The sequence below is a fragment of the Coloeus monedula genome (assembly GCF_965178545.1).
Source record: "Coloeus monedula genome assembly, chromosome: 1".
Taxonomy (NCBI): domain Eukaryota; kingdom Metazoa; phylum Chordata; class Aves; order Passeriformes; family Corvidae; genus Coloeus; species Coloeus monedula.
In genome coordinates this window covers 127,030,181-127,089,859 of record NC_138781.1, presented here as the reverse complement: position 1 = coordinate 127,089,859, position 59,679 = coordinate 127,030,181, and the positions used below count along the sequence as shown (strand labels likewise).

Below are 59,679 nucleotides of genomic sequence, written 5' to 3'. Positions count from 1 at the left end.
ATAGCGGCCCATAACTTACTCCTTTGTGTACATTCACTACACAGCTCTGATCCCTCTGAATTTTCCCAAATTGCTACTGAAGACAAGACTCATAAGGGTTTGTCTAAACACAAAAGTTAGGACAGATTATGATGGTGTTGGAAAATAAAGAATAATGCTTGCTTCTGAATTATTTATTTGTTATGAAGTTAAAGGGTATTGTTCCTGATTAGCTCACTTCAGTTAGGTCTTCTGCACAAGTCCTTATGACATAAGGTAAAGTAAACATTTATTGTGTGTTACCAACCCTACATACACAGACAGGCTTAATGGGGGGGGAAGAAAAATTTGTACTACAATGGGCATCCAGCTTAGGTGCTCCAAGCTTCAACTACACTCACACATAAAATAACCTACAAGCACATGACATAGGAAACTACTAACACAAAAAGCAAAGATACTTGAAGCCTAAACTTGTCTATCTTGTTCCAATGACTGAGTGGGTACACCAAGTTTAGAGAACTGACAACCCCAGATTCTTTTTAAAGACTAGGAAATAGAGGAGAAGCTCTAGAAACCTACTATAGATGAACCAGTGATGCAAATTGTCCTGCTCATTGGGAAGTAGAGTGCTACAGAATGATCTTCAAACACCTTGTTTACATGGCTATAAGCTTAGTACCATTAAGATAGGAGCTTTCTGAGAAAACTGTCATCAGCTGCATATCCCATCGGGTTGTTACAGCAAGACAAAAAGTCTCAAGAGATGCACCCATATCAGCTCATCTGGGTTTAACAGTGAACTTTCATGGCATTGTCCTACAGAATGAAGGAAAATGTTCCTACATTAAGCTACTAGTCTAAAGTATTAATTTAAAACTCCTACCTGAGCTATTTAAACTAGGCTGACTTTACATGAAAAAATACACTTCATCAGTCACAGCCCTGAAGAGACACAATTCTCATAGTTTCTGATTGTAGTGTTAAAGGAAACTCTCAGCATCACATAATATTTGCAACAGTTTAGGGCAATATAAACAAGGGATACCCCAGCTCCCACTCCATCCTCAGTCACAGATCTTCTCTTCCTGCTTCATAGGAATCACCCATGCAACTGGAAAGTCACCCAGTCAGCAGAAAACCTTGGAGAGGTGATTGACTTCTTTATATGATTTTTTTTTTTTTAAGGTGTGACGAGAGGTGACAGGAGTTTCAGGATTGTTTCCAAAATAGCTCATGTGTATCACAAAAACTAACAAACTGAATTCTTCTGGAGGCTTGGATTGAATTTAGGCTCAGTTTCCTACTATGTAAGACAAGCAGTATACAGCCTCAAAGATCCTCCCCCCAAGCACTTAAGCAACTCTCATATCTACAAGGTATCTGGTATTCCCTTTCTCTATGTGTACCTGTGACTTTTGAATAGAAGATGTAAAGTTAAGGGAATGGGTTTTAGAAACATGCTCACTGAGTGCACCAGCCACAAGCCACTCCCCAGTCACACCACTGAAGAACTGAGAGAAAAGGTAGTAAATTTAGAGAAATCAGGATGATCACATATTCAGTAATTAAAGTAGAACTCTGCAAGCCTTGAAACTTGCTTTTTAAGTAAGCCTGTGGCCACTGTAAATTGGCAGGATGCTTTTGCTTTATAGAACACCTCAGTATTATTGGTCAGCTTTTAATTTTTTCTTTTCTGTCAGGCTAGTAAGTGTCAAGTATCAAACTTTAAAAGCTGCTTCTTAGTCTGACACAGGAGCAAAGATTGAGACATCTTAGGAAAACAAATGTGCAATACAGTGATGCTATGCAATAGAATTAAATTTGTTGTACATGCTCTTAGTGACTTTGCTGTAAGAACATGGGAGGTAATTTGGCCCTGGGGAAATCTTCTAATGACTTTTTCAAAAGAGCATGGAATTTGGAGTAAGGGTTAATGTAAACATTTTCTTCTACTTTCAATTAATTTCTAAACAGAGTTAGTTAACAACACTGTTCTTGACACAGATACAAATGTTTTATTTTATGTGTTATGTATATGCAGTAATAACTACAGCTGTACTGAAACTACATTTACTTTTTAACTCACTAAAACTGCACCGACACCACATTTTTTCATAAACCTGAATGCAGCTCTATAGAACACCAAAATTAATATTCTTCATAACCTCTTTGACCAGCTACTTCATCAGTGAGTTTAGAAGATACACAAAACTGTCAGCTCCTAAAGCCCAATTTCACAGTACCTACTGATAGTCTTCAGAGATTACACTGTAAGGCATGTAACTGACAAAGTGGATACAGGAGTTGAGCCATAAATATTTGATCTGTGTTGACACCAAAGAGCTGTGGAACAGGCACAAGTAATTCGTGTTAGTTCAGTCTTTAAAGGAAACATTCCAGTCACTGTTTTAAGGAAAAGGTGGCTCACTTTAATAACCACAGGCATTGGTCACTATTTAACAAGACATTCTAAAAAAGTAATCACAATTTTTCTGATAGTAGTTTACAAGTGGATGGTATACATTAAGATACAGAGGTAGAATTTCACTTTTACAATGCTTCACTAATACAGATTACCAAATTCAAGGCACAAAATTGTTTGCTTTACAAAAAATACTGTAAAAATGTCATTTGCCATTCTACAATGTGAGTACAACTCAAAAAAAATCTTTACACCCTTTCATATTCTGAATGTAGAGTTGCATCAGGCATTATTCTATTTTTGCCTTTGCTAATAATTGGCACATGACCAGCACTTACATAAACGGTTTGTATCTCAGCTGAGTTGCTTTGTCTTTTAGGCACAAGTCCAGTTAGAGAATTTAACACAACAGCTTCCTTAGGGGGTGGGAGGACTCTGTCAGAAGTAAGAATGAGGAGGAAGAAAATAAACTGTAGTCCATAATAGTAAATTGGACTCTGACATATCGAGGGAAATGGAACAGAGCATATTTCAAATTAAGTCAACTTGAAAAAAAGTCAGATTAAATCACTGACTGCATTCCTAAAAAAACAGATGCCCAGTACAAGTTTGCTCTGAGAGTATGTAAGACATTCATTTGCCTTTGAATCGGCAGAGATTTACAAATTTCTTTTCATCTTTGTTTAAATAGAACACACACAGTTGCAACAAAAGAGAATTACACCACAATTTGGCCATGTGTCCTTTAGAGAACTTGGGTGAACGAATGAAGAGATGCATTCAGAAACTGTCCTTGAATTTGCTATAAGATCATGAGTAGTAGCTTAAATTGCAAGATTTCCCTCCCTAAATAACATAAGGAAAGTCAAACCATTTCTGAAACATTGCATCTTCTGGTCGGAGACAGCCTTAGTCTGCCAAGGCTTCTAAGAGAAGAGATATCACACAGTGCATCCCTACAACAAGTCGTATGACTAGTTTTCTGTACATACAGTGATATTCTAAAGGACAATGGTGGCAGCTACATTGTAAATTCTTTTGAGTTACCTATCACATTTCCCAAGTACTCTAGTCAGTTTTATTTACAGTATATAAAAATCCATTGATTTTTAGAGTTCAATACACAGGTTTAGGACCCAAGAGAATGCCACAGTAAGATGTTGACATTTGCATCTGTTAGATGCAAGTGCACTTTGCAATTCAGTCATGTAGCATTATTGCATTCACCTATAAATGTTAGTCCATCCCAAACGGTTAAATTCCATTTTTTGCTTCATTGTTGTTTGTAGCCTGTTTCCGTTGAGCGATGAAAGGATACATACACTTGTCTGCTCCCAAAAATCGGTACATGCATACAACTGCTTCAAACGGGAGAATACTGGGAAAAAGAAGTTAGAGATTTGTTAGAAGACAGCATAAAACAAAAACTCTGCTTACTTTTAAGTACATGTACTTACATGCACTACGTACTTGATCTCCTTAAAAGCAATATAGTACCTATTGGAGAGTCTTCTTAAAAGACTTAAGGGATTTTTATTTCATAGGGATACTTTCAGAGTGAATTGAAATTCTAGAGTCCCAACCACACAGGCAAGCAGAAAGGAGAAAGAAGCTGCTTATTCACGTGTCCATTTTAGACCAGATTTTCTGTTTCTTCACAAGCAGCGTGATAGCTTGTTTTAAAGAAGTGGAGCAGGGGGGATGGGGGGAGGCAAGGGCATCACAGAAAGCCTGGTAAAAGCAAAGCATCTGCTAAAAGCCACATCAGCAGAGGTCATCAGACATTTAAGATATTCTTTAATGTGGGATTAGTGTTAGTTAATGCCATTCTTTGATCACCAGATGTCTAACAACCTTGATTTATATTCTAAACTCAATCATCCATCCTCAAAAAGAAAGGTCCAAAGTAAAGAGAGCAATTCCCCCCCCCCCTCCAGATAAAATTCCAGGAGGTGATTATGTGATGGATACCTGGCTACAGATCCTCCCCTCCTTCTCACATGAACAAAATACTGTTTTTATTTCAAGTGTAATACTCAGGGGCTCCAGTGAAGGACTAAAATGGGATTCTTCAGCCCCTGGAAATAGCAACAGGCACTTATTCAGTGGCAAGCAGTGCAACTCCAGCCATTAGGAGTAATGCCCACTGAAGCACCAAGACGTAGTCACTGGTACAGGTGTCCTCAGTGCCAGCAGCACTGCTTGTGCAGTGACTGGAGGGCCTTTGATCTAAAGGCTGCTGCCTGGGGCATGGATTATGCAGAAGCTTTGATCTCCCTGTTGGAAGCTGAAGTGTTGAACCAAGGAAACCCAAAGGGCTTTTGATGTGGCTGTTGCTGCATCAGGCACTGCTTGTGCAGGAAGCACTGAAGCACCCTCTGAGCTTCTGGGTGAAGGAGTTAGTTCTTAAAGATACTGACAGTGGCCTTCATTTGGTGTCAGAATAGACACATACATCTCTTCCAGGAAAGATGTGAGCAGCTCATAGCTCACTATTTTTTGGTGAGCCTGTCCACCAAGAGACACTTGAGACAGAGGAGAACAACCACCTCATAAGCAGAATAAAAATCACCAGGGTGGTCAGTTTCAACCATCCCTTGCAGAAAGAAAATAATACAATGCTATATTTTATAGGTTCCCCCTACACACTACAGATTTAAAACAAAACACAGAGGCCTATGAAGCTGTTCTCCATAAACTAGAATTCAAGTGATGTTGTATCACAGGAATTGAAGCAGCTCCTGTATTATCCTGCATCATTGAAATGTCAGCCTGATTACAGATTAAAACAGTTTTCATCCTAAAATTGCAGTGTTTCAGAATGAAAGAAGTAATTCCTTTAAATAGCCCTTCCACCAAACTTAGACTCGGAAAATTGGTTCTGGAAGTACCAATTTTCAGTTTATCTACCACATCTGTGCAAGTTCTGAAGAATCTGCAGGCAGGACCTTCTCACACACTGGTTCTAGAGACAAGCAGCTAGATGTGCCTCTGCTGGTAGCTGCCTCATGTGCCATTCCTAAAGAGGAACTCAAACAACGGAATTAAGAGTCTGTTGAAAAGAAAATAGGAATCTAAGGAGGATGGAAGATACAAGAAGGTTAAAACAAAGATGCATAGATACACAGGATCTCAGTTAAATGAAGCTTCCCAAGCAAGCAACCTACAAACATGCAAGCCAAGAGAGACTTATGAATTCTAACAACATGGCACCTATGGCCTGTGTGGGTGGGAGGGTGTTTGTATCCAGAAACTGGGCACGCTCATGTATTTTGCAGATTGCATTGCCAAAGAACTGGAAATTCAGTTCTTACCTTTTCATCAAGGTGACCATATACATGAGGCGAGGTGTGCAGATCATTGGCTGGTCTGTAAGGATGGCTCTCATAGCCTGCTTCACACAGTACTCAGGTTTCAAGGGTGGAAGAAAAGGCTCAATTTCTTTTCTGAAACATTTGATTAAGACGGATTAATACGATACATAAAAGACCACAGACCCCAGTGAACAGTTAACTCAATTTCTTCTGAACTTTTTTATATTCATTGTTAAGTTACAAAGACTATAGCTCAAAACTTGCATTGCCTCTGTACAAAAGGACAGAAGACAGTGAATTCAGAAAGTCTCTTTTTGAGTCTAACACTTACATATGCTAAAGGAGATATAATATTTATTTAAATATTTTTATGGTAACAGTTGAGTTACCTCTAAATACTTTTATGACACTACCAGCACAGAGCAGAAGGAGAATTCTACTCACCTGATCCTGCATCCTCTAAACATTCCTGTATCTACAAGATAAGGGCAGACTAAAGTAGTTTTGATTCCGTCCTTTTCAGCAGCCTTCAATTCATGGCTCAAAGACTCATGGAAACCTACAGCTCCAAATTTGCTGGCACAATAATCCTGTGTTGGCAATGAACGAAGCAGGAAAAAAAAAAAAAAAAGAACAACTTAAAAAGGACAGATATGAATGATGTTCAAAGCCAGCATACCTGAGGTGATTCTGCACAGATTTTCAAAGCAACAACAAAAGACACCCACTGAATAGAGCATCACATCAACTCATTTATCACTTTACTTTTGGGGTAATTAGCACAGAATCATGAAAGCAGGAAAGCTGAATGTAGGAGGATATTACCTTGGATTCAAGTCTTTGAATCAGGCAGGCTCACATGACAAGTTACTCCAATTACCAGTTTGCTTAATAATAAATGGTGCAACAAAGGACTGAGATACCTAATACTACCTTGGGTCAGATTTGAAAAAGTTTAAAGAGTTGGCAGGGCATAGGTGTAAAAATCTTAAAAGTGTTATTTTTAAGGTTAGTTTCAACAGAAGACACAATCAAGATTTAAGTATTTCTATGAGGTACACAAATAATTCAAATGCTACTGTTGTCTATGCAATAATTTTTTACTGTTGCTGAATTTAGTGTGTTTTCAGTCGGATGTGTCCACCTCTGTTGGTGGTCACACCCAGTCTAGGAAATTCCTTGTAGCTTTCTCAAGACAGTAAACACTCTAAAAAGCCCTAAGTTACACCATCTTCATTCATGTTATGAAACACTGCAGTTTAAGGTCCTGGACTGAGCCTTACTTATATGCAAAGAGGTCTGTTTATGGGGTAATATGACCATTATTATTTTAGACACATTAATTAATTTTCACTAACTGAATGCTTTTTGTTCACACTTGCATTTGTATTAATGACTCAAAAAACAGGACAAGCTCTAATCCTAACCTATTTTTATGCACTAGACAAGTCTCACAAACTGGAGTTCTCCAACAGCTGCTAGTGAAGCAGGTGAGCCATATATTCTAAAAGGTTTGCAGTCATTTCCTCACAGAAACAAGAAGCATTACTTTTGAAAGCCCTTGCCTTTGGCTTCAAGCTTAGCACTGAAGATCTTGACAGGAGTAGGCTGAATGGCACCTTTCAAGTTCCTAAATTTATCAGGTAACTCAAAGATCACCTGGCATTCTGAAACCCCCAGTCATCCTAGGCTTTTGCTCTAAGTGCCAACTCCACCATCCAAGTAAATGAATACAATGCCTGCCCAAGTCCTGTGGCTCCCACTCATAGGGAGCCATGCGCTGATATGGTACTCAGCACCATAATCTCCAAATATCTTTGAAGATTTGACCTTATTTCCTCTAGCTGATAATATGAAAAAACTTGTCTTTGGCAAAAAGTGCCAAATTTTTTGTTCATTATAGTCTAACAAACCTCTACTCCAGCAGTACTGAATAACCCCAAGGAACTTGCAACTGTCACGATGTGTCCGTGGTTCATTTCCAGCATCTTGGGAAGGAATGCTTTAGTGGTCTACAAAGTAAAAAACAAAACAAAAAAAAGAAAAAGAAAAAAAAAACAAACAAAAAAAACCAAAAAATAAAACCAAAATACAAAGCACACGTAAACTACATAAAAAACCACTTCATAAACAAGTTACATTAGCAATGAGTTCTCAGAATCTCTCAGTTTATTATCAAGAATATAGAAATACAATCATTGTACAGGTTTTGAACTTGAGTTTGTCAAAAATGCTAACAGAAAATCTACAGCTTGTTTTTGAATTCAGACAGCATGGCAGCAAAGATTGTGTATCCAGAAATCCCAAGTTTAAAGGATCAATTGAGCTCAGACATGTTTATTTTTCCACAAGAGACTAGTTATCAGAAGGAGATAATTTGACCTTAAAATGGAAGCCATTTTTTTAAAGACAGAAAAAGAAATGCAAAGTGTTTAATTACACTATCCAGCACATCTCTGTTGAGACCAGTACCAATCATCAGTTCTAATTATTGACAGTGTTTTTTAAGTTAGATATGGCAAGTTTTATCTGTATAACTTATCACCTTAGGCATTGTATATTAAAAGAAATACTAGAGGCAGAGTTTTTGCTGATGTTACTTTTTACCTACAATAGAGTCAACATGTGCTAGTTTAAATTACTTTTCATCTTCATTAGTATCCATGGCATTGCTACAGCTAAAAAGACAAGATACACATTTCTGTTACTAATTCCTTAAGAGTTTAAAAATAAAACAAAATAAACCCAAAGCAAGTCTCAAGATGAAACTTTAACCTCCAATTTTTATGTTTTGATTATAACAAAGTTTGTTTCCATTTAAAAACCTGAGTCAGAGTCAACACCTTTTAAAAATTGAATTTGTAGCAATATATTGAAGGTACTTGCTGGAAGATCACCCCTACCAGAATACCTATCTTTGTCATATCTCTCTTTGGAAGCTGACTCAACACTTCCCTATTTTAAATAAATATTAACCAGAGCACCTAGTTAATACACTACAAAAAAATCGATAAAATAGTAAAATGGTATGTGTAGTTATGATGTACTTCAGCTTTTAGAGTGTCAGTGTACTATATGAGATCACTTTTAAATTGCCCAAGAACTTCAGACAATGCTTTTTAATCACAAACATGCCTAGTTAATATGTTAATCTATTAGTGACAGAGCTACTAATCTATTTGAACTCAGTCAGTACCATGAATGCTTTACCCTCCCAAAAACCAACTCTTCCCATGTAATTTGTATCCGAACTCAGAGCATGCAAATGCCCCCAAAGTATTTCCTACTTGCTTAATTGTTGGTCTAAGTCGTGTCAGCTGCATTCTTAAAAAGACGTGCAAACTACAGCTGAATCCATCTAATTCCATTCTTACGCTGTCTGCATTTTCCAATCACAGACGTCAGGACAGTTTTGCTCTAATGATTTTCACATGTTCTTGTACAACATTTTTGCCTGCAGGTGTTAAATGACTAATCCAGACCTCCTAACACCACACAAAAAGTGTTTTCACTGGACAGCTGGCAGATGATAGAAGATTAACAGACCTCCTGACTCCTTGCCTTTTCTACTGTTGATTCATACAGCTCCTAGATTCTGTCATAACTACATAACAAAGCTAATTATAAAAAATAATCTGAGAGCAAGCTGCCTTGCATTTGTTTCTTTCCTTATGGCAGGGATCTCAATCTCAAACCAGGACACTCTAACACAGAGCCTCGGACAAGAATTCAGTTTGCTGTTAAACTAATCTGTGCCAGGCACACAAAGTTTCAGCCTCTGTTCCCATGTTGCATGGCAACAAAGCCCAGCCATCATCAGGCAGCACCATCCGAATAAGAGGCTTTGCTTGGACAGCACTGAAGTTTTACAGAGTGTTCTTTATTTGCAGCCTGCCTTGCACACTGCAACACCAATGGTGTGCACACTAACCCCGATCCTCTGTGCTATCCCTGTAAGACATCCGTGCTCCCAGCTCAGTCCTGCTAAACAATTTACTCCACTCCCCAACATTTGTCAGCTCCATCAGCAGTTTCCACTTACGTCTCAGCTATCTGTCCACATCACATTGGAATGACTGATTGCCACCTCACATTGCCAGAAAGCTTGATAATGCAGACTGAAGCTCTGGCTGCAAACCACAACAACTACAGAAAAGGGGCCTTGGAGTTTGTCTTGTGGGAGAAAAAGAAGGGAAAGAAGTAGTAATAGATTTTTTTTCCTACCACTTTCAAGACATGAATCAGTATTGTCTTCCAAGAGATGAATGAGCAAGAGCACCAAGCTATTATCTTTAATATGGCACTGCTTTTTTTCCTCTTTTTATTTTGTTGTTGTTGTTAATATGGTGAACTATAACTGTGTCCATAAGTGCCTATGTTTAGCTTGGCTGAGGAAGAGAATTTTTAGAGTCATATATATATATAAATATGCAACATAACCAGACTAGTAAATTTCAGAAAGCCCACTCAACTATGCTATACTGTTTCAAAGCATAAATATTATAGAAACTGAATTTTCAGATCTTGTGGCTCAAGTAACCCATTTTCAACCAGATGAAAATGGCATATGACAAATACAACTTGCTGCAGACGCTTGGGTGATGTCTTCAGCATCTCAAGTGCAGACTTGAACAACTCCCAGCACCAGAACTACAGTCACTTCATGTAAGTCATCTCTTAAAAGCCATTTACGGCTACACTGGAAAAAAACCACAGCTCCTCTGCTTTAAAGACAATTAGAAATTCATGGAAATCTTTGCATGAGACCTCAGTGCTCTGAGACAGCCTGTTCAGAGCAAGTCCCTATACTTTGTCATGGCACATTATCCTGAAAATCCACCTAAAACCTGAAGCTGAGGCAGTCTACAAAGATAGCATAACTACCATATGTAGAAAACTTAGTAGTCAACTATCAGCATCTCCACTAAATGGATGTCAGAGAAAGTCATCTCGATTGCTGCCATCCTCCAGCCATCTGCAGCAGCTGGGAGTCAGCCCTTGAAAACAAGCACTGTCAGAGGCAGACACACCCTACCGGGGGATGCATTTCCAGGCTCAGAGTAAAGGCTTGCCCACTGCTCCTCCCAGCCGCCTCTCGCTGGGAAAAACAATCCCAAAGTGAAGTTATTCTTTCGTGGTATAAGCAATCCCCAAATAAATCAGTGTTCTTACTGAGTTTCTGGCACTGCACACCTCCTTGATCAAAGCAGCTTCCTCCATACTCTAGTTCCCAGTTTTTCTACCCGTTACATAAACCAGATCAACCTAGTTTCTTGCTTCTAGTTTCTTTCAGCTTCAACTACATCTGCCTACCAGACCTGAAGTCTTCTGTGTGCTTGTTGTTCTGCTGACAAACTAGTTAAGAGTTTGACTGGTTTGGAGCAAGATGCCTCCTGGGTGGCCTTCCCATCTGGAGTTTGTCTGAACAGGTACACAGCACACATTAGTCTTCTGAGGTGATGCACGGACATGCTAATCCTCCATAAAAAAAAGTATTAGAAGACACCAAGCAAAAGATGGGTTTTGTCCACGGCATTAGAGGTCATGAACCAGGTCTTCAAAATAATTCAAATCAAGTCAAGTGGTTTAATCAAACTATCTGCCTTCTGGTTTGATCCTTGAAACTTCAGTTTTACTCTCACAGCTGCAGAGGAAGACATTTAACCAAAACACAGAAATATTTAAAGTCAGAGCTGGGTCATTTATTCATGACAAACATACCACAGTTTTCAACAGTGAGGAGAAACCAGTAAGTAGAATATAGAGGGTGAAAGGAATTGTGTTGTGATATATCAGGGTGAACAGGCAGGGAAATTATGCAGTATTCAACATCAGGAAATACAAGTTAAGCATCTTCTTAACTCATAATTAGCTCTTTTTAAAAATTATTATTTAGGAAAAAAAAACCAACAGCAAAAAGCAAACCCCAAAATCATAGTGAAAACATGAATTTTCTAACCTGCAGTATACTTCAGACAGACAGAATCTAGGTAGGATAGACAGAGCATATGAAGCTGTTGTGAACAGAGTAGAGCTAGTTTTTCAAGCTAGTTCAGCCTTTAAGTTTTTTGGAATGTAGAGATCAATTCCCAATCTTCTGAGCATTTTCCTCTATGATTTTGAATATATTAGTAAGACCAAACTATTCCCAGCAGCTGTAACCAAACTTCTATCTCATGTGCACCCAGCTTAAATGACTTATTTCTCACAAGTGTGAAACTGAACAAGCATTTACATGTCACTTCATAGCTTTCGTAATCTGTTCTCAACATTTTGGTTTACGGCAAATTAACTTCTAACAGTCTAGCACTTCTTCCCTCCCCTTCCCCAAATTCTTTAGTTCCATTCTTAATGAAACAAAACTCAAAAGATTGTGCAACACAAAGAGCAGCACAGCTGCAATGTCAAGACAAATTAGTCTAAATACAGCAAATGAGAATATGAAGAAATACTGCGTTTGGGAAAGTGATTTTTTAAATTAAATTTCAGATTAATTATTCTTAAAGAAGAAAGCAAGCATCCACAGAAAACAATGTTAGCTGTATGCAGCTCAAGAGAATGGATATTGAATGCAGAAAGCACACCAAAGTAGAAAAGTATGTGCTACCTCATGTTTAGAGAGTTGCCTTTATAGCAAAGAAAGAAATAAACAGGTATTAACACATAAGATCCTTCAAGTTTCTCTTTTTCAATACAAAAAAATTCCTTCATACTTTCTGCCTTCTGTCAACAGCCTTTTAAACTATTTTAATGGCATAAACAAGCTGTATTACTATAAGGTACCTTTATACCTTTATGCCAAAGTACATGCCAAAGCTCCTTTCCTATACAGCCCCTTCAGGTAAGGAGCATGGTTTTTTTTTTTTTTTTTTGAGGCTTATCAAAAGAGGCGAGTTTTTACATCACTAGTTATACATATACATAACAGTGGTGCACTGGTATAACAGAGAAAACATTTTCTCCCAAGCCACAGCTATTCCTGACTGCCAGAGCAGCTGCCTGACAGCACAAATGAGTGCAACATTTGGGTAAATGTATTGTTTCATCTTCATGTTAAAAACTATTCAGGCAGATCCAAGAAGCAAAACTGGTGTGGTTAGTCAAGGACTCACATCCAGACACCTCTGGGAACTAAGGTACCAGAGACCATAACAGCCTGCTGCCACACATTAACTAGTTAGTTTAACTAAGAGTGACAAGAAAGGTTTTTTATCTAAAAAACCATGTTTTCTCTCTCTCCCTTAGCATGCACATTCAGCCTTCTTTTCTTCCCATACTTCTTCACAGCCTACAGCACAACACACTGCAAGTTCTCTTACTCCTGTGCAGGACAGCATGTGGCCACCCACTCCACCACAGAACCAAGCAGATTTCCATGTGCCCCAATTTCTTGTTCCATTCCAGTATCTGAGAAGAAATGCATAAGGGTCTGATAAAGGAGCACCTCTAACTCTTCTGCACACAGGCTGTGGCAGTCTTACCTATAGTAGGTTTGTCCAAACTATGTGGTATTGCACTAAGGCAACGTTATATATGTTAAAAAGGAAAGGAAGGTGCCTGAAAGGCAGAAAACCTCAATGGCAAGCTTATCAGTAAACATACTGAAGTTATTTTCAGCTACAATCATATAGCCCAGCTTATTTCAGACGACAGCCACTTTACATGGAGTTTATAAACACAGGTTAAAACCTCACTTAGAGGATTACAGGGGAAGTCATTGCCAAATGGTTTTAGAAGAGGCCTTGAAAATATACCCTAGAACTCTCCCATAGGAAGATTTATCCAAAGTAGGCATTATAATATACAAAATGCCTTCTCACACACCAAAGGATGAAGTTGCAAGCCTGCATTTAACCATTTATTTTCCTTCTAGCTTTTTTATTTGGTTTCAAAGAGAAATGAGAGTAATTACTTGTCATTTGCACTATCATCTCAATTACTTTCCCCACGTAGTCCCCACATCCTTCCTGAATTCCACTCTACAAGCATCTCTGAAATGTTAGCTTAAGGTGAGATTAGTAACTGCAGTAAGACTACAGGAAAATACTGAGTACTGAGCTGAAGACTAGAGAGACCACACAATACAAAGGATGTGGCTCTGACAGTAACAGGCTGAATACAGCAGGCAGACAGAAGTCTACAACTACTGTTGACCTTGCTAACACAAGGGACCAAAGCTGTACTTTAAAGGACCTCAGATGTCTCTACTGACTGTTTTCAAGAACTGCTGGGCCCCTTCTGGATAATTAGCCACTGTCTAAGTAAATATTTGAATAGCTGTGGAAAATAGAACTATTTTTGATCTTTGGTTTCTATTCTCAAGAAATGATAATGAAATATAGGTCAGAATTACACAGTCTTCCTAGAGTAATGAATTAAAAAATAAAGTCACATTTCTCTGAATTTTTTGATAGGACTACCCATATCCTTTTGAATCAAAAAGGATCAGGAGATAAACATGACATCTTCAAGCCAAGCTTCCATAGGTGGCTATGTTGAAAGCAAAACCAGAAACTATTGAAGGACTATCCTCAAGTGTGCCTTGCACAAGCCCTGCATTCAGAACAAAAAAAGCTAGACCTTCCAATATTTCATCTCAAAAGAAGTCCCTTTGTTATTTATCTCCTGGCAGGCAGCACAACCTTCAAGTTCTCGCTAAAGGTTTATTTGTCCTTCACATAAAAACCCACTGTTTTGGGGCCACAGGGATTCCTTTAATACTGAACTGCACCAGCAGTTAATGCTTAACATACATGCACAGTAATAATGCTAAGATTGCCTTGCAACCAGGAGTTCATGAAAGAACAAAACAGACTTAAACAAAAGTCTGTAATGATGATGAGTAACACAGAAGCAAACCCACACATACACTCCCCAATACCTTGGATAGCCTACATTAGCAGACAGAGTGATACTACAGATAAATCTGCTCAGTTTAAGAAGTGAAGGTAATAAAATAAATACCCTAAAAAAGTAAATCACAAATGAAAAGAAACATCAGTTAATTTAAAACTGTATTTAATTTACCAAGAAATAAGCATACTTTTCTTCTCTCCCAGCTCTGCATGAAATACTGCATTGAAGTACATGAAGTCTTAAATAAGTAAAAACATAAGCTATTACTTGAATCACTTGGTTTATAATTTATTATTAATTTATGGAAGCAATTTTCTCTACCCTCATGACCAATCTACAAACATAAAATCCCCTGCTCCTCAACAGACATATTAAATTACCCAAGAAGCACCAAAGTTGTACAAAATAAGGTTGAATCTTATTTATGGAAGGCTGTAAGTGGGTTTGTTAGTAGCAATAAGCATCTGTCACACCATTTGCTAAAGAACAAGTATGCTACAGCCCATATTTACATTACTACATTGTTTAGTATTTGCATTGTTTAGGGTTCAGTTCCAGAATTTCTCCAGTTTTCAAAGCCAATAGTCACCACTCTTTCCTATGAAGAGTTCAGGTATCATAGTGGTTCCTCTTTTACATGAGTTAACTCATGTTAAGTTTATCAGACAAAGCTGAAACTGAATTAAATAGTGCCACAAAGCTGTTTACAATGGGTAGACAGCAAAGATAAGATAAGTAATGCTATTAAACAAAAAAAAAAAGCACACAGGAAACTAATACCACTAGTTATCTCTCAAACATTAATCATTGATTTCCACTCTTTACTACTAGAACTAATTATGCTATGCCTAGGGCACTGAACATTGCCTGACTAAATTGCCTTTTGTATAGTTTGTTAATAAGGCTTAGCTGAAAAAGGTTGTGTCTACAGAGAGGGATATGAAAAATGCTTACGGAAGGATATTGCAACAGCAACTTTTATTACTGTTGCCTTATCACATTGCCACATTGACTCCCCCGCCATTCTTCTAAGGGTTTAATTTCCTGTGATCTTACCCCAAACTGGGGTAGAAAACAGCTTTGTGTAGTACATCTAAAGTGTAGGTTAAGTACTCAAGAACACTACCTAAATAATGCAATTCTGACTTCAGAAACTTTCCTCTTGAGCATCAAGGTGGAAAAGGTATCACTGTAAGTTTTATACTGCTCCTCTGTTAATCAGACTTCAAGGTCTCTTCCGTAAAGCTTTTCTGCATCCCCCACCACTGCATCACTCTACATTTTGTGTGCAGCATAACCTAGGGCAGGGGTTTAGGTACATAGAACACAGGCAAAGGTAGCCCTGATTTCTCCTTAAGAACATTTAACTTCTGTTTAAGAGTCACTACTTCATATAGTTTCTGGGCATGAAGAATTTCAGGTATTCAAGCTGAACTACCCTTGTTATCATTATATTAGCAAATGGAATTTAGAGCCTTTATGTTATTGGTATGCAGTCTCCACCTTTCTGCCCCTGAGAACTTTTCTTCCTAAGAGATTTTAGGTTGACACGGTTTTACAGGACAGGCGTGACATCTGAGGATGGAAATAATTTTAATAAGTGTCCAATCTTTTTAATGTCTATATGCCACCAGTCATTTCTGTGGAAACATCTAGCTGCCTTTAAAGGACATACTTGTATACACAGAATACCATAAATGCACACCAAGTTGTCCACTGTCACCTGTACTTGCAGATACTCCTTTGCTGATGTGTAAGTGCTTCCTATATATGCAGCAGTATACACAACTGCTTCAATCACTGACTATATATTTGGACTTCTTCCCTCCAGAGTTTGCAAATGTTTGATTACATATGTCTGTGGAAAATGAAGTACATTCCTCAGAGGTTGCCCAGAGAGGTGGTGAAAATCTTCATCCTTGGAGGTATTAAAAAGCTGTTTGGACACAAGCCTGGTCAACTGGCTCTAGGTGGCCCAGCTTGAGCAGGGGAGGTGGACCAGATGACCTTCAGACGACCTTCCCACCTCAGTCATTCTGTGATTCTTCACTACACCAATTCCCTGCTCAACAGCCCATTCCCCCTTCCTCTCACAGAGGAAGAAGTTAACAAGCCAGCAGAGACCTTGCACTCTTCACCACTATGTTAACTGCAAGTTTATCGACACAAAAACTTAACTAACTGGAAAGGACACCAATTCCTCTGCTACATCTCTCCTGTATCTCTCTGACAGGAGCTCTTGCCTGCAATAAATTATCCTGCTCTGACACAGTGTCTGTTCCATTTCCATTTCTCCTTCTCCTTTGGTCTCAAGTCCTTCCAGCTGGAGGGAAGGCCCAATGAAGCAGTGTAGAGCCCCCAGATGAATTTCTTGTGGAATTAACATTTTCAGCCAAGTTCAGCACATACACATACCATACTGTTTTCAAAAACTAATTATGTCCCCCAACTATTAGAAGCCCTCCAGTAACTACACTACCATGCCAGCTTCTTTAGGACATTCTGAGCCCTCACAAACATTTTTTCCCCCCTTTGAATTTTAATGGTTTTAAAGCTTGGTCAGAGCAATCACACATTAGATTCTTGACAGCTAGCAATGAACAGGGAAAAAGTATCTCTGCTTAAGCTGTGTAAAAGTGCAAAACATAAATTGCCAATGATGTTTGTTGTGAACTTGAAATGCCAAACTAATGTAAAAGATGAGACTGAACAGCAGAGGTAAGATGACATGGTAAGAGGGCTGCTGGAGGTCCAGCTACGTATTTAGTCTGCCTTACACTGAAAAACAAGCAAGTCTAGAGTGGAACGAAGTGGAACAAAAGTGTACCTGCAGACTTTTTCAGACAGCACAAATTTAGGGCACATCTAAGCATGAGAACTGAATGTTTCAAAGTATTAACTTTCAAAAGCTGATCTCTTCCCTCCTGCTCAAAGGCATTTTATTAGACAAGCTGATATTTCTTCTCCATAAATATTAATCTCATTCTACTCTGAGACTATCACAGCCATCAAACCACAATTATAATTCATTTAAATGAAGTATTACACAGTTGGCAGCCACTGAAAACTAAGATACAGCTTAAAGAAAGTGAATCCTTCTGCTCAAATCTACCAAATCTATTTGAGCTTTCTGTAGAGCCAAGACTAACACAGAGCTCCAATGTGGCTGTGACAGCATAGATACACTGCTGCAAATTCAGGAATTTAAATTACAGTCGAAGAAGGTAGCACCACCAACCTTGTATTCTTCCACAGGCAGATCAGTAAAGATGACCTAAAAATAGGTTTATTCAAATGTCAAATTTGAAATTACTTTAGAATTTTCTACTCAAGTGACACAGGAAGTTAACACTTGCCTACTCCCTTCCACAAAAGGTGATTTAACCCCTGCTTAAGTCAAGTGACTAGAAATTCTACTTTGTTTATATACTGACAAATGGCTGTGTCAAAGGATTTGTAGTGTTTCAGAGCTATGTTGACATTAGTGTAACAAACACATTAGTCCCTCACCTTCATTAGCACAAGTTTGCAGCAAATGTCCAACCATTTGGAGAGCAGTTATTTATTGCCAGCTATTTGATAATCTTGACAAAAATGAAAACATGCTCCTATGAGTCTGTGAAAAATCCACATAACAAATTAATTTTAGAAAAAACAATTAGATAAGAGCTCAGAATATTTTGTTCAGTGAACAAAAACACAATCCAACTTTTAAATATGTATTTTTCTCCAGCTTGCCATAAGCTTAGTCATCTTCTGGAATATTTAGTAAAACTTGGTATTTTAGTCTACAGGTTTCCAAAACATTACTAGAGAACAGTACTGTCAGAACTACTTAAGGAAAATATGAAGTCATCATTCATGATTTATGTAGCAGGCTTTTAAAAAGTGGCTAAGCAGAAAAGGACTGTCTCATTTTATAGATACCTTTAGGCCAGTACCTTCATAACAATGCAATTGCCAGAGTACTTGCAGGCAGATGAAAGCTGAGTCACTTTACTCATCCTGCCCAACTCAGTCCCCAAGTCATTGTTTTAAATCAATTGCTTCATAATAAGGAAAGTTATTGTGCTACAACCAAGTATCTCACAAGAGGAACAAGACTAGAAGGAAAGTTTCCCTTTCCACATAGCAGTCTTCCTCAGTGAAAACAGAAAACTAGGGAAGATGATAGAGCTGAACAGAGATTTAGCTTCAGTATTTCTTTAGGAAATAATAAGGCCCTAAAAGACTATGACTTCCTGTGAAGTAACTCACTGAACAAGAAGCAACATTTTTAAAATGCATGAAGTTTTTGGGTTTTTAAAAACCCAGGTGTTTCTGTTTCATACTTCTCCCCATCCTTCCACAAAAGGGTGTGCAGAACATAAATAGTCTTAGCAGGTAAACTTTTGCTTCATGAGCCAACAAAGGATAAAATGATCAAAAGACTCCAGTTCATACAGTGACTAAACCACCAACTAATACAATTTTCAAAGATTCTGCTTGCACAGGCATTTTAAACATCAGCAAACGACTCACTTTCTTAGGGGCTGAATTTTCAAAGAGAGAAATACTTCCTTTGCCTGTCTGTGGAAACTATGCTTATTTCCCACAAGCTGAAACATGGCTCCAGCCTGTTTTTTCCACATTCTGTGTTAGTACAACTGATTTCCAGAGAAGTCAAACAGTGCAGTAGGCACAGAGATCATTGCTCTTGATGATACACAACAGCAATCATAGTATTGTTTCAAGGTAAATAAGCTAAAGCTGTTAACACAACATTATCTGACGTATACAGTAAACTAGCTTGCCTTTATCTAAGGGTTTTTAAAAGTTGTAATTAAAATACTGCCACATCTCTTTTGAAGTCATGTTGTTAGGTTCAGACTTATGCCAGTGGAGGATTTGCTACAGTTTGGAATCATTTATGACTACTTAATTATTTAGAGGATGTAAATCTTACTCAAAAAAAAAAAAAAAGTCCAAGAATGAGGTTTCACTAGGATAGTCACAGAGGCCCTGTTCAGCTATGTGATTTTATCCTATTCCTCCTCACCTTTTCCCCCCCACACTGGCCACTCCAAGTCTGAAATGCTGATGAGGTGATTCTAGTCTCCAAATAGAAAAATGATTCAACTTGGACAAGAAAATTAGCAGCTTTCCTCCCTGCCCTGCAGAAAAGTTAGTGAGCTGAACTAGCTCACCCAAACGTTGGCTGAATATAAAACCTAGTGCTAGGTAAGATGCAGATTCAAGGGATGGTCCCACAAGACAGACTGCCACCACTAAGCTGCCTTGTAGTTTTGTCCTAAATCAACAGAAATTTTGGACAACTTACTTTTAAACAAGCACTCATGAGCTTTTTCAAAATAATGCTGAAAAGGGGAGTGCTCAAGAAGCTGTCACACAAGTTCAAACAGATGGCAGAAGCAACCAGCATCAGGGCACATTTAGGTGCAGAATTCAACAGCCAAACAAACTTGAATTTCAAAAGGCTCACACCAAGTAAGCCACCTCAGCTCCACAGCTGTTCCAGCATTCCTTGGCCTACCATGCCCTCCCATCACAGTTGTGATATCTCACTCATGTCAAGTGTTAATTTGACTGACATATAAATCATTATACTAATATAATTATTTACAAGAACAGAGTGTTCATTCAGAAGTGTAAGCACAGATGTAAATCTCTCCCCCATTTGTGACATATCTTCTTTCAAACTAAACCCTCCAACCCCCAACATTCTACGGATCTCAAAGTCTACACCTACTCACCTATATTGTAACTGCATTTTGAAAGACTGCAATTTTTAACACATGAAGTCTAAGACCACAGGTAAAAGCATACAGCATCATTTGTAAATGAGCTTCAGTTTGCCTTTGCAGAAAGATATCTGCCATTTTTCACAAAAGACAGACGGGTATCAGTAACTCAGTTTTACCATCAGTGTCAATAGCCAGAAAACTCAAAGGTCAAAGGGAGCAAGGCTTATCAAGTGAGTGATGCACTGGCTTTTACATACAGAAAACTGTGGAAAGATTTAGTACTAGAGATACATAACAAAAACCTTTCTTCCCCTCAAAAAACCCCCAGAAGTGAAATCAAAGCATGAGAAACATTGGGAGAGAATAACAGTTCACAGCTGATAAGGATAAAAGTAGAAAAGATTTAAGAAGTGCAGTGTTAAAATGGCAGGGATGGTGCTAGAAAACATAACATTCATCTTTCCTCAGCCCATCTAGTCAGAGTAATTGATCACACTGAGAGCTACGAAAAAGGATTGCTTACCCACACAGATCAGTTAAGACAGGTCTTAGGCAGTGATGCAAACATGGGGTTAGCAGGACACTTGGCTGCATCATAATTAGGGTTGCTTTTCTCCACCACTGAGCACATGAACACAGCTGTCTTCTAGAATCCTGCTGTGGTCACTTGTTATTACAGAAAGTTAACAACATAATAACACAACATTAACTTAGCTGCTTTTCATAAAGTAAAGGTGGATGTTACCTGTAGATGGAAGAATCTGGAACTTTAAACTCCACTGCCCTCCTAACAGGACAAGAAAGGCATACACATAGGCTTTTAGATGAGTATTTCACTGAAACATTGAAGAGCTGCTCTCTCCACTTGTAGCAAGGTTAAGCACCACACTGGCAAAGACTATCATCACATTCAAGGTTTTCCTGTCTCCCCAAATCCTTCACAAGTAACTGCATAATTGCAGACCAAAGCCAGGTCAGAGGCTTTTGCTTATCCAGCTATCTACTGCATTCTGTAAGAAGGAGGAATATAACCATCACACTGATCACTCATGCAGGGCCATGCTTTCAAAGATTAGCAATCCTGGAAACATTCACAGAGTTTGCTGACAAGTCTCCAACCCTCAGAAAAAGTCACAGGAGGCTAAAGTGACATTATCCCAAGTGCCTTACCTCTGCAAGCTATATTGCAACTCCAGCTTCATTTTAGATGGATGTAGAATTGCAAGCAACTTAATAACTAATACTTCAGATATGTTTCAAGTAGTCTGAGAAGTCTTGGCGCAGTCTCCTCAGGACAACTTCCCCTTTCCTTATCTGAACTTTCACAATTCATTCCCATGGAACATATTACTCTTTTCACCTAAATTCTTCAAGCTTAATATAGGTTAGTGCATGGAAGTAACTGTCTGATCACACCTCATGCTACTATCTTGGACACCAATCTACAGGCAACAAACAATCCATGGGTCACAATCTGAGAATCTCTATTTTCTGTTGAGACTAAGATCCATGCACCTTTCAAATGGTGCAGCAAATTAAATTCCAAAGTACATCTGAGAGAAGTTGTCACAAAAGCTCAGGTGTAACTGAGCCAGTTTAAGGAAAACATTCCAGAAGGTCATTTTAGAGTTGCTAACTGACTGGGATGAAAATCAAATACTTCACATCATCAGTGAGAGGGAAGGGAAATGCACAAATTCAGCTGTCATTTGAAGAAAAGAAGTCAGCATTCTCCATCACACAAGGAAGATGCTCTAGCACAGAAAGTATATGTAGGAAGGCTAGTGTTGTAACACATTCAGAGAATCTTCAATATGATTTTCACACAGCCCTGAGTGTTGCTAACTAACCAAGAGTACTGTAATTTATTCTGCTCACACTCCTTGACATGTAACTACTTATTTATCATCAAGATACAGTAGACAATGAAGAACCAGGACAGAACAGACTTAATAGCCCTTAGGGACTAGAGCTGAGAAACATGTGGAACAACTACAGTTTGGTGGGCAGCACTGTGGAATCCCAATTATAGATGCTCAAACTCACGATTCCTACACAAGGCAAATGAAGAGGCGTTTTGCATAAGACTAAGACCTAACTACCACCCCATCCCTACATGCTCAATTATGCACACTGACTCTTCAGATGAGTACATTGCCTAAAGATTCATTTTTATCCTCTTCCATTACTATTCTGAAACTGGAGTAAGATTGGTGTTATGGTCAAAGCTCAGACATACAGGTTAAAGGGTTTGGGTTGTTGCCCCCATTAAAAAAGGAAGAGAAAACTTTAAAAATAACCAAGAAAAAACATGGAAGTTTTAGAAGTGATCACTATAACTAAAACATGATTACAAAGCTAAGCTACAGATATACAAAAATTGCAAGATACAGGCTACAAAATTAGACTGCATGCTGGTCACTGACAACAGTGCTTGACACATTGCTAGTCCTCATAGATCATAAAGTAAATTCATGAGGAAAGCTCTGAACCAGTAGTCTTGTGCTTCCTTTAACTCCAGAAATATACATCCACCCCTTTATTTTCCAAAACCCGTGTTAAGTACACTGCTTTATAAAATGCAAAAGTGCAGTTTTCTAGGGCCAGCATCTGGAAGATAGTATATTCTCATTTGATAGATTCCCTCTATTTTTTTGAGAAATGAACTCAAAAACATATGAACAGCAGAACCATACCAAAGCACTTATAGGTTTTAAGTATGACTAATATGACTATTTCCACAGCTAAGAGTATGATTGCTTTTTCCTTCATACTCACTACTCAGCATGCCACCACAGTATATGAAACACATGTGCTGTCCAGGGTAATTTACTGGTGGCATGTAGTTGGAATAATTGTGCAAAGGAAGAGGTAGTTTTGATGATACGTTTTGGATCACATACAAATGATTCACTTGAACTTAATCCAACTCACTTTTCAAAAAAAACCATCAAGAACGTGTAGATTAAACTTTTTAAGTGGACTTGTGCATCTTGGCGTACACCATCATGAAATTTTTTAAAAAATGGAAAAAACCAATTAAAGCTAACTCCACTCATCCAAAATATTAAATATAGCTGGGTGGCCTGTCAGGGGAATATTGTCTCTATACTTGATCGTAGCTGCTAGAATCCTAAATTTGATAACAAAAATTAAACTACTATGCCAACAGGACACAGGACTTAGCAGGGTATAGCTTCAAATAACATAAGCTGCTTTTTCTTCTGTAGAAGATTCTTTGTGTACATGATGTGTAATACTTCTGTATTTGAACTAAAACTATAGGCATAAGTGATCTTTATTTAACACCAGGGAGCTTGAAGAGAAAACAACAATACATAAACACTGATACATTATAAATAAGAATAATCAGCAATGAGCAATCCTGTCAGTCTAAGGCGACTGATAAATACAGCAGCTGCATCAATGGGTATTTGATTCAGTAACTCTGTATTAACCATCTTCCCAAGGTATATTTAAATTTTAGAGGTTTTCATGAATGCCCTAAATACCTGAGTACCATTTCTCTCTCTAATCAGTATTTATCTCCCCCTGTGCCAATGCTGGGCAATCTAAAAAATTACTTCAACTCCTACAGAGATGCCAGCATACCTTCAAAAAAAAAAAAATCAAGCAGCTGTAAATAAACAGACAAAACTATTCCAGCTAAGAAAGCAGTACACAAGTCTTTAAACTCTGGGTCCTAGTCTCTCTATATATGGATTTTTTTTTTTTTTTAAATATGACAGAGCTGGAGCAGAATGCTTTTGCTTCCCCCTTATGGTAAGTTGAAGAGAACTCTAGGAGGAAAGCTTTAAGCTGAAATATTTGGAGTATCCACAGGACAGGGAAGCACAGATCACTGATCGCTCAGAGCTGAATACTGATGACTTGTTGTACAGAAGGATCTGCATGTCACAGAATTTCAGAACCTGCTCATTGCCCTGCCTTCTTCCCCAGTGACCAAAACTAGAAGGATTGCCCAGGTATTATAGCAATGTCTAATATTAATATCTACTTATCCAGCAATAGATTGTTCTTCCAGAAAAAGTGTTAAGAGTAGGTACAAGACTCTCAAACTGTGCCAAAATTAAGAGTTTGTAGTTTTATTCAATACAGTGCCATTACCTAAACACAGTATTTTGATACTTAAGCTTTATTGTAAAACAACAATAATCCTATTCCTATGTTTGCTAAAATCTGATTCAGCAGCAGCTTTAAGTTATATTGTGACTTAACATTTTTTAATTTGAATCCTTACACATCACAGGAAGAAAATTTCCTAGTCTGTAGAAATTCAGTTCTAATAACTGACAAGTGCAGCCAAATAAGTTATTATTCTTGCAACAGACTGGCAGGAAAGATAGTGTTACATTCCTGCTACAATTTTATGCATCTGCAAATTACAGTAAACCAGAGCTGGCTTATTTCAAACTGGGAATGGATTTTGTCCCTATGTTTTCAATATCAGCATTCAAGTTATCACAGCATGAAATAACAGGTTTTTAATACTGCAGTGGATTTTACGCTGTGGAAATTGCTACACGATGCAGTGGTGACATGTTTATATAGAACACTCATAGGAAGGATTACACAAATCATGCATGTCAGCAAAATGGAAAGCATCTGTTTAGGCTGTGGCATGCTGCTAAGGCTCTTGACTGCCAGTTTGTGATATGGTACACAGCCCAGTTGGAGTCACAACAGCAAAACTGTGACAGATTTTCATGTCACTGCCTACTGCAGAAGTTGGGCAGCCTTCTGATAGTAGCTGCTAACATAAAAGCAAGATCAGATCAGCTGCATTTTGCATGGAGAACAGGCAATTAATCTGATGTCAAATGTTTCAAGGGACAGTACTAGAGCCCTATTTTCAGTTTTTATATAGAAACACATTGAGACTTGATTAATGATCAAGGGATGAAAAAGAATTTCCTCTGAACCACATTAAGAAAAAACCAAACCAACACACCAAAACCCCAGAAAGTACAGACACTTAACTACTGAAGCAATATTACATGCAAGATCCATGTCTTCACAAAATCCATTTACAGCTTTTTGGACTAAATGCCCTCCAAGAATACTTAAAAGCCTACATAATGCTCCAGAGTATTAGCTTTGCTTTTGGACCACCAGTTTAGCTGACATGGAAAAGGCTAGCTGTATAAGACTTCACACATCTAGACACATTGTTCTATTTAAGTCAGCATTGACTTGCATCAAAAAAGTTGGCTTCAAATCAGCTGATTCAGATGATATCTTATGAATTAAGTAGTATTACTTTCAACAGAAGTCCACCCACTATTGGTCAAGCCAACCTCTTCTGGGATCATGAAGGGGAATACAAGGCAAAGAGCTTTGCCAACAGCAAAAAATAAAAGCAAAGCAGGACACAGAATCTACAGGAAGTTTACATATGAACAGATCCTCAATTAAATCTAAAGGGTGTTGACTACTCCTTTAAAACTGAAGCCAAGATCTCAAGTTCTGCAGTCCAGACACAGCTATACCTTCTTGAAGTTTTGTTTTTTTTTTTTTTTTTAATTTTAAAGTCACTTCACACTAACATTTTGAGATGAATGGAACTGTTATGGAAACCCAATCACAGCAATACTAGACTCTAAGTTTAGTTTTCTATTACTGTAAGGGAACACACAGAGTGCTTTAAAAAGGTCTCTGAAACTGTTATAAATAAGTGTATGACTTAGGCCTGAAGGAAGAACAGCTGGAGAATTTAGGATCCTCCCATATTTTAACTCATGGTGATGTCATAATTTAGAGTTCTTGGAAACTGTCAATTCAACATTTAAGACACATCAATAACAGTCATTAAATATACTACACATCTCTATTGGATTGAACACCAATTTAACTTTTATTAAGGGGAACACACAGAACTCCCAATTATAAGAAGTCATATGAGCATTCTCATAACCTCTCAGGCTGCTTTAAAATATATACTTTCAGAGTTTAAAAGAGTTTCTAAACATACTATCTCCTGTGCACTGAAGTTTAAGCACTCTCTGCAAGCTTTACAATACATTGGAAAGAGACTGCTCTGCCATTAAGTATTTCACAGTGCAGATTTGAAGGGGCTCCTTTAGGGTTATGAAACAGCATTTCATTTCCATGTTAAAAAAGTTTGGCTTGGGAGGGCCTTCTATGTTTTGAAGATGAGGCATTTTACAAAATTTTATTATGAAAAGGTAAGATCAGTCAAAGAAGGTTTAAGTCAGAGTATACTTCAGATTGCTTAATCCTTTCATTGTTATGCAAGTGTATTTCATAACCTTATTTGAGGAATCAAAGAACAGTTTTAATACTAACAATGGTCTCAGTCTGACAGCTAATGCTAAACCAAGTGTGCATCATGCCCTCCTTCAACACTCCAATTTATGTAACTCCACACCACCATGGGTTTAAAAATAAACCACATGGGAAAACAAGGTTTAGATAGACAAAGAGTAAGATCACATACTTGTTCTCCTTAATTAGGATCTGCTGGTTGTGGACACAATACCATCCCAGAAACCATAGTTAAGATTTTCTTACTTCTACAGGCAGCCCCTAGAGAAAGCTATGAGGACAAATACGCAGGATTCCTGAAAAAGTGTTCTTGGCTTGATGTCTTGAGAAATCTTTTTCGCCTTTCCTCCCAGCCTTCAAAAGGAGCAATTTGCCTCCAAGGCAATTCAAACAACATTTTCAGCAGGGGTTTTAAAGATTTTTTCCAGAAATATACAAGTTTGCTATTGTAACCATCATTAAAACAGCATCTTAAAGCTGCTAATGTGCTGGCAGAAGAGTATGTGAGCAAGACTGAGAAGCCATTCATTAACAGTAACAACCTTTAAGCAGATTCAGAGATTATTGCTTAAAAAGGATTTAATATCCAGAGCTACAGAAACGGCCACAAGACTTAGAACTCTGGATTCTAGGAGGATACAGTTGATTTAAAACTATTTGCTAACAGTCTTAATACCAGCATTCCTGTTAAACAGAACAGTCAGTTCAAATTAAGAAACACTCAAAGCAGTGATCTTACAAGTGAAAAGGAGCAAGTGCAAAACTCATGGAGATAGGAGTTCAGTAACAGCAGTTCATTTCCTAATATTAATTACCAAAAAGGGCAGCAGAAAGGAGTTTATAGTTACCCAGAAGTGTGCATGACAGTTAACCATCATGGTCCTCTCAATAAGCTCATCAGGACACTCCAGAAGATGGTGCCCGGAGACCACACCAGCATTGTTAACCAGGACAGACACCTCGCCAACCTCCTTGCGGACCCTCTCAGCTGTCAAGTAGACATTCTCTCTTTTGCCCACATCACAGGTGTACGTGTAAACTTGCAAGTTGCAATGGGGCAGCACATCGTTCTCTCCATCTCCAGCTACTAAAGAACACAGATAAGAGAACAGAAGGGGTGGGGGGCAATAAAGTTCTTGCTCATATTTTGACATTCAAACAAGTAGTCAAGCAGAAACAGCAAATACAATTCCAAACCACCAAAACTTCCATTTATTTTAGTATCACTGCAGTACACCAGGTGCCGGCTATTTACTACCCGCTGCTACGTGTTTTAAGAAAAGCTGCAGGTTTTAAGGCCGCTGCTGGAGTCCGAGGCCCCGCGAAGCATGTCTGCGCTCACCGCTGCGGGCACAGGGCCGGCTCCGGCTGGCAAAGGCACCGTCGGGGCGTCTGGTACCCATGCACCCAGCGGGCTCCAGCCCAGAGCCGCTCTCAGGGCCCGCCGCAGGTGAGCGCTGCCCCGGGCTGGACCCGCCAGGCGCGCAGACCTGGGCCGGGGCCGGGCAGGTGAGCGGCGAGGGCGGCGGGGACAGCGCGGGGAGCCCGCCGCTTACCTCCGGGGGCGGCGGCGGCCGCCTCCTCGGCCATCTCCCGGTAGATATGCTGCACCATGCCCGCCGTCTCCTCGTTGCTCTGCGTGTTGATGTCCCACAGAACCAGCAGCGCCCGGCGCCGGGCGAACTCCAGGGCGAAGAGGCGGCCCAGGCCGCTGCCCGCCCCAGTGATTAGGCACACCTGCCCCGCCACACTTTTCTCTTTGGGCCGCACCAGCCACTTGGCCGCGGCCAGCACGAACGCCCACAGCACTCGGAAAGTCACCACGAAGAACTCCAGCAGGATGTTCATGCTGCCGGACCGCGGGGCCGGCGGCACGGAACCTCCACTTCGCCCGGCTCCCCAACCTGGAGCCGTCGCTGCCCAGGACCGCCCGCTGCCGGCACCGAGGGAGGCTCCGCTCACGGGGGTCCCGCCGCCCAGCTCCCCCTCTCCGTGCCGCTCGCCCTCGCAGCCCCACGCCCCGCCTCAGTCACACACGCCAAGGACGGAGCCCGGACACAGCGCTGCCTGCCCGCTCGCCGCCTCCCCGTCCTCAGCCGTCCCGCCCGCGGCCCCGCTACTGGCAGTGAACATCTTGCTTGCTCGGCCCCTCTATATAGGGCGGACCGGGCGGCCGAGCCCCTCCCCCGGGCCGGCCCATCCCGCCCCGCATTCTCGGGACTCCCGCCCCCGCCCTGCTCCGCCCCACCGCCGGGGGAGGTCCCCGACGGGAACGGGGCCGGTGTTTCGCGCTGCTCGGGGCGGGCGGCCCGGCGGCTCCCGGCGGCTCCAAGCCCCGGCCCGCCCCCGGCGTACGGACTACAAGTCCCGGGGTGCGCCGCGCCCCGCCGGAGCGCCATCTCGGGTGCGGTGCCGCAGCACGGGTTAGAGGAACGCGCACGGGCGCTAAAGGTTCGTGCTCGTGGCTAGAGACGCAGGGAAGCTGGAAGCGCACAGGAGCCGCCGGGTCCCCGCAGGATGACCGATACCCGCCTGCCTGGGCTTCCTGTGCTGAGCTGTGAGAAACCGCTGAAGAAAACCCCGATGGTTTCTTGGTCTGTCAGCGAGGTACAGAGGTCACTGATATCTCACCCGCCACTGACTAAAATAGGAGCTCACAGGTGCCAGCACACGGAAAGTGTTTTCTTCTGTGCGGTAACAGCGGCCGCTCCCTGTAGCTGGGCACCCTGCGGCCACCCGGCGCCGGAGCATCCCGCTCCAGGGCATTTGCCAGTTCCAGAGGAGGAGGACCAGAGCGTGCCCTTGCGATTTCCCAAACGTGGGTGTGCAGGATTTATCCTACTGCCTCTGCCCGCCTGCAGCCGTGTGCCTTAAGTGCACGACGCTGCGCTTTCTTCCCTGTGTCGCCGCCAGTTTTCAGAAAAGTTCTTGGAACTTTGTTTGTGAACGCTGCCTTTCGAATTGAGCAGAAATTCGAGTTCAAAAGTTTTGGAAGAAAGTGCAGACAACCTCTTTCTTCAGTAGATATTGCAAGTGTTCTTGCGTGCTGATTTTAATCCCCCCTTTTATAATACTGCTAAGGACATCAAGTGATACAAACATCTGTATTAGCATAAAATAACAATGTTGTAAACAAATGAACACTGATACACCTGTAACTAGGATCTAAAGCACTCAATAGCCTTCTCAGGTGCAAGTGCCGTCCGACACCTCTGTGTGCTGTTAATTGGCAACAAATAAAAACACAGAGCTCGGCATTCCTTATCCCCAGCCCTGCTGTCTACACGGTTTTTTACACCGGACAGTCCTTTGCTGCTCAGAGTTCCACTAATTTCTCTTGCTCCCGTACGTGTGTAATGATGTGCCGGTGTCTACCTGGGTGATTTTAGGAGCACAGGTAGGCGCGCACAGGATCAGACTTACGAGCCACAACCTTAAGCAGCCTTCCAAGCTGCTGTGCTGGGCAGCGCTGCTTCCCGAGCCGCCCTCCATTCTCCACAGTGCAGTTATTGATTCCGTGTGGCGACCCGAAAAGATGCCCAACCTAATGAAAGCACATCTCGGCACAAACGGAGCCCGTGGTTCCCACTTCCCCGTGCGTCCAGGTGAACGATCCTGCGGGCGCAGTGGTCGGCACGGCCGACAGCCGTGCTCCTCCGGCGGGGCTCCCTCCAGCCGCAGGGACGGAAACACCTCCGTGATCTCTGGCGCTTCTGCGGGAAGCGCTTCGGTCCTGAACCGGAGGAGCGCGGATGCCAGCGGGACCCCGCTTCCCTGACCCGGCAGGCGGCCGGGGATGTAACCGGGCCGGGGGCGGCAGGAGCAGCATTCCCCCCTCTCAGCCTCCATCCCCGCCGCGGTACTGAGCGCGGGCAGGAGGTGGCGTCCCGTAGGCATTAACGACAGGATTTAAGGCTGGAATAGGGGAAATCCTGCCTTATGCAAGACGCCTGGCAGCCCCACCACCGCAGACCTCGTTCTCAGCCTCCTGCCGGGAACGCCGGGTCTGGCGGCGGAGCGGTTCCCGCCCGGCCCGGGACGCAGCCGGCCCCGGGACAGAGCCACTGCCCGGCACACAGCCGGTCCCCGGGATACAGCCGGTCCCCGGGATACAGCCGGTCCCGGGACACAGCCACTGCCCGGCACACAGCCAGTGCTCGGGATACAGCCGGTCCCGGGACACAGCCGGTCCCAGAACACAGCCGGTGCTCGGGATACAGCCGGTCCCCGGGACACAGCCGGTGCCCGGCACACAGCCACTGCCCGGACACAGCCGGTCCCCGGCACACAGCCGGTCCCCGGCACACAGCCACTGCCCGGACACAGCCACTGCTCGGGACACAGCCACTGCCCGGCACACAGCCGGTCCCGGCACACAGCCACTGCTCGGGACACAGCCGGTCCCGGCACACAGCCACTGCCCGGGACACAGCCGGTCCCGGCACACAGCCACTGCTCGGGACACAGCCGGTCCCGGCACACAGCCACTGCCCGGCACACAGCCGGTCCCGGCACACAGCCACTGCTCGGGACACAGCCGGTCCCGGCACACAGCCACTGCCCGGCACACAGCCGGTCCCGGCACGCAGCCACTGCCCGGGACACAGCCGGTCCCGGCACACAGCCGATCCCAGGACACAGCCGGCTCCGGCCCCCGCCGGGCGGAAGCAGTTCTCGTACGCTTTTACCTCAGGCACTCGCCCGCCACCTCGGCGCTCGCACGGCGGTCAGGCACAACGGCGGGCTTCCAAACCTGGGGTCCTGCCGGCGGGCAGGGCCTCGCCTGCGCGGGCGAATGAGCTAAGAGTGCGCCGCGCACGCGCACGCCCCTCTCTTCCGGCGCTGACCATGGCGGACAAGGAGTGAGTCTCGTCCCGCCCGCTGCTATCCGTCGCCATCCGTGGCAGCCGCGCCGCCCGAGCCCTGCCCGCACCGTCCCCGGGGCCGCCGCGCCTCCGTCGGGGCTGGGAGCGGTGGCAGGGGAGGGACCGCGCGGCGGAGATGGAGCCGCCACCGGCTCGGCCCTTCCGCAGGCGGCGGCTGCGGCCGCCGGCCCTTGGCGGGATAGGGAGGGGGATCGGGCCCCGAGCGCCGTCGCCGCCGGGAATGTGGGACCGGGGCGGCTAGTTCCTCCTGGCTGGGCGGGCGGACAGGGCTGTGTTGGGGTTACAGCAGGGAGTGGTTGCCGGCCGGGCTGGTGTAGGCGCTCGCCAGGATGATTATGGCTCTGTAAACGCTGTTCTGACAAGTTCTGTCGCGTGTAAAAGTTAAAAATCTGCAGGACAAGAGGGAACGGGGCAGAAACTAATATACAGGCAATTTGCCCGAAGTTGAGGAGGAACTTCTTTGCCGTACGGGTGACCACACACTGGAGTAGGTTGCCCAGAGAGGTTGTGGAGTCTTCCTGACTGGAGATGCTCAAAACCCATCCGGATGCAATCCTGTGTCCTGTTGTCTGGCATGACCCTGCTTGAGCAGGGAGGCTGGACCAGATGATCCGCTGTGGTCCCTTCCAACCCTGACCCATTCTGTGATAATCTGGGCAAGCTGAGAGTCCTGTGAAATAAATTTCACAGTACTACCAAATTAGCTTTTCCTCTTCAAGCACCTGTTGAAATGTTCATTGGTCAGAGAGGAGTTATTTTGAAATGACTTTGTTTTATTATCAGTTGTAGCAAAGTAGGACCAGTCTTTGGAGTTACAACTTAGTGCAGCTCTGGTTGGTCTGTCAGGCTTCCTTGTCTGGGAAATGTGGACAGTGCAGGTTCTGAACTAGAAAATCACCCAATTCAGTCCCAGGGAACTGTCCTGGGACACTGTTCTAGGCCTAGGAACAGTGGGGATGAGGAAGACACAGTGAAGTGGCTCAAGGCACCGAGGCCTGCACATGTGTTTCTGAGAGTTTTGATGTTTGTCATATGTAACTTCTTTTAGTTCTTTTCTACCAACTAAAAGTTTTTATTTGTGTTTTCATTTAGAGTAAAGAAGGTGCCCTCTGTGCCCGAGAGCCTGCTGAAGAAGCGGCAGGCCTATGCGGTTATGAAAGCCAAACGTCAGAAGAAGATTTTGGCTATAAAAAAGGTGAATATTCTCTGATCCCTTGACTCAAATTGCTGTGCTGCTGCAGTAGCAGCTGCTGCTACTGCTGATGTGGTGCAGTACAGAAGTTCACAGTGTTGAGACCAGCATGTTGGTATTTTCTTAATTGTTGGATTAAAATATACTTTTAGTGGCTGATAACAAAGTTTGGGCAGAGTTAAGGGTAAAGTGTACTGCTGTCTGTAACATTGAAGTTAGTCTTGTTCAGGGCAAGAGGTTATAGCCTTTGTGAGGGGGAGCTTGATGTATGATCAGAGAATCCTAGAACTGTAAGGCGTTGGAAGGGACCCTAAAGATCATCTAGTTCCAACCCTCCCTGCTATGGACAGGGACACCTCCACTAGACCAGGTTGCTCAAATATCCAATCCAACCTGGCTTTGAACACTGTTGGTGCTGGCCCATCCACAGCCTCCCAGGGCAGCCCGTTCCAGTGTCTCACCGCCTTCGCAATAAAGAATTTCTTCCTTATATCTAACTTAAATTTCCCCTCTTTCAGTTTGTACTTATTACTCTTTATTACCACAGTTCTGATGAAGAGTCAGGAATAATAATATTGTTTGCTGTATAACAGCCTGCCAGGTTCTCTGGAGCATCACTGAGGGCTGTTCTGAGCTGTGTGATACTGATCTGTGTTACTTGTGGGAAGTTCTAGAATGTGGCATGTTACTTGAAGGTGATTTTCATGTGTTAAAAGGAATTATCTAACTTCAAACGATTTCCAATTTATTGCAGTACCGCAAGGCACAAAGGAAGCTCATCTATGCAAGAGCCCAGGCTTACCACAAGGAGTACAGGCACATGTACAGGCAGGAGATCCGTATGGCCAGGATGGCCCGGAAAGCTGGCAATTACTATGTCCCAGCTGAGCCGAAACTGGCATTTGTGATCAGGATAAGAGGGTAAGGTCGGATACAGATGTAAGCAGGTTTATATTCAAAAGCACTGAAGTTGGCTTTCCTGTTACCTCTCTCTTTTGAGGGCTTAAATAAAGATAAAGCCTCCTACCAGTGGCTTGAGAAGTTGTTGGTAGATGCTGTATATGCCCCAGAGGTGTGTTTAATTAAGGACTAAATCATTTTGCTGTCTACTGTCTTTAGGAATCTCTGCTTTTAAGAAGACAAGGCTGCAAGTACATGCAGACAGTTATTCTTTCTCACCTTTAACTTGATAAAATTATATGCCCCTATTCCCAAACATTCTGCTGAGTTTTCCTTCAAGTGTTTGTTTTGTTCTACTCCGGTAAAGTGTTACAGGGAACTAAAAAAAGGTGTGATTGGAAGGATTACATTCATGACAGCACAAGGGTAGTTCTCAATTGTTCCAGTGTGATACTTACTTCAATTCTTTCAATGGAAATAGATGTTTTAGCTTTACACTGAAATATGTAGTGATAGTAAGTTAATTTACTAAGCTTGCTTTGTGTAATTCACAAAATGTATTTTCATATGGGAACAGTACTATTGTATTTTGGGGCCTTTTTTTTAACCTGATACCTAGTGTTTCTGGGGTGTTGATGATTCAGGCATTTTCCCTTTCTTCTCCAGTACCAATGGTGTCAGCCCAAAGGTCCGCAAGGTTCTGCAGCTTCTTCGCCTGCGGCAGATTTTTAATGGCACCTTTGTAAAACTCAACAAAGCCTCTATCAACATGTTGCGGATTGTTGAACCCTACATTGCCTGGGGGTGAGTGAAAGGCCCAGTTGTACCTAATCAGGGTGCAAGTATTGAGCGGCTTTTGCATTTTGCTATGCTAGACTTGCACAGCTTTTTTATCTTCTGTGTGCTTTCCTGTCTTTGAATTGAAAGTGTGGTTAAGGCAGTGCTTTAAAGGTAATGGCTGCTAGATATGATTGCACTCTCATACTGGTATTCTTGGGAACTTGGTGCGAGATTTGCTTCTCTGTTGCTTTTGTATTTACATTTGTGACATGCTGAAATGATCTTTAGTTGTTTGGTATGGAAGTCCAAATCAGGGAGGTTAACATTAACTTGAAATGTGGCTTGCAGAGACTTAGAATTCTTTTTTTGAACGTGACTGTTTCAGTTACCCCAACCTGAAGTCTGTGCATGAACTGATCTACAAGCGTGGTTACGGCAAGATCAACAAGCAGCGCATTGCTCTGACTGACAACCGCCTGATCCAGAAACGCCTTGGTAAATTCTGCTGAGCAAAACAGGAAGCCAGCTGGTTCCTTGGGGTGACCAGTGCAGTGCTGAGCTGGACAACTGTCCTTATGTGTCACTGGAGTACACTGGTGTTAGGTTATGATCTCTACTTCTGTCTTAATTGCTTAATACAAAGCAAGCTGGGAGTAACTTCCATCATAAAGTATTGAAAACAGGTGTAAAGAATCAAATTTTAGCCTTTTAAATGTGTAAAGTTAAATGTAAACTTCTTGACCTTGAAGGGGTCAGTAGATCTTTGAGTAATGAAGGAGTGCTGTAGTACAAAACAGTCATCGTGGCTCTGAGCTTTCAAACTTAGAGACATTGTATCTTTGACTTTTGTGATGTGGTAAACAGACTTTTTAAACTTAGTGAAGGAAGAACTAGGTAGTAAAAGTAATCAGTGTATTCAGTAAAAAACAAAGCATGGTAAACAGTTGTTGGGATATGGGCTGCTCTAGGAATCTCCTTTATTTTGCGGTCATGTCAGAATGAGTGAAAGTGATCACTTAAGTCTCTCCCTTTTTTGGCACTTGATTTGCATTTTTCTTCAGATAAGGCGTGTTTCTTTTCCTGTGCAATAGATAAACAGATTCTAAAGATATCTGTATTCTATTGTAATCTCTTTTTAGAGCTCTATTTTATGGGAGTTAACTTGTAACATGTTGCTGAGGACTCTGGAAAGGCATTAAGGAAGCATGCTGTAGCATTATTCAGCAGCCTAACTTAATAGTGAGTTTCCCTGAGTTACACATAGCTATGGTTTAGGTGTATTTAATCTAACTTTTCTCCAAAGAGCAGTCTGTTTTCCTAAGATTCACTAAGTGTGGGTTTTTTGTTGTTCCTCACTGCCGGCAGCAAATATTTTAACAGTTGAAACTGATGCCTCTTTCCAAATGTGCCAATTACATGTTGACTTGGCTGCAGCTAATCCATTTTAATTGGAAAAGTCAGCCATTCAGTTTCATGACAAAGTGAGTGCTTTCTGACTTCCTGAAGTTTGTCAAAATAAGTAGGCATGACAGTAACAACGTGATAATTTTTAGTTTGTTACTGACCAGTGCCTATGTAGTCTTTCTGAAAGCTATGTCTGAATTTTAGGAAAGCTTGGCATCATCTGCATGGAAGATGTGATCCATGAAATTTACACTGTTGGCAAGAACTTCAAAGTTGTGAACAACTTCCTTTGGCCCTTCAAGTTATCCTCTCCTCGGGGTGGAATGAAGAAGAAAACTATCCACTTTGTGGAAGGTGGGGATGCTGGTAACAGAGAAGACCAGATCAACAGACTCATAAGGAGAATGAACTAATGGTGAGATATTGCCCAAGGCAATCAACTGTTCAGCTCTGCAGGCTGCTGTCATTATTTGTCAGACATTCAAGTTTAATAGATGCTCACTCATTCTTGGGTGGTACCTACAGTATAAAGCTGCTTGAACAATACAGTGTTCTGGTTTTATTTTGGAAGTCTTAACTAAAGCATAAACATTTGGGAAGTTGAATTGTCTCTGTAGCTGATAATGTTTAGAAAATACAAACATTACCAATAACTTGTTTTAAAGCCTTATTTGGTTTTATGATGGGAAGCCTTGAGATCTTGGCTAAATCTTTCAACCCTCATTAATGACCTGTTAGTATCATCAAAAACTTGTGATTGCAAGTACGGTGTTTTTTCAAGTTTTCTAGAAAAGCCTGATTAAGATTGGTGTAAATTTTCAGCTTGTTCAAGCTTCAGAATGATTCATTTAAAGCTTTCATGTCTGGTGACCAAGTTGGTAATTTTGAAAGACTTGATTTCCCCATTTGAGTAGTCTATTCCTTAGAAATGAGAAGGTTTATTAGCACTTGAAGTGATTTAAGTGACAGCCGAGTCCTAAAGGTAGGACCTACTCCAAACAATCTGTCTTACCTATTGTTGTCACTCTCCTGTTTCTGCTTTGGTGAGAAGCCTGTGCCATTCAAAGCCAACACTTTTTTCAGATTTCTTGTACTTCCCTTTACTTTTTAGACACTAAACTAGCTTCAGTGTTGTCCATATCTTAGTTTCAGTCAAGGGTAAATATCTTTTTTTCTTTGACAGGTATGCTGGAATTTAAGAAAACTTCATTGTGTTAGGGTGTTTGGAAAGGATATCAAACAAAGACCAAATTTTCCTCAAACTAATTCTTCCAAAGTCAAAATGGTTTTTTTGGTTGGCTTGTTGGGATATGTGTGGGGTAGGGTTTTGTTGTTTGGTTTTGTAGGGTTCTGTTTTTTCTTTAGATCAGATGTGCAGTTTAGTTCTGAGTTTCTAGCTTCAGGGGATGGATTCATAAAAAAAAAAATGGGTAGTGTTGTGATTTACAGTTTAAAACTGGTGCAGTTGCATTTGGATGAGTTCTCAGAAATTAAAGTTTTTGAAGGGAAGGAAGTTTTACCTTGCTTTGTTTTGCTGTTTGGTTTTTTTTTCTCAAGTCTTTTAAAAATATTCTTAAAGCCAAGGCACAGCAAATTGAGCTCGTTGGGTCTGCTGTCTGTCCAAGGAACTAAAGGAGATCTAGGAAATACTTTCCATTTGATTGACAGTGTTTATTGAAGCTTTTTTTGTAGGCTGCTGATTTCCTCAGTTCAAGCTCCTGCGTTTTGTGCTGTTACTTCCCATCTGTGAAGTCAGCAGAGTTTTAAAGCACCGGTTACATGGCACATGGAAATTTGAACTTTAGGAAAATAGTTCCTTACTGAGGACAGTGTTCTTGCAAAGCTTTTTAGCTCAGCTATGGGAAGATGTTGGTAACTTTGAGAAGCAGAATTGCTGTAACGTTCAGTGCCTGGGGTGATGTTAAGTTACTCCCACTACTATTGTAGAAATTTTGCTGGAAGAAACTTGAAAGTTCAGTATTGGCAGATGTGTCCTTGAAGTTAGTGCATAACCAAGGCTGAGGAGGACCTTATGCTCCTGTCTGGTTTCTGAGCATAATGCTGTTTTTAATGGAAACACACTGCAGCTTTTCTGTCAGTGTAGATTTTTCTCCTCCATCTTCCCTGCTAAATGTCTAACCCAATGCTTAGATTGTTCACTTCTGAAGGAGGTGAACAATGTGGCTCTGTTTTCACTCTTGCAAACCTTGTGGTCTGCAATTCTGGCTCGAGTGCATCCATGTTACATTCTGCACATTCAAAGCCACACCAATTTACCAGGGTTTCTAACAGAAGGCAGTGCCAGGGCTGACATGCTGGCCAACCCTGCATGGGTAGGGCTTCAGCCTGACAGAATTGCACAAGCTAAGGTATCCCACGGTTAAGAAAGAAGCAGGAAAACTCCTTGCTAACAGCATTTTTGTATCCACAAATGTCAGGTGTATATTGGTAGTCTTGTTTTCAGGAGCCTTCCTACAGGAGGGAAGCTTCTAGTTCGCGATTGCAGTCGCTGTAAATGCCTGTGAGGGTTGGTATATTGGCAGAGAAACAAGGGATATTAATTCATCTGGTTGCCCATGTTTCTCACTTGACTTGTAGCTCAGCATCCCTTGTAAATGGCATACATTAGAACTTTACTTCATCTTTTAATTTGGAAAGTGACCTTGCAGTTTCTTATTTTATGCTTATAAGCAGTTTTTACACTTTTTCTGTAAACATACATAACTAAATCTGAGATAAATTGATTGTTCTCATCTCTTCCACTTTCTTTTCCTGCTGTTGTGGACAGAGAGCATGTTTAAAATAGAAGTAGCCTACACATAGAAAATAGAAGAATGTTGTATAATTTCTACTGAGGCTGTGGCCAAACTGGAGTAGTAAGATCAGGTGACATACTGGCAGTATTCTCCAGGTAATGTCACGATGAGGGGGCTGTGTATCTGAAGAACAGTATTCCTCTTTGCTATAAGTAGATAGTTTCCTGCTATTTGTCTTTATTTTTTTTACTACTTAAGTCATAGTCTCAAATGAATTTAAGAAATAGACTTCCAGTACTGATTCCTTTGTATAGATTGGGAGGAAAGAGCATAGTACTAGAAAGCAAATGTTGACAACTCAGTATTGGCAACATAGTGAATTTGATTAATTTTTGGAGCAAACTTTACAGGAACTGGTCCCAAGTCGGCTTTTTGCTTTCATTTTTGTATCTAAACAGTCTTTGAAATGTGCTTAAAATGAGAATGCAGCAAAAGGTAGAATATGCACAATGTCTTGGCATGTCTTTAAATATCAAGTGTAGGTACCAACAGTTCAAGGTAGAAATGCTTATCCTGTTAGGTCTGGTACTCAAAGTCTGTGTTTTCAGTGAAGAGATGTTAATGTAGAAGTTAGTTACTGTGTGCAAGACTATTGCAGTCTTCAATCCAGTGAAATAAAATGAGTGTTTTCAGCCCAAATTACAAATTGTGAAAATGTATTACTTTTTCATGTGGCCAGAGTTGTTTCAGATCTACATGTGCCTAATGATAACTTTTTCTTTTTTGCCTTGCAGGTAAAGATGCCCAGCTGCAATATTTCAAAGTCTGGTCTGTTAATAAAACAATCTTGCACAAAACAGTCTGTTGTCTTGATTGGTCTCTTTCTTCTGAAGTGGCGGCGTTTGCCAGGTTCACTTTGGAGTCGTGTTTCAAAGAGCCACAGTTTGAATTAGCAGTATGTAGATACTGCTTAACCTTCATCTGGAGGAAGAAAATTTGGAAGGCTTTGTGCAGGTAACAGATGAGGTTTTGAGGTGCAACAGTTAGTTACTTTTGGTGTGATTAAAACGTGCAGTAAATGACAAACTGAGCTGTGTGCTGTTGAGTGGGCAGGGTCCCTGATTAGTTGTAGTGCACCAGAAAGCTTTGTGAGAATCTATGTAAAGAAGCAGCAAGTGTAAATCTGTTCTTAACATCTTAAGATCAGAGAATCATAGAATGGCCTAAGTTTGAAGGGACCTTAAAGATACAATCTAGTTTCAATGCCCCTGCTGTGGACACCTTTCACTAAACCAGATTGTTCAGAGCTCCATCCAACCTGGCCTTGAGCACTTCCAGGAAAGGGGCATCCACAACTTCTCTGGGCAACCTCCTCCAGTGCCTTGCCACCCTCACAGCAAAGAATTTCTTCCTAAAAATCTGATTAAATCTACTCTCAATTTGAAGCCATTGCTCCTTGTCCTGTCCCTACATGCCCTGGTAAAAAGTCCCTTTCCATCTTTATTGTAGGTTCCCTTCAGGTACTGGAAGGCCACAGTTAGGTCACCCTGAAGTCTTGTCCAGGCTGAATAATCCCTGTTCTTCTAGCCTTATGGGAGAGGTGCTCTGTCCCCCTAACCTTCCTAATGGCCCTCCGCTGGACTTGTGCAAACAGGTTGATGCCCTTCCACTGCTGGGGACCTCTGAGCTGGATAATTACTTCCAGCTTTGAACACCATCAGGTATTTTTTACCAAAGGAAGCATAAAATACTTCACAAAATAGTAATTTTTTTTCCACATTCTAGGTACTTAGTTTAATTAGATAATTTGTTCGCAGTGTTCTACTGCAGATATTTTGGAAGTGGAGAGCACAGGATTCACGAGGATATGAGCAGTTGCTGATAATGTGTAGGTGTAGCAGAAAGAAGGGACTTGTACAACATGTAGTTGCATTCAAACTGTTTTCTTATCTTGCAAGCACTACTGGAGGAGTCTTAGCCTGCTGAAGCATTTGGTGCAGCAGATCAATAAGTTGTGTCTGCTCTGACTGAAATGGTTTTTTTCAGGTCAGGTACAGGCAGCGAAGGAGCTCTGTATAAAATTCACTGTCACTGATTTTTGTGCCAATTTCTGCAACAGCTTATTTTTGCACTTCAGTTTAAATAAAACTTAACAACAATGCTAGTTTATTGAAGTTTGTCAGAAGGTAGTTTTTAAGTAACATGGGAATTTATGATGGCAGTTTAACTAAAAATAGTTGAGTGCTTTTGTTCGTAAATGTGTTTGGTCATTGGCAAAAGAGCTGAGTGTCAGTCAGTGGGTTAGTGTTTCCAGCTATTTGAACAACCAAATTCTAAAACCTGAACTGGTAATTCCCCTATCGTGAGTCAAGCTCTCAAATGCACTATCACAGCTGCTTGTGTCTAACAACAAAAGTACCAACACCTTAGTCCATTTAAGCTAACTGCACTAAATCAGAAAAATTTAGCGTTGCCTTGCGGCTATTCAGTGCAAGTAATGGGACTACATGCTTGAAAGAGGTTTAGTGAGTGGATGAGTTGGAAACCATAGAAGTATTTCATTAGGCATCTTCATAAAGGGATGTTTTACAAGGAAAAAAAATGCATTTTTATAAATTGCTGGATGAAGGGAAAAAATTTCACAGTGAAAATTATAATCACTTTGCATAATTAATGGAATTTATTTTGTAAGAGTACAGTCTTAGTTCAGTTTAGAATTGCACCAATGAGCAATGAATTTTGCATGTTAGGGGGATGAACCCAATAAAAATCTGTTGACTGTGGCATCCGTGTTCATTTTTTTCAGTTGTAGTTTGTCCACTACTTCCCTACAGCATTTTCAGTTATTTTCCTCGGACTCACACACATCTTCTAGTATATTAACAGAAAAGCATTTTGTGAACATAATGAACCCATACAAATGGATAGCAGACATTGTGTGATAGGTATAGAGAATAACATACTAGCTCATTAAATTAATCAGTGCTGTAGGAGTTTGTTTGTCTGATAAGAGGGCCATATAGGTCCCAGATTTTGTTTAAAGTAGTACATGGGCTAAAGCATTAGTGAGGAGAAAGTTAATTTGGTTTTCATGGTACTTAAGCAATTCATTTTTCTTGCCCCCCCTCTGAAATTCTTTTTCAGATAACAGCTGCAAAATGTTCGTACATAGTGTGGAAACTAATACTAAAGTGTAGCTGTGTTTAAGCCACTAATTTGGTGTATTTGGTCACCTTTTATAGCATAGCTTTCAGGATTTTTGATGTTGCTTTTCAGGCATGTCCCATAGTAGGTGTTTACAGAAACAGCTCACAATCTGATAGCTAAGGTCAGAATTTGCACTGGAAATGTGGTGCAATCCACTTACTTAATGCATGCATTTTGGAGCATTTATGAGGCAATTGAAGTTAAAAATGTAGCAGATAAAGACAGTCCTGAAACAAAAAATAATTCAGATCCTTTGTCAATGTTCTATGATAAAGTTCAGGTTCTTGGAAACTTTGTTACTTGCTCACTGTCCATAACTGCCAGCTGCTGACACATTCTGAAATAAAATTTCTGTGAACTCCTCTCCCCTTTCAGAATGACCAACATCTTCCTGTTAGTTCCTCAGAACTGAAGCCAGAAGCTTTACCTAATAGCTATTGGAGAAGCAAAGGGAGACTGAAATGCTAACAACTCACAATTTTTTCAGGCATGCTAAGGTTTTTATGCTTTACAATTAATTGATATGCCTTTCTTTGCTGGTGTCCAGCTCATAACAGCCTGTTTCACTATCACCAAGTATAAAGTCATACATCTGGAAATGGAATGGGAGCCCATCCCAAGGATCAGTGTTTCGAGAGAAAGTTAGGAGACATGATGGATGGTCAGCTGAACATAAGCCCCCACTTGGCCAAATGCAATTCTTGGATGCTTTAAAAAGGGAATATCAAATGATATGGGGGAGGCAATACTACTTTTGTTCCAGTAGTGCTTACACTAGTGCCAAATGCAGTATCCAGTTCTTGTGCCAAAAATCAAGCACATGCCTTATAATATACTCAGAGCTTGCTTTAAAGGCAGACATGGTTACAAAATGAGTATCTACCTATAATTGCCTCTATGAAGAAAAGTAGTTTGATAATAGAGAATTCTTTGATCTAACAAAGCTATAATAGGATGGAATGTCTTGAAATTGAATCCAGAAAAATGTTGGGCTTTAAGCAAACAATTTTAATGGAACATAATTAGAGACTGGAACGCTTAACCAGTGGTGTGCCAGATTCTTTGTTAGTGGTCATTTCTAAATAGAAGCTTGGGGTTTTTCTTTCTTGCTATACATCCAAGAGATTTGTTGAGGACAGTCCTGGTGCCTCTCTTGCTCAGCAGAAGTTACTAAATGCAGGCCCTTCAGGTACTTGATAGATACAAGTCGGAACCTTGTTTTAAGGTGTCTAGCCACCCAGAGTGACATTCAGAATGGTAATGGTGAGTGTTACATGCTTCACAAGGGAACTTGGACTACAAAGTCCAAGCATAGTGCAAAAAGTAGCAAGTCGCTTAAACCTCAGCATAAACGGGGCTCAGGAGAGAGATGGTAGGGCTTCACATACCTCTATGAGCTTTGCTGCTTCTGCCTGTTTGGAATCCAGATCTGGCAGCTCTCTTCTAAGTATTGGGACCCATGGGCTGTTTCAAGAATTGAATAGCACTTACCATCCATGTTGAGGCCCCAGCAAGCAGAATGATGTTCCTGTTTCATACAACAGGTTTGCTTACACTTAGGCAATGGGTTTGTTCAAACCATTCCTCCCATGTCCCATTTTCCAGAAGATTTTCCTTTCCACAGAACTATAGGTGAGAAAAATCTCAGCATGTTGTTCCTATTGAAGCTGCACCAAAAGTCTAAGGCAGGCAGAAGATCACAATTTTAGTTTAGATTAGGAAACTGCAGAGCAGACAGATATGAATCTGAAAACAGTCAAGCTTAGAAGGGAACAAAATCTTAATCTCCCAAATCCCAGGCAAAATGTTCCGCTTAACTAGTTTTGTCTGCTCTAAGTCGTAGTGAGTATTTCTTTGTCTTCATGGATCTTTTGCATGATTATGTCCACTCTCTCTTGTAATGTTCCCATTCTTGGCACACTTGATTTTTTCTAAAAGCATTTGTACTACAACAGACTAGTCTGGGCATTTTAGATCCCCAAAACATGCAGGTTTAGATGTAAGTAAGCTCTTACATGTAGCAGTTTTTCATGAGTGAAAAGTCTGAAAAATGCACTACTGGGCTCATGAAGTGCAAGTGCTAAGAACCAGGATGTTCAGAAACAATTTTCTAGCATAGTTTTTAGTCTGTCTGTAGATGATCACACCAGCCATTTCTAGCCTAATCAGTGAAAACGAAGTACTTGTGACCTTGGCCATCTTGCAAATAAGAGCAAATTTCCAAAGTCCTGAGCTGTAAACAATATTCCCTGATTTATTTTTCTAAGGGTAAAAAATCTGCTTTTGCATGTTTTTGCAGTCTGAATACTGCTAAGTATTTCTTCATATAAAATATTAATTGCAGCAAATATCTTTCATGATTAAATAAATAGGTACTTGGAGGAAAACAATGAGAAATAAGGGCGTGTGCAATCATAGAGTCATGGGGTGTATATGGGGAGGAAGTCACATGCAAAGTGAAGTCTCTGGTAGAGGAGGAAAAGGGAGCAGAGGGAAGTGTAAGCAGCAGTGTAACTCTTCACTTGGCTTAGCACTGTTTTGGCAGTCCAGAGGGGCTGTAAATCCAGTTTAACTAGCCAGCATGCCACATGCTTTACATGCCTCCCATCCTGAGTTGCTCTGGCAGTCAGAGGTGTGTTGAACAACTTAACTAGTCCTTGGAGTCTGCCTGGAGTATTGAATGTCTCCTGGTGAGTGTGTGCTGCCCAGGCCCTGCAGCACTGTCATGGAGCTCTACCCATGGCACATTTCCACTCTTGCTGCACTTTGTTAGGAGCTCTGCAAGGATTACCTCACTGACATATCTGATGGCAGCTATTACCCACAATATTATGCTCTTTACTGCACTATAAAATCCAATTGAAGATTTCAAGTCCTGATCACTCCAAATATCTCATGAATAGAATAACACAGTAGAACCTCATAATTTCAGCACAATGCATGTTTAATTTTTCAGTACTAATACTGTGTTTCACATATCATTATAACAAGGCCTCCAAGATAAAAAGAAGTAAAATACAGTGAGCCAAGACAAGTAGGAAAATGGGATTCAAGGAAGGCTTTAAGCGTACCAAGTTTTAGTTTGAAAAACAGATAGACTTTTTTAGGCTTCTTTTGCCAGGTATTATTTAACAAGTGAACTGTAAGAGAACATGTTTAACCAGTAATACTGGTGCTTTTTTGGTGCTGATCCTAATTTTCTAATTTTAAGTACTTTTTTTTCAACCTGAAATGCTTTTTTTAAATTTTTGATACTCCCTCCTACTACTGAAATAGAGTAGGTGTGGCTTTTCTTTATACAAATGGTCTCCTAATATACACATACACACACACTTCATGGGAGAAGCCATCAGAATTGAAAGTGCATAATCATGGAATAATAGAATCATAGAATAGTATCCTGAGCTGGAAGGGAACCACAAGGATCACTGAGTCCCACTTCTGGCCCTGCACAGCACCATCCCCAAGAGTCACACCATGTGCCTGGGAGCATTGTCCAAACACTTCTTGAACTCTGTCAGGCTTGGTGCTCTGACCACTTCCCTGGGAGCCTGTTCGGTGCCCAACCACCCTCTGGGGGAAGAACCTTTTTCTGATATCCAACCTAAACCTGCCCTGGCACAGCTTCAGGCCTTGGGTGCTGTTGCTGGTCACCAGAGAGAAGAGATCAGTGTCTGCCCCTCCTCTTCCCCTTATGAGGGAGTTGTAGGCTGTAATGAAGTTGTCTGTGTATATTCAATAATTTTATGTGACTGAGATGTGTTCAAATTCGCATGTATAATTCTGCAGCAAAAATTACCTACACTTCTGACAAATTGAGTTTTTCTGAGTAATGGCTATGCTTTCTTTTGAACTCAGCATTACATATGGTTTGAATCATCCTACTGGCTCGAGCATCTTTTGGTCTATAGACATGTATCGTGGATGTTAAATAAACTTAGACTTGATCTAAATAGAGAGATTCCTTGCCCTGCCAAAATGTGCTTTACTCTGGACAGGCACAGTAGGAGAATTGTAGGAGATAATTTTGGCTGCTGTAGTCCTGCAGGACTGAGCTTGTAGTAAAGCTTTAAATACCAGTTTGGGTACCTATCTGCAAAGGGAACTGTGTCCAGAGCAAGGTCTGAGCCAGCAGTTTTCAGCTGGAGTGAGAGTTGGTCTGGACCAGCAGAGGGGAAATATTCCTGGACTCCCTCTTAGCTCTGCGCTTTTTCATTTATTCAAATGAACAAGACCCTCTTTTGAACATCACTCACTACTTTATTTTTTTAACTTAAATTTGCCCAATTTCTTACAGGTTTTGCCCTTGTGTTTTGTGAAAAGCTGTGAAAAAAACAGGGTATGAGAATGAAATAACACTTTAATTTCTATCCCTTCCATTAACATGTTTTTTTAAACCAAGCCCATTGATACTTCACTATACAAGTAATACAGATTAACAATTGGTTGTGTCAGAATAACAAGCCAAGGCCTGAGATAAATTTGCAGAATTTTTGTTCTGGGTGCTGTACTAGTGCTTGTTGGAAGACTGTTGTTGTACTGAAGAAACTATAAACTAAAATAAGTGGAACTTGTAAATCAAGTGATGGCACACATATGCAATCTTTAAAATATAATCTTAGTGAACCATGTTACATTAAAAACATTGATATGTACCATATCAATGTTTTTAAACATTGATTTAGATTAAATCAATGTTTAAATGTTAATTTAAATCCACTTTTTGCTAAATGCCTTGGTTTTGTTCACTCCCTTTTCACTTTCTTTTTTATTTCACGAAGCATGCATGATTTAGCAAAAGAGGCTATTTCTGCCTCAATTATGCTTTTCAGAATGCAAATTTTGATTCTTGTGTTTAGTTTCTTCTCATGTTCTCAGTCTGAGTCTTCTTGAACCAAAATTTTACAAAGGGAATGAACTTCTACCTTTTGCTCAGAAGCTGAACTTTTGAAGGGAATATAACTTTTTTTTTTTCAATGATAAGCTGTTACTTCTGAAATAAACCAAATACATATATTCAGTTTTTCTTCCTATTTTTTTACATAATGTTTTTTAACAGTATAGATAAAGGTGAGTGGTAACAGTTGTCCTACATGGGAAATGGATGGAAATTTGTAGGAAAAACCCATGTATCCCTGAAGAAAATCAGGTCTTTTCTCTGTCTGGGAGTCAGGATGATGAAACTCTCCCTCCACAGATTATTTTTCCCAAGGACTTCTGTTACTCAGCCATCTGCAATGTCTGCTCTTGAAGTGCTGAACTTAAACCCATATATTTGTAGTACAGAAGTGCTATGAGTAACTTCTGGGTCTTTAAGACCTTCAGGAACCTACAGATGCAAAAGTGAATGGTGGTGACAGCTCTATCAGACAGAAAGGCTCCTGCAGTAACATGCTGTGGAAATGTTCCTCCTGGTAACAGCCTTGTGCAAAGTTACACATAGCTGAGGGCTATTGCTCTAGTGTGTTGAAACCATTTTATTTCAAGCAATTGTGCTTAAACTGAGGTCCAACAATACTACTATTTGTTATATGAAATTTCATTAGAATTGCATTCAGAGCAGGCCTCACTTGGGAAGAGAAAATAGCCCCCAGCCCAAAAGCTGCCATTACCCATCTGGAGCCTTCACAAGTGAAGTACAGATCCTATAATCAATTTATGTTTTGGAGGCTGATGAAGTATCAGAGCCCATGTCAAGCTATAACCTCTGACAAAGTTCTGGTCACTTTCTGAAAGTTCACTCAGAAGAAACAAGGCCCTTTCATGGGGTCTGCATTCTAGGAATGACTGGGAAAGGCAAGGCACGTGCTTTAGAAACAGTAATAGCCTAAGCATTAAAATTTGTTGTAGGTGGTGTAAGCAACCATGTACCTTTTGGTTGCTTACACAAAGCCTGTAGGGACATGGCAGGTGACTGTACCACAGTCAGTTTGTAAATGAATCTCTAGATGGAGCCAAAACAGATCTCATGCCCCAGTGTTGCAGACAGAGAAATGAATTTTTCTACGGAAGGCTTACAGCTAGGAGAAAACATTCAATTCCATACCAAATCTCTGTAAATTACTGAGGTTCCTTACTGATTTTTTTTACGGCTTAAAGACTAAAAAATTGTGGTGCTAGTAGTCTAAAAAATTGCATATCAGGACATTTTACTAAGAATCCCTTATCTCACAGTCAATCTGCACCTGTGCATCCATTACACACATAAAATCAGTACGAAAATCTCATGGTGCATCCTGTAATATTTGCCAGCACATTAACGATTTTCTGAATTGTCAGCATTGATAAGTGCTAGTCACACATATTCCCTTTTGGTGCTGTGTTTTTGGTGTGACATCTGTTTTGCCTGTCATTTACTGGCCCACTGTTTCAGAAAAGCATTTAACAGCTTTGTTATATGTGCAGGCTTAAGAATCTCAACACCGTTCTTGTCTGTGGTATCTATTGATAGGTTAGGACAGAACAACGTTTAAAAGCATCTTTTCCTTGGGAAAAGAAATTGCAGACTGCAAACAAAGTTGAGGAAAAATAACCCCTGACTGGTTTTATATGTTATTCTTGATTATTTTCATAATTTAGACCATATACTAATAAAGAAACTATTTAAAGTCGTGTTTCCTTTCATTTTTCCCTCATACAACTTCATAGAAATGTGTGATTTGACAGACTCACAATGGTAATTGATGTATGTGGAAGAGTAGGAAAGCATCTATGTTAAAACTGACCAAATTAAAACCAGCTTGGTTGGTCCTTTTTATCACAGAACCTCTTCTATCCTGCTGTCTCACTGGAGCTGAAGGTAGCTGAACTATGGGAGATTGCAAGTTTGCACCACACTGGGTTTAGTCTGAGAGAAATCTACAGCTCTCAGATATACAGCTTTTTGCACTGTCTGTGAAAAACTGCGTAGATTGCATGATGTCAGGTTCATGAGATAATTTCAGCCTCAGAATTGCTTTCTTTCTTAGCAAAAAGACAAACTTCCAGCATTTACAGGTGCTGCAGAATACCCAGTGAAGCAAGTTGAGAACCATGAGCTTTGCCTTGCGTGGAACCCATCTGGCACTAATCCTTGAGAGATTCAAGGAAGTAACACCTAGTTGCTCAGTCAAAAGGCCCACACCACATCATTTTTGTTTCTGACTTCATTTCACAGGATAACTCGTCTTTTCAGAGAGCATTGCATGCTGAATCACCCAGAAACTTTTTGCCCCTAATAGTGGAGGATCTTTGCTCATATCGTGGGACTGACTGATGGAAGAACTGCAAGCGTGTCCATCTCTCTGCAGACTCAGTTTCAGGGCAGTAACTGCCTTTACTCAGTGTGTCACTGAGGAAAGGTGTCAATTAGACACTAAATTATAGGAACTTTGTGAAGGTAATCAAAACCAAGTCTGCTACAGTGATTTATTCCTATCATAGTGACCTGCAAATTGAGAATGAGGTAGATCTGGTTAATGAATGCAGAGAGTGGCTTTGCCATTATCTGCTGTTGAATATGTATAACTGATCTAGTTGATATGGCAGCTCTATTTCTACCATGACATTCCCCTACGATCCCTGGCAAAGCACGAAGAGCCAGATAAACGCTCACAGTGAAACATCAAAGAGTGGAACTTCAGTCTCAGAGCAACAGTGAAATGTGATTTATGTGAACAGAAAAGTGTGCTCTGCAGTGACAAGGAACTAACTCTAAAATAAATGAGAACTTGGATAACTAATAGAGATGAATAATGAAAGAAAAGAGTTTGGAAGGAAGCTCTTGAAGTCAATCATCTGCTGAAAGTACAGTAACTTCAAAATTAGGCTATTCAGAACACTGAGTTTTGAAATTGTCCTTGGATGGAAATGATACAGCCTTTCTACATGATATTCAATTATTCTCACATAACTAATTTTCCCTCTTGCAATATGGCAGTTGCCTCTTGTTCCTTTGCTGTGCCATGATGATGGAGTCTGTGTCCATTCTACAAGCTCTTTTTAGGTACTTTGCAGTTAGAGCCCCCTCTTTCTTTTCCTTTAGCATTTTCCACTAGCTGAACAGACCTGGTTCCTTCAGTCTCTTGTAATGTATGCCTATGGCATGGGATTTGGAGCTCAATGATCTTTAAGGTCCCTTCCAGTCCAAACCATTCTGTGATTCTGTGATTCTATGATTCTATGATACTACATGCCATCTTCCTGAATTACCTTAGTAGCCCTCTAGATTTCCTTTTGTGTTGACATATCCGCTGGAAGGTCCAAAACTCGGTACAGAAGTCCAGATGTAGCTTCATCAGTGCTAGGTAAAGAGAAATAATCTTTCTTCAGCCTACTTGCCATGCTCTAGCTAACACTGGTCAGTTTGCAGTTAGCCTTCACCATTGCAGGGGCTCATGTCCACCAGGAATCTTTTTTACTAAAGTCTAGACAGACAACATCCACAGCCTTTCCCTCACCTCACCCAATGGGTCACCTGGTCATAGCAGGAGGTCAAGCAGGACATGCCTTTTGTAAACAGATCCCATTCAGCCCCAGAAACCTGTGTGTGTCTAAGTGATACAGCAGGTCACTGACCATTTTCCCTCAGATTATGGAGGCATTTTTCTGCTCCCCTTTTCTGTCTTCCAGCTCAGAGGGCTGCCTACCCCAAGGACCACTGGTCCTATTTTTCCTCCCTCCAAAATGTGGGGCTTGGGATCTTGTCTCTCTTTCCAAGGATCCTATCTTCTGATCATCCCCTCTGACACTACTGTATGCTCAACTTCTCTGCTGTTCCTTCAGATAGTTGCTCACCTGATGACTTGACCAGTGCCCACTTCCAGCAGCTGACACTGCTGGAACATGTGCAGCCCACCACTGCAGACAGTCACCTCACACCCATGGCTTGGTTGCCTCCTGTTTTGAATTGTGTTGGTCTTTATAACATGACTGCATGCAGTGGCTTTCCACTGTGTCAAAGGGACCTCAGAATTCTGCACTGTGGCCTCCTGCCCCTTTTCCCCATGTCTTCTCTTCTCATCCCTCTAATCTGTTCATAGCCCTTGTCTCTAGGCACGAGCAGAGTTTGTGGAGGCAAGGACACTTCTGCTCTCAGAATTCCTGTGTTTTACTGCTGGTATGTAATGACAGTGTGTAAGATACAGGGATTCTGGAAGAGAAAAGATGCCTCAGTTCATACTACCATGAAGAATTTAATTCCACTACGTTTAATAGTTGCAACTGTATGTTTGCTAATTTTCTGTGTACCTGCCCAGACATCTCAGGCTATTACTTGCAAAAGCCTTGGAAACTCGCAGTAAGAGTAATGGGATCCACATTTTTGCATATTGAGGGCTACTCATTGCAAGTGCCTTGAACGAACCAGATCCAGCATGCCTCGGATTAGGCAACCAAAATCAGCAGGTATTTTGAAATGTACCCTTTGTTTGGAACAACCCCTCCTCTACAACAACCGTAAAATAATTCACTTTGTGGAACACATGCATGCACTGTAGTGAGAAAAACTCCTAAGAGAATTCATAGCTCCGTCTTCAAAACAATATGTATTAAATCATTTGGAGGGCCACACACTGAGTATCAAAGGGAAAACAGTACTGGATTATTGTTCATTAAGTGAGCATCGTTCATCTGATACACCAAAGGAAGCAGGAGTGCTGTTGAATGAAAAGCCTGTGGCTATATAATGGCACTACAGCTTATTCTAAGGGTCAGTGAAGGAAGAACATGACTTCCACGCTGTAAACTCTAGTATTTGTACATTATGAAGATCTTTTGCTAGATGCAACCTTCCCACCACAGTTATCATAGGAAAGACTTTGCCTTTTTTGCGAATGCAGACCAACCCCACAAAGTTTTATACCACTTCCTCAATATACAGCACAACAACACTCTGCACTGTTGCTTTTTCAGAGTTACATCACTAATTGCTAAGCAGCCTTCCCTGCCCACCACCATTTACCCTCTAATTTTTCCATCCTTCATGCGTTAATGACCTTAATCGATCTCAGGAAGATGATGACAGTGACAAGAACATAACTACTGAAAAGAAGCCAGTAAAGATCATCAGACTTGTCAGCTGGAGGAGATGCTGGCTTTCTGGGGGCTAGAATTTGTGACTTTGTGTCTGTCAAACTCGTACACTTTTGGGAGGCTGAAAGCCTAAACTAATATTTTCTGCCTTTCTGCCTTCTTCTAAATGGTTATGTTTTCATCATAGTCATCACCTTTTTTTAATTTGAGTGAATTTGAGTTATCTGTCAAGGATGAAAGATGGAAAAAGGAGGTAATGATGACAGTTAGCAAGCTGTGACATAGCCACTGAAACATCTCAGCTACCAAAGAGCCAGCATCTCCTCCAGCTGATGAGCCTGCTTCTGACTCTTCACCTTCCACACCATATACACTGTCCTTGTGTATTTAAATTTTACTTAAGTCACTGCATGGATTTTCATTCCAGTACATTCTTTCTTATGGTAAAAACTGCTTTGCTCTCTGCTGACTCGCTAATAACTGCACTTTCTAGGATCACAGTCCCCACAGAGAGACGGTAAGGTTGTATCAAAGTACCCAGAAGGCTACTTTGTAACACGGGGGTAGAAGAAGTAGTGTTATGCTAGTATTTGTCACCAACCTCCTAAGTCTGCTGATAAAAGGAAATAAGTTACCCTTTTTCACTTCTGGCAAAGTGGACCAGTTCAGTTTATTCCATCAGTGAAGGTGGCTTCAGATAACCTGCTTGACTGCCAAGGGAGAAAAGAGCACCCTTACACATACTCTTGCAGGAACTTGTAGAGGTTGTAACCTCCAGGTGGTGGGCAGTGATAACCAACTAAGGACAGTACCACTAGAGCAGAAAGTGGCCAGCTTCCTGAGGATTAATACCAATGATCCATTGAAGCCACCCATTTCTACCAGGAGGAAGCAAAATAAACTACATCAGGAATAGAAACCTAGTTTAGATTGTGTGGTTTTATTTAATGGATTCATAATAGACCCAAGACGGGAACTGAATGAATTTACCTGCTCATGTCAGGTATTCAGCTATTATAAGGAGTGCTGCAAAGACTCATGAATCCAGGTTTCCTTTAGCAGTCAAAATCACAGTGCTGGCTCCCTGTTACATGGGATAAAATATTCATATAAATTTACATACCTCTTTCCAAAATAGAGGAATACTTTATTTTGGGACACACACATACAAGTAGGAGAAGTCACTTTCCATCAACTTCATACCACATGTTCCTGGAGAACTCAATATTTGTAATAATTTTTTTTTCTCCTATCCATGTTTACACAGGAGAAACATAATTAGAGGTTAGGATAAAGAAGGCTGTAAGAAAGCAAAACAATCCAGCAAAACATTAGAAATTCTGCTCTATTTCTTGTTCCAATAAACAAATAACTATTCTTTATTGATGTTGCACCACAGGAAGGGTGTAAGAACAACAACACAGATCTTGGACTGATGTAATTGTTTTCCATGACAATAGCTTCTTGAGGTAGTCTCTCTAGCAGTCAGGTCTTATTGCAAGATCTCATCTATTACTGGTGAGAAAGAAAAGAGAACACCCACAGACACTCTCTTCTGGGAAGTGGGCAAAATGATGGTCTGGTTTTCTTCCAACAAATAAACTAACAGCAGCTAGATTTCAGTCTGCTGTAGAGATTTCTCACAGACAGATTCTCCCTCAGTGGAATCAGGTTAACTCTTTTTGCTTGTTCAGTGTTTTCTTTTTAAAACTGCATTGCTTTGCACAGGAAGTGTTTGATATTTACAAAATCCTTCCTAAAATGGCAAATATTTTATTTTTCTGTCTGTATTGAGACAAGCAATGAACTCTTACTATCTAGAGTAATAAGGGTTCCATTACTCAAATTATGAAGAGAAAAGCTTTGAAAACGTGCTGTCTAAGAGGAAGGTTATGGATAGCATGACATGGGTGCCTCAGCGTAACTCTTACATGGAAGTGGTTTAAGCTGAGCTGATTTTTTTGGTGTTAGCTCAGGCTAAACATTGCTGCTTGGAAGTAAGTGTTGTAGAGAAGTCCTTGTGGCTCTTCTCCACACTGCCTAGTATTCAAGGCAATATTTATTAGTTTATGCAGAATCTCAGACTAGGACTGTCTGAGACATTCACACAATGGAGGTCATGAGTAAATAAGCCTCCTGGGAACATAAATACCAAGGGACATGAGCACAGAGGTCTCTTGCAGAATGACTCTCATCTGAATGTCCAGCAGGGTTGATGCCAAGACTGACCTGTTAGAGCCCCATGCAACCAAACCGGACTCACGCAGAACCTTTCTCCACCGGCAAAGCCAACCCCTGCAGTACCCCTGCAGCACCCTCTGGATGAGAATGGAACCAGATCACAGAACAGCCAGGCTAAAGCTGTAACCATGATGGTGCTGAAATTCAGACAACTGCATTAGTTCATGTGAGGGCTTCACCGGAAAGTACAGCTAGAAACAGGCTGTGACACCAGCTCTGCATCCGGGACATGGTTAAAATCTGTACCACAAATAAACTTGATAACCAAAGGCTGAGTTCAGTGATGACTATTGCATATTTTTATGATGAGCTTGAAAGTATTACTCATGTTTCACTGAAGTTCATGCATCTGAAATTTGCAAAGCCAAAATAACTCTCTAGGAGAGACCAGCAAGAGTCACCTGCAGAAGCAAGAGACCAGCAAGAGTCATCTGTAGGAGTAAGACACAGAGAAGAAAGCTTCATACAGATGTGGCAAGAAAGATTGCATACAGTGTCAAGCCACCTCTGAATTATCCTTGAGTAGTGTCTATGGGCTGTAGATTAGGTATACCATAGAAAAGTGTCAGATTGGTTGAAACTACCAGGATTTATTAACTCCAGACAGGACTGTACTAGCATGGTTACACTCCTGCTAGGACAGGTTTTCAAATGGAAACCAGGTTAATCCCTGGTGCTCCAGACACTCACAAAAATACCCTGCTATTGCCCCATACTGTTCTTTGCAAGAAGTTCCTTTTAAAAAGAGCTTATAAATACAGACTTTATCTAGCTATTCTGTAAGAACTACACATATCAGTAGAAGGAGAGGAAAAAACTTACCCTGACAGAAAACGGTTATGACGGAAGAAAGACAGCCAACAGTATGACAAGGTAGAGGCATTTTTTATTTAAATTTTTTTTAAAGGTGGGAAAGAAGAGCATGTGAAGCAATAAGAAAGAAACCTAACATGTTTTAAGGCTTTTACCTATAGAATTCAAAAATATTTCAAGTAGTGTTTGATGAAATGGAAGGTGAACAGTTCTTAAAAAGAAAAATTAAAACCTTTTTTCAAATAAATAATTTTTATTTAGAGGAAACCTACACAACTTTAATCTTTAACAGAACACCCCTGTCAGGGATGCAAAAGCTGATGCCCTTCGTCACTGTCACAAAGACCAAACCAAAGCAGTTCAGGATGATTTGTCATGAGATCATCATCTAAAACCACTTTCCCTAAAGCTCCTCCATCTTGAGTATCCCCTCCTTCCTATTCTAATCTTGGGACAGCAAAATTTGAAGTTTCTTTTTTTTCTGCCTTTCCTCCTTTCACACATTTGTGACCTAACTCACAAACCTTAAACAGAGCTTTGAAGAACATTGTACTGGTGTCTTTCTAAAGCACTTTCACTGTTTTAGTCATCCAACTAAATCTAAATGCTGTTACCAGTTATTTATTTGTGAATAACTCAAACCAGAATGATTCAGCTCATACAGCTGGCAAAGATTCAGGAAAACCAATAGGCTGAACTTGATCAGATTTTTATCAGTTAAAATGTATTGAGCTTTTTAAACATAAAAAAATATTGTCTAATAAAGGTCAATGCAAAAGCCCATGTAATGATAAGAAAAAGTTATTTTTGGATATTAATGTAGTGTCTATCAATTCTTTATTTTCCTTGTTTAGCAAAAACCAGAAGACGCATGCCACAGCACTTATGGATGAAACTAGAGCTAGTGCTCTTTAAACAAAAGAATCAGCATGAGAGCTCTGAGCATGTTCTAAAACTAAAATAATTAAAAATGTTGTTGGGATCTTAAATATTTATTTTAAGGCTGAATCTAATTCTAGTCTTCAGAGACACAAGACTGTTTACCAAATAAGGCAACAGATTGCTTCATTTCCTTTGAGATAAGCCATTTATTTTAATATTATTCAATGGTAATGCAATCAATCAAAACTTGACATATTTGGAACCAGCTGTTCTGAATTAGAGTCCACAATTTTCCAGATTCCAGCAAGAAAGTTACGAACAAAATTATGTTGTTTTATTTTGGTTTCTTTTGCCCTGTGTTGTCTATTATGATTACAGAATAGCAACTATGTAAGTTAAAAAACCAACATATTTTAATAATGTCAAACCACTCAATCTGCAGCATTAAAAATACCATTTTATGAATGAAATTTGATCTATAAATTGAAACCAAACTCTACAAAGACTTATCCAAATAATTACGGAATAGGCCTTTACAAGAATGAAACGAATTGGTTTTGCTGAAACGACCAAGGAAAAGATCTCGGTGCTCAGGCCTTGGTAAAGGCTTTGGATCTTTTAGCTATGGGGCCAAGGAAAAGCTTTCCACCTTATCTCAGCTAACATGCTAAAGAGATAAGTATTTTCCTGGGTATTCAGGATTTTAAAAAGTAGTTTAGGGGTAATTATACAATAGTGCTCAGATATTTGTATTCTAGAAATTCTAGGAAAAATTCCTGGAAAAAAGTTCTTTTCCATCATAGGGAACAGCCAAAGAGCCCAGTGCAGGGGAGGACGCTAAGTGCAACCAGCTGCAATCCCTGGTTCAGGGAGCTCTGCCACAGGCATCAGAACTGCTGGACTGATATTTCAAACAAAGTGAAGACATGGAGTGCAGAAAACAGTCTAAGGGGCTGAAGGGAGTGCAGGAGAGGGGCAGCACTGACATCCTGGCTGATTGCTTCAATTCAGATTAAGCCTTAGGCACATAGGATCAGGATCAGCATTAAGGACAAATGATTTCTGCACTCTTTGATAAAGACAGTATTGTCAAATGGAAAGAAAGTTTCTCAGGAAGGAGAATGTCCTCAGGATCCGTAAGACGACCTGATCATGGTTCAGATTTCTTAGGGGACTCCAGGATACTGCAGTTCACCAACATGATGAGAGGGAGTATGACTAGATAAATACCTGAAATTTGGAAAAGCCACACAAAAATTATGAATGCTTCAGCCACAGGAAACAGCAGTTCTACCACTCTGAATGAAATATATGAGAAGGAACGTACTTTTATTGCAGCAACAGAATGATATCATGGGCCATATGTTCAAATATTGGTTACATATTCAAGAGTTTTCTGAACCTGTGGAGGTTCACTCTGCAAAGTTGCATATCCAAATAAAAAAAAAATTCCTTAGTGGAAAACATTAAACAAAATATATTTGACTAGGACTGCAGCATAGCCTAATGCAGCTATCTACATTTCAGCTGGTGATTTGGATTTTAGCTGTCAGAGAGAATTAGTTAAATTAACTTAAATGCAAGAAAGAGTGACAAATATGCCTTTCAGTTTTAAGCACCAGTTCTGAGTCCCAGCTCAGCAACCCTATCCAAGTACTTCGATCCAGACAGACATCTTCTTCAACTAGAATTGTACAAGCTAATAAAATTTTTGGTAAGGCTTCTGAAAACAGAGTCCTATCCAGATAAAGTCACAATGAACTGTCACAAAACTAGTGGTTTTCTCATTTTATCTTAACTAAACAGAAAAATTACTTATTGAGGAAATACTCCAGGAGAAGAGAATAGAGTTCATTAAGCATACACCATATTTGCAGGACATCAAAACTAAAATGTCATGAAAACTTGTAGCAATCTAGGCAAGTAGAAAGAAAAATCTTGTCAAAGACTGATATGAGTAACTTTCAACAGGTTAGAGAATGACCATATCCACTTGGAAGATTCACCCTCTTTGAAACAGAGCCAGATGAAAGTACATGAAAACCTTGAGATACATGAGGCAGTTGACAAAAAATTAAAACAATACAATACAGGTTTTTCAAATTATAAAATCCAGGCCTGGTTAGCCAGTCAATTCCCTTTATTGGCAAAATGTCCTAAGGGTAGTTTTGAAAATCATCCATAATTATTCCATTTAGCTACACTGCAAGAGGAAAGAAAAATACATAAAAAAGGAAAAAAAAAATACCCCACCAAAACCCCACAGTTTTAACAGCTTAGTCATGAGGATACTCTCTCAGAGAAGGACAGAAGGTTTATAGCCTGATTCCTGAACATTCTTTGCAATAATGAGATACAAAGAACAGACTGTATGGATGTTTCTATAGCAGTTGGCAAGGTATCACAGCATCATTTATGAAAGATCATCTTAATTTACATGGGTTTTTACCTATTTCATTCACTTCCATGACCCATAGATATTACTGCAACCCTAGGATATTTTACTGTGTCCTGCAGCTGTAGGGAGAAGGAGAGAAGATCCAGCAGGCAGGAACTGTGCATCAAGATTGATGATTTAATTATTTTACAAACTCTTTTATAGACTTTTTTCCTCATAGTCTAATTGGACAAAGGATCAGCCACCCCTTGGCATGATTGGCTGAAATCCTAAAACATCCATTGTCAAAATATTTTTCTACTATACTGTAAACAAGACTTTTCAAGGCTGCAGGTGTTTGGTTGTTTACAGAACTCTGCCACCTCTTCTGTGAGAGAGAAAAGTCTCTCACGGGCTTAGGAAATAGCAAGAAAATCCTTGCTAGCAGCATTTTTGTATCCAGACATAGATGCTGACCTGGAATAAATGTACTTTCTGACTTAGAAAAACTATTTAGGAAACAAAATGTAACTTCCGTGCTGCACAAGAATGCCTAATGATTTAGTCATCATAATTTGTTCTTTTGATAGCAGTTGACATCTAGTACTTCAGGGAGAAGCAAAAATTTATCTCCCCAACAATAAATTACCTAACTCTAGGCCTTTTTAGTCTGCACATTATCTAGTCACTTTAAAAATTCACCCTGTGCCTAAATTTGGGATGTCCTTTGGAACGCTGCTCCACAAATTAGGCATTTAATTTTGTACTAATGTGTTAAAAATAATCTGGGTATTGTGTGGGCTGATCCCTTCTTCTAACCTTTCACCGTGGTAATATTTATATGTATGAAGATTGGACTAATTTACTATTCTGTTCATATTCTCTGTGTATCACATCTATGTTACTTCCTGGGTTCCATAACATAATAATTGTTTCGTTTCTTCAGAAATACGACCACATTTCAAATTCATTCAATAAAAATGCTTAGCAGGTTTATCTTCCTCTGTTTGTTATGTAAACTCATCTGAATTTTAAAAATGTACAGCACCTGCAGCTCCTACAGACTTCTACAGAAATCAGAAGAAAGCTTCATTTTTTCTTCCAAAGACTGATATCCATGTAGCGAAACTTGGCATATTTTTTTCTCCACAGCTTGGCACTACATGTTAAAGGAGATACTAGCATTATCTTCCTAAAACACCTAAATTTAGGGTGAAATCTTTGACAGTTCTTAAAAGGTCTGAATGGATTTCAAGACAACTATCACATTTTGTCAAGTTTCAGAGTTGGTTTGCATATCGTGACATTTTTCTGCAAATCCTTCAGAGTCTTCTACGAATTGAAGGAGATAAAGAAGTAAATAATTAAAGGGAATATTTCTTACCAAGTTTTCAGATTAAAAATGCCAATTTCTTGGCAATAAAACAGTTAGTTGGCATTAGTGTGCTACACATAAGGACTAATTTAGTTTCTGAGCAGCTATCCACAGAGAGGGAACATTTAACAATGGTATTGACTCACTGCTTTTCTACCCATCTCATCTGAAATACCATCCTGAACCACAAACAGCTACAATCTAAAGGGTGTATCAATAGTGAAGGATATA

General features: G+C 40.6%; 2 protein-coding genes across 5 annotated transcripts; one reads left to right on the top strand and one right to left on the bottom strand.

Annotated features, from left to right (window-relative positions):
- Positions 1–2,394: 2,394 nt before the first annotated feature.
- On the bottom strand, positions 2,395–28,724 carry RDH10 (retinol dehydrogenase 10). 4 transcript variants are annotated; one of them, XM_082279896.1, is made up of 6 exons: positions 28,181–28,724; positions 27,473–27,711; positions 7,632–7,730; positions 6,163–6,308; positions 5,719–5,850; positions 2,395–3,782 (listed from the first exon to the last, which is right to left on the bottom strand). In XM_082279896.1, the coding sequence occupies exons 1-6, from the start codon at positions 28,470–28,472 to the stop codon at positions 3,659–3,661; spliced, it is 1,032 nt and encodes a 343-aa protein (XP_082136022.1). In that variant the 5' UTR covers positions 28,473–28,724; the 3' UTR covers positions 2,395–3,658. The 4 variants fall into 4 exon arrangements, with proteins under 4 accessions (XP_082136022.1, XP_082136024.1, XP_082136023.1 ...); XM_082279898.1 differs by having other exon boundaries at positions 7,632–7,706; XM_082279897.1 differs by having other exon boundaries at positions 27,473–27,708.
- Positions 28,725–31,452: 2,728 nt separating this feature from the next.
- On the top strand, positions 31,453–39,399 carry RPL7 (ribosomal protein L7). The gene is made up of 7 exons (XM_082281840.1): positions 31,453–31,486; positions 32,603–32,705; positions 33,457–33,623; positions 34,269–34,406; positions 34,768–34,877; positions 35,991–36,201; positions 39,337–39,399. Exons 1-6 carry the CDS (start codon positions 31,473–31,475, stop codon positions 36,197–36,199), a joined length of 741 nt encoding a protein of 246 aa, XP_082137966.1. The 5' UTR covers positions 31,453–31,472; the 3' UTR covers positions 36,200–36,201; positions 39,337–39,399.
- Positions 39,400–59,679: the final 20,280 nt, after the last annotated feature.

What these genes read in the sequence shown, in the direction of transcription:
- RDH10 (XM_082279896.1), bottom strand. Translation starts at nt 28,472, where the DNA reads ATGAACATCCTGCTGGAGTTCTTCGTGGTGACTTTCCGAGTGCTGTGG. An exon ending in GGCCGCCGCCGCCCCCGGAG is followed by an intron (nt 27,712 to 28,180) that starts GTAAGCGGCGGG and finishes TGTGTTCTTTAG; the next exon opens with TAGCTGGAGATGGAGAGAAC. An exon ending in ATGGTCACCTTGATGAAAAG is followed by an intron (nt 3,783 to 5,718) that starts GTAAGAACTGAA and finishes TCTTTTTCCCAG; the next exon opens with TATTCTCCCGTTTGAAGCAG.
- RPL7 (XM_082281840.1), top strand. An exon ending in AGATTTTGGCTATAAAAAAG is followed by an intron (nt 32,706 to 33,456) that starts GTGAATATTCTC and finishes AATTTATTGCAG; the next exon opens with TACCGCAAGGCACAAAGGAA. An exon ending in CCTGATCCAGAAACGCCTTG is followed by an intron (nt 34,878 to 35,990) that starts GTAAATTCTGCT and finishes TCTGAATTTTAG; the next exon opens with GAAAGCTTGGCATCATCTGC.